At 33.2% G+C, this 72,089-nt stretch overlaps 4 protein-coding genes and 2 pseudogenes across 10 annotated transcripts in view; 4 read left to right on the forward strand and 2 right to left on the reverse strand.

The window, feature by feature from the left end:
• The first annotated feature begins 8,777 nt into the window (after positions 1-8,777).
• Positions 8,778-20,059, forward strand: LOC7484760 (uncharacterized). 5 transcript variants are annotated; one of them, XM_024581803.2, is made up of 15 exons: positions 8,778-11,618; positions 11,701-11,829; positions 11,920-12,111; positions 12,213-12,265; positions 12,406-12,700; positions 12,888-12,954; positions 13,044-13,187; positions 14,676-14,789; positions 16,271-16,365; positions 16,501-16,716; positions 16,857-17,135; positions 17,262-17,409; positions 17,502-17,635; positions 19,146-19,232; positions 19,305-20,059. In XM_024581803.2, the coding sequence occupies exons 1-15, from the start codon at positions 9,024-9,026 to the stop codon at positions 19,389-19,391; spliced, it is 4,635 nt and encodes a 1,544-aa protein (XP_024437571.2). In that variant the 5' UTR covers positions 8,778-9,023; the 3' UTR covers positions 19,392-20,059. The 5 variants fall into 5 exon arrangements, with proteins under 5 accessions (XP_024437571.2, XP_024437573.2, XP_024437572.2 ...); XM_024581805.2 differs by having other exon boundaries at positions 13,044-13,094; XM_024581804.2 differs by having other exon boundaries at positions 12,894-12,954.
• Positions 20,060-27,544: 7,485 nt separating this feature from the next.
• LOC7483450 (LOB domain-containing protein 27) lies at positions 27,545-29,725 on the forward strand. 3 transcript variants are annotated; one of them, XM_052445843.1, is made up of 4 exons: positions 27,545-28,365; positions 28,554-28,656; positions 28,839-28,885; positions 29,074-29,725. In XM_052445843.1, the coding sequence occupies exons 1-2, from the start codon at positions 27,659-27,661 to the stop codon at positions 28,654-28,656; spliced, it is 810 nt and encodes a 269-aa protein (XP_052301803.1). In that variant the 5' UTR covers positions 27,545-27,658; the 3' UTR covers positions 28,839-28,885; positions 29,074-29,725. The 3 variants fall into 3 exon arrangements, with proteins under 3 accessions (XP_052301803.1, XP_024438108.1, XP_006376825.1); XM_024582340.2 differs by having other exon boundaries at positions 29,090-29,725; XM_006376763.3 differs by lacking the exons at positions 28,839-28,885; positions 29,074-29,725 and having other exon boundaries at positions 28,554-28,770.
• Positions 29,726-33,683: 3,958 nt separating this feature from the next.
• LOC7484761 (uncharacterized) lies at positions 33,684-35,229 on the forward strand (annotated as a pseudogene).
• A 10,281-nt stretch (positions 35,230-45,510) lies between these two features.
• LOC7483454 (DDT domain-containing protein DDR4) lies at positions 45,511-54,310 on the forward strand. Its single transcript, XM_002317966.4, has 12 exons — positions 45,511-46,207; positions 46,305-46,415; positions 48,618-48,704; positions 48,831-48,868; positions 48,946-49,027; positions 49,978-50,084; positions 50,291-50,450; positions 51,773-51,865; positions 52,043-52,166; positions 52,598-52,640; positions 52,756-52,944; positions 53,027-54,310. The coding sequence occupies exons 1-12, from the start codon at positions 45,836-45,838 to the stop codon at positions 53,772-53,774; spliced, it is 2,154 nt and encodes a 717-aa protein (XP_002318002.2). The 5' UTR covers positions 45,511-45,835; the 3' UTR covers positions 53,775-54,310.
• Positions 54,311-54,392: 82 nt separating this feature from the next.
• Positions 54,393-56,167, reverse strand: LOC7484762 (AAA-ATPase ASD, mitochondrial-like; annotated as a pseudogene).
• A 12,440-nt stretch (positions 56,168-68,607) lies between these two features.
• The window catches only part of LOC7484763 (hydroxyproline O-galactosyltransferase GALT6), a 3,952-nt gene continuing 470 nt past the window's right edge, over positions 68,608-72,089 (reverse strand). Inside the window, exons 1-7 of the mRNA XM_024582863.2 lie at positions 71,498-72,089; positions 70,854-71,086; positions 70,480-70,770; positions 70,246-70,374; positions 69,976-70,149; positions 69,479-69,586; positions 68,608-69,394 (exon numbers count right to left, since the gene is read on the reverse strand). The exon at positions 71,498-72,089 is cut by the window's right edge and continues 470 nt beyond it. Coding sequence (XP_024438631.2) covers positions 69,050-69,394; positions 69,479-69,586; positions 69,976-70,149; positions 70,246-70,374; positions 70,480-70,770; positions 70,854-71,086; positions 71,498-72,089 — 1,872 coding nt within the window. The 3' untranslated portion in view covers positions 68,608-69,049. The remainder of the gene's footprint in view (positions 69,395-69,478; positions 69,587-69,975; positions 70,150-70,245; positions 70,375-70,479; positions 70,771-70,853; positions 71,087-71,497) is intronic.

Below are 72,089 nucleotides of genomic sequence, written 5' to 3' on the forward strand. Positions count from 1 at the left end.
CAAACAGTGGAGTTCATGTAGGTTTGCAAGACTAGAAGAAGGGAAACGAATTCAAAATTGTGTTTTGGACAACAGGTTTTGGCATGATGTTACTAAATGTATTAAAACACTGTTTCCTCTAATTAAAGTTCTTCGATTAGTTGATTCTGATGAGAAACCAACTATGGATTTTATATATAAAGCAATGGATGAAGCAAAAGAGAAGATACAAGTGAATTTTGGTTCTGTGAAAAAAAGGTATATATCTTACTAATTTTTATTTCAAATGTTGTCATTTATTAATATGAATGTCATATATAAAGTAATGATATTTTTATTGTTTTTTTTATATAGTTATATACCTATATGGAATATTGTTGATGCAAGATGAGAACTTCAACTCCACAGACCCTTACATGCAGCAGCTTATTATTTGAATCCTCATTATCATTATAATCTCAATTTTAAGGTTAATGCCAACATTAAAATTGGATTATATCAATACTTAGAAAGGATGGTGCCTAATGCAAGTGAAAGGTGCAAAATTGACTTGCAACTTGAATCATTCAAGGATGCAAAAGGGTTGTTTGGCATTGAGGTTGCCAAGACAACTAGAGATAAAAAAAACTCAAGCTCAATGGTGGGATTCTTATGGGGATGAATGTTCAGAATTACAAAGGTTTGCAATTCGAGTTCTAAGCTTGACTTGTACTTCATCGGGATGTGAGCGTAACTGGAGTGTATTTGAAATGGTAAGTTTTTTTATTTTTTTATTTTAAATGTTTAAATATTTGATAAAAATCTTATCAATTTGAATTGTTTATTTAGGTTCATACAAAATGAAGAAATCGTTTGCACCGAAGAAAAATGAATGACTTGGTATTTGTAATGTGCAATTTGAAATTGAATAATAATCAAGCCAAAAAGCAAGCTGATGATTTTGGTGTAGAAGATGATCTTTCATCTGATGATGATTGGATAACCGAGAGAGAAAAACATTCAAACATTGATTTGCTTGGTGCTATTGATAGTGCAACACGAAGACAAAATGGTAATGAAGATGAAAGTGATGAAGAAGAAATTCCTAATGATGCTGAAATGGAGAGTCATGGTACTGAAGATGATTTGGAGATTCAAATTGATGATATTGGTGTTGGTACTAGTAGCAGCACTAATGCTCATAATATTGGTGTTGGTACTAGTAGTGACACTAATAATCCTCTTGATGCTAATGATATTGATGAATATCTGAGGAATAATGAGGAAGATGAAGGCAATGAAGCTGGTTTTAGTTTACATGACACATCAGCAGATTATTTGTTTTAAATTTGTTAATTATTAGCTAATGAAAAGTTATTTAAATTATGTATGAATTTTTATTTGAAACATGTATTTTAAGGTGCTTGAACTATGTATGGATTTTTATTTGAAGCATGTATTTTAAGGTGCTATGAATTTTTATTTGAAGCATGAATTTTTTTTTATATATTTTAAAATTCCTTACGATTTTACGATTTTGCGATCCAATTTTACGATCCGAGTTTATTTAGTACTTTCCGTGCTGTGTCAAAATCGCGATTTTAACAACCTTGCTAGATACAAGCGATTTGGGTCTGACAGTCATGCCAGACCCAAACGCCTTGGAACTGGAAACAATTGTGCATTTTAGTTGTCAGAAAGGAGAAAAGAAAGAAAAAATACAAACAATTGATCACCGACAGCAATCCAATTTATTATCTGTCTACACGCGCCACACCATGTGGAAGTGGGCACGACTACACATTCAGCTAGATGGTGGATGGCTAGATTTGGCCACCGGAAAGCGATATATGCGCCTCCTTAATGGTGCGGGCGTCGCCCACTCATTGAGACGTAAGGAATACGCGCTCACAACTTTTCAATTTAAAAATAACAAATACATCAAGAAAATAATAAAATGCCCCCTATGGTCCTCTTAATTACACAAAATACACATGTAAAAATACCAAAATACCCCCAAAGGCAAAGTTTATTTCTTGTCTTTTCTAAGGCTAAAAGCGTTATTTGACTGTACTTGGAAATTGAAAAAACCTGAATACCTTTATGGAAAAAAAGCTAGAGAAATCATAGTTTTAAAACCCGATCTGGTCATCGACCCGGTCCAGTGATCGGGTCACGGGTCAGATGGGTTGACCTAGGTCAACTCAAAAAAAAAAACACCTATATAAAACACATAACATAAAAAGATTATGCTTCCCAGTAAATTTTGTCAAAGCTATTTTCTTATCCTGAACTAATAACAAGCAACAAGATGTGGAAAATCAGCCAGCAGTCAACATGAGAAAGCATTGAGAAAGGAAAGTCTGATGCCACAGTAACTCTAGCAAAAGTTGATAACATCAACTAACTAATCAATGTCACAGTAACTCCATGAAACACAGTTAACTAAGCACAACCAGCTTAAATAAAAATCTAGGGAAGAATCAATGCCACAGTAACTCCAGCAAAAATTTGCAGAAGCAAAAGCAGAACAAACACACCAACTTGCAGGCCAGCATATCAAAATCTCTACAACTTATGTTTGCTTAAATTTACAGTCAACTGTAAAACCAAATAAACATTACATTTTATTCCAGAGGTACATGCAAATCATGCTTGAGTGTCACTACCATTTCTTGAGTTCTTGTAATGCCTCTTGACCAGAAAACAGAAGATGCCTCTTTAATGTCTCCATTCTGTACATGCAAATCATTACATTTTATTTTTAATGACTAGGCAAGTATATAAAAGTTAGCAGCAGCAAACAAGAACCCTGAACTCATAAACCACACCAGTATTAGAAATGTGTGGAATCATTAGCAAAAAGTAAAAACAAATAATGAGATAAGGAAGAGTTGGTCAAGTAATATAAGACATGATAATACATAGACATCCTTTCCCTGTATTATTCCAGAGGTACAGAGTATAGGAGTTTACTTGGCCACCCTTCTGTCTAAAAAATGTAGCGTCGAGCTTCATGGTTAATTTTCTTGAACTGGAAGAACCTTTCATTTATGGCTATGTTCCAAGATATATAAGTGAATTAGTTGAAAACCAGGGGGGTCTATGTGATAAAATTACAATAGCATATACTCTGAGTAAGAACACTTCTATGCATGTGCTGTAATTGACACAAAAGGTCATCATCGAAATAAGAGATTACACAAGAAGTTCCAACAAAAATTACTTCCCAGCATTTAAGTTTGCTTCTTGTGAGAAACACATGAGAAGATGAAATATTTTAACCATAATCAATAATTCTTACAACAGTTTCAATCTCTGGCTATAACAGTTCTTAGAACAAAATAGTTTCAATTTCTGGCTATAACAGTTCCAGAAGCAAATGCATCGAACAAAAATAGTTTCCTCATCCATTTTCGACACTTCCTAATAGCAGAGGATTTATTACGCTGCAAAAAATAAAAGAACAGAGAAACATACCTGAGGTTGAGATGACTGGGCTGCGAATGAATCAATGCGACTGAATCAACGAATAACAAAATGATGCCAGAACTGCAAGTTCAAAAGACGACCAAGAATAAAGAAAAGAGAGAGTGAAAGAAGAAGATTCGTGAACAGAAATAAGAGTCTAATCTTTTTCGCAGTGAAACAACAATGATCAAGACGTCTTTTGCTTTCCTCAGCTCCTCATCGATTGAAATTGATCTTTTTGTTAATTAGGTTTGCTCTGTGATCAATATGCTCAATTCTGCTTCATTGTTCTTCGTCATTTTGGCCTTTAAAACAAAGGCCAAAACGGCGTCGTTTAACATCTATCAGTAAAAAAAAAATAGACCAGGTCTCAGCCGGGTTTGACCGGGTGGCCCGGGTCCCGGGTCGACCCGCCGGGTCGATCGGGTTTCACCGGGCCAACTCCCGAGCGAGTTTTTGCCTCCACCCGGACCGGTCCCAGGCCCGGGTCGACCCGCCGGGCCTGTCCAGATTTTAAAACACTGAGAGAAACATTTATCCGCTCGCGAAAAGATGAGAAATTAAAAGTGAAACTACTATTACAATACACAGTAAAAGATCTCTTGATCTACTGTGATTTCCCACGCTATTTAGCTTTTGTTATATATATATATATATATATATATATATATATATATATATATATATATATATAAGATAAAAGATAAAAAGCAACTATAAACAGAGAGTTCAGTACGTGGCGTTGTTATACCTGAGAATGATTTAAAAGATCGGGTCACAGGTTTCCAGCCTATATACTGATTCTATAAAAAGAACAAGAACAAAGAAAAGAAGAATATAAATAGATTTTTGATGCGAATGAACAAGGCAAGACCAACAATGTCAGGATCCTTGATCAAACACAGAGTATACTTAAATATAACAAGAATAAAAAGAACAAGAACGAATATAACAAAAATGTAGATAAAAATAAGATTATAACAAAAATGTAGATAAAAATAAGATTATCTTACTTAAATTTGTAACGAAAATTAATACAGGAGATATTGGTTACAGAGGAGAACAAAGATGGGTTACAGATATGAGTTACAGGGGAGAGTAAAATTTTCTGGGGAAAAAATTAGTCTGTCTTCTGAGGTTGTAGGAGTCTCCTTTTTATAGACGAGTTGCCATGGAAGAGGCCAAAACATCTTGTTGAAAAGTTTGGACATGTCTTCAGAACTCATGTGAACCCATGTGGTATTGCCTGCCATGATTCGGTGATGACAAAATGGAAGATGCCCACGTTTTTTGTGGGATTTTCATTTGTTGTCTTCTTGCTACCGACACTTAATTTGTATGTTTGTAGTAGTAGGTAATATTTGTAGAAAAAGCCTAAAACAAATGGGCTTTTTAGCAAAGAGACTCAAAACAGGTGAGTCAAAAAGATATGAGCTCTAAACAAATGAGCCTGAGAAAGTCCGAAATACTTTTTTTTTTAATGTCGCTTGATAGGTGGCAAGATACCAAAGTAGTCATCTTCATTATCATCTCCAAGGAAAATGGCAGGAGATATCGAGCCAGATGAGCTGGAGTGGGACAAGACTGTTTTTGGATCTTGACTTTATATAATGCCTTGTACTATTTGTAGGTATTCCTCTTCAGTTCTAGCAGAGTATATATATATATATATATATATATATATATATATATATATATATATATATATATCAAGTTTGCAGGCTTCTTCGATATGCTTTTTACATTAAAAAATTTAAAATGTAAATCAAAAGGTTTATGCAAGTATCTAATTAAATAAATCAATAATAATTTATATAAATTAATGTCTTTAACAATAACCAAAAGAGAAATTAAAAGAAAGAGATAAATGTAGATCAAGATATTCAATCACATGAAATGAGACATTCACCTGACTATGTTCATTGAATTTATTTATTTAAATAAATAAAATATAAATTCACACCATAAAAAACATATGACCTAAAAGATAAATACAAATGAAATTGATTGAATAAACTCACACCCTAAAAAAATATTACAGAAGGCCAAACACATAAGAAATATTATTTAAAAAAGAATATTTTTTTTTAAAAAATAAAGTTCATTTTTATAAAACAAAAAAATATAAATGAATTAGAATAATATCTTGAAAAATCAAACAATTTTTTTAAAAAAAATATATTATAAAAAGGCATGCAAAACCCGTGACCGAGGTCATGAGACCGGGATAAAACTCATAGAAAAAAATTAAAGAAAATCACAAAACTAGTATTGAAAAAAAACTAATGCATAACGATGAAATCACACGAAGCTAAATCCCTAACAAATTAAATGTTAAAAGATGAAACTAGGAAAAAAATCAATCACGTAAAAGGATTTAAGAAAATGAGGGTGAAAATAAAAAAAATTAATTAGAGGGCAAACAAAAAATTTTAATTGGACGGTTAAATTGAATTAAGAAATAACTTTAAAAAGAAAAAACAAATCAAAAGAATGAGGGTCAAATTAGAAAAAATAAAACAACAAAAACTTTGATTGAAGGATGCAATTGAAAGCCAAAAACTTTAACAAAATGGCCAAGAAAAAAATAAAAAATTGAAAAAATATGAATCGAAATGAAAAACAAAACAAATGAGAAATTGTAATTGAAGAACTAAACTAAGAAAAAAAACAAAACTTCTATAAAAGAAATAAGAAAAAAATTAAAAATTAAAAGAACAAGAACTAAAATTAAAAAACAAAAAAAGAGGACAAGCATGCACTTCAGCTAACAAGAGAGAGAAAAGAAGGGGGGGAAAAAACCTCTGGCGACAATCTAACTACCATACGCCATCACGCACCATGTTATGTGAAAGAGGACATGGTGTTGTGCATCAAAACAGACGATGGAAGATCAGGTTTGGCTACCAAGTGGCATCACACGTGCACGCCTGAATGGTGCGGGTACCACGCATTTGCTGGCACGTGCTAAGGAAACACCAACAAGTTTTTTTATTTAAAAATAAAAAAAACAACGTGAAAATACCAAAACGCCCTCTTGACCTTGTTAATTACCTCAAAAACCGGTGTGAAAGTACAATAACAATCCTAATGCAAACATTATTTTTTTATCTTTTCCGAGGCAAAAAATATACTTTAATTGTACATGAATAATGAAAAAAACAAAAATATCCTTATCCAACAACTCAATAATTTTTTGATTTTTGAGATAAAGAAGTATTTTTACTATTTAAAATTTTATAAAAAATAAAAAAATTATTGGTCAACAACTTTAAGTTTTGTTAACTTTAAGTGTTAAAAAATATTTTTACCGTAAAAAATAAAAAAGACCTACACACCCCTGTACAATCTTTTAATGATAAATGGATCAGTAGAAAAGATTAAAGCATTCCCACTCTCAAAGCTTCTTTTTTCTTCGCTTAAAGGCACATAAATAATTTTATTATTGCAATTCATATTAAACTGTCTAAAGCTGCAATAAAATAAACCGTCCCCTATAATTCTCTACTTAATGTATATATATTGGAATTTGTAAAAAACATTTGGTGGTCAAATTTGTGCTGGTTGTTAGTCAAAATTACACTCTTTTTTTTATATATAATAATCGTAAGTTATGTTATTAATTATTAAGAATTATTACATGACATGAAAAAGGTTGTTTGATATTATTTTTCAATTTATGTTTGGAAATGTTTTAAAAATATAAAATTAATGTGTTTTTAGTATTTTTTAAATAATTTTAATATATTAATATAAAAAATAAAATAAAAAATAAAAATATTTAATATATTTTTAAATAAAAAAATATTTTTAAAAAATATCAATCTTTAAAATATCCACGTGCTCCAAAATATCAATCATGCACGAAGTACTTAGACTCCACACCTGCCACATCTAAAAAGAACCAGGAATGATTAAAAAACATATCATTCCTTCACCTAACGCTGAAGAAAGAAAGCAAAAAAACCCTAACATAAAAATACATATCTAACCTTTCCCATTTGTCCTTTCATCAGACCAGACCAGCTGCGCACAATCCACCAGCTCGAACCATCCGAGCCGCTCGAACCAGCCATGCCCCTCTCTACAAGCCGAGAGCCAACAATTGTATTGTCTAATCACCAACTACCACCTATTAGTATGGAAATATGGTACAATTCACATTTTTAAAATTTTATTTTTTATGTTTTTAAATATTTTTGATGTCTGAATATTAAAAATAATTTTTAAAAAAATTAAAAAAATTTATGTTAATATATTTTTAAATAAAAATAACTTTAAATTATTACCGCTATCATAATCTTAATCACACTCTAAATTTCTAAATCTATTTCAAAAACTAGGTATAACTCCAACTCCATTACTGATAATAAAATCACCAATTAAAAAACAACAATATCGACACAGTTTTATCCCTTTAATTAATCAATCAAAATTTTTTATGGTATTAAACAATAACAATACCTTAGAGATTGTTTGTATTTGTATTTTAAATTGTGTTTAAATACATTTCTAAGATACTTTTGACTTGAAAAATAATTAAATTAATATTTTTTATTATTTTTCAATAGCTTTGATATTTTGATATTAAAAATAAAAAAATTATTATGTATATTTTCAAGTAAAAAATACTTGAAAAACACCACGAACTATAATACAAAACACATTTAATTACTCAATTTCTTCATCAAATATTAAACCTTATATCACCCCCTCTTTCCCGTGTATGGGTGCCTATTTGTCACTCACCTGCCTTCCTTTTGCTTCCTCATCAGGGATGTTCATGGATAGGTTTGGTATCTATAATTATATTTATCTTAATTTATGATATTTTATAAATTATAAACTTGACTTATTAAAAAAATTTGAACCTAAATAAGTTGGATATATCAGGTTTAATTAAATTTTTTATAAATATTACAAATATCTTGAGTATATAAATTTATTTATTCATTCACGATTTAAAAAAAAAATTATACTTTCAAAAACATATAATTATTTATCTCTAATCAGAATTGATATTACAATGTGTTTTACTGTATCTCAAACATATACCTGACACTAAACATAAAAAGAAAATATATATTGAAATGAGATAAAAAAATGATACATATAAAAAAAAAAGAAAAAGAAAGAGAAGGATAACAAAATATTTATAAGTATTATAAAAAATGATACATGAGTTATACGGGTTAAATGATTTTTAAAAATCTTAACTCCATCTAATTTACAATATTAATTTATTTAATTTTTTAATCTATTATTGTTTGTAATATTTATATTAATTAACTTTGATGAGTTAAATCAGGGAGATAGTACAAATGTCACAAATGACTCGTTTTTTTTTTTTTTAACACCACTATTACTCACCTACTCTCTCCCAAGATTTCATCGCCGATCCCTCACCCACCCGTCATCGTCATCGTCATCGTCACCGGCACACCCAGTGAAATCCCCTCTTTACCCCCACTCACATTTCCTAGTAAGCCTGTCTCTTTACTCTATAGATCATAATAGTAATAATAATCATAGAAGGGACGCATTTTGCATATTCCATGCATCCTTTCTTTTTTGTGACGGACCATTAAAATTCCATGGGGAATAGAAAACGGCCTCTAACTTCTCGTACCAAACACCCTCCTTCACCGTCTGCGGCGGCGCCCACTGTGGCTTCCGATGAAACCGACCTCTATCCTTCTCCTAATTCGGTTTCTACAGAATCGGACGGTTCTTCAACAATCAAGCACGAATGTGACCGCGCCTTAAATGCTCTCCGTCGTGGAAACCACACAAAAGCCCTACGTATCATGAAGGATTCATGCGCTAAACACGGCGGCGACGCCTTAATCCACCGTGTTCATAGTACGGTGTGTGTTAAAGTTGCTTCAATAATCGACGACACTAACAGTAAGCAGCGGTATTTAAAGAACGCAATCGAAGCTGCTCGTAGAGCCGCGGAATTGTCTCCGAATTCGATCGAGTTCGCTCATTTCTATGCGAATTTACTGTATGAGGCCGCGAATGATGGGAAAGAGTATGAAGAGGTAATGAAAGAGTGTGACCGTGCTTTGAAAATTGAGAATCCGATTGATCCTGCGAAGGAGAGTTTGCAGGAGGAGAGTCAGCAGAAGATAGCTACTGCGGAAGGGAGGATTGCACATGTGCAAGGTGAGTTGAAAAATTTGCAGCAGAAGTCGAACATTGCTTCGATTTCTACTTGGATGAAGAATTTGGGGACTGGTGAGGAGATTAGGTTAATACCTATACGAAGAGCTACTGAAGATCCAATGGAAGTTAGGTTGGTGCAAACAAGGCGGCCAAATGAGATTAAGAAGGCTACTAAGACACAGGAAGAGAAGAGGAAAGAAATTGAAGTTAGGGTTGCTGCTGCGAGGTTGTTGCAGAAGTCGGAGATAGGTTTGGGACAGCGTGAGGGAGAGAGGAGTGATAAAGGAGTGGAGGTAACGCCTTGGAGTGATAGGAGAGGAGAGAGGAGGAAGAATGGGAGTAATGCAAGGAAGAATGGGACTAACACTGAGAGAAAGGATTGGGTTCGGTCCTATTGGAATTCGATGAGCTTGGAAATGAAGAGGGAGTTGTTGAAAATTAAGGTCAGTGATTTGAAGAGTTATTTTGTGTCATCAAAGAATGGATTGGCGAGTGATGTTTTGAATGAGGCGTTGGCTTGCAGCGAGGAGAATAAGAGCTGGAGGTTTTGGGTGTGTTGTCGATGCAATGAAAAGTTTGCGGACTCAGATAGTCACTTGCATCATGTTGTGCAAGAGCACATGAGGAGTCTTATGCCGAAGATGCAGGAGGTTTTGCCACAGAGTCCTGACAATGAGTGGATTGAAATGATTAACAGTTGCTCCTGGAAACCATTAGACATTTCCTCTGCGGTTAAGATGCTTTGGAATCGAGGGAAATGTCAGAATGGAGAACTTGTTGAGGATATTTGCTCAGAGAACCATAATGAGGACGGTGATGGTTGTTTCAAAGACGCATGGGATTCTTCTCCAGAGAAGGAAAATTTGAGGGATGGTTGTATTAGTTGTCCTGTGAGCAGCAGCAACTCCGGTAAAGTTTACAGTATTGAAGGTAAAGAATTTGATGGGAACCAACTGTCTATTGCATGCACTATTGAGAGCTGGCCTATTTCAGAGGATTCTGAGCGAGCAAAGCTCCTTGAAAAAATTCATGATGTATTTCAGGCACTTATTAGACATAAATATCTTGCTGCAAGCCATCTTAACAAGGTGATACAATTTACAGTGGATGAGCTACAGAGTCTTGCTACTGGTTCTCAACTTCTGAACCATGGTGTGGGCCAGACACCTATGTGCATTTGCTTTCTGGGAGCATTCCAGCTCAAAAAGATCCTCAAATTCTTACAGGAACTATCTCATTCTTGTGGTTTAGGCATGTCTCCTGAGAAAAGTAGCGTTGTAGATGACATGAATACTGGTGCTAAAGGTCCTGAAATAAAAGAGAATATTGTTCTTAATGATGATGCATCTTGTCTCTACTTGGATAAATGTTTATTGCCATTGGAATATGCTCCAAGAACATGTCCTGATGATGATGTCACCACAGCAACTTCAACTATTGTTGGCAATGGAGATGGGGTTCTACCTGCTGTTGATACTTTACTATCATGGATATTTGCAGGCCTTTCTAGCGGAGAGCAATTACAATCATGGATCCGTACAAAAGAAGAGAGAATGAATCAAGGGATGGAAATTCTCCAGACGCTTGAGAAGGAGTTTTACCATCTGCAGAGCCTTTATGAGAGGAAATGTGAACATTTAAGCTATGAGCAAGCATTGCAGGCCGTGGAGGATCTCTGTCTTGAAGAAGGTAAGAAGAGGGAAACTGACACGCTCTTTGAACTTAGAAGCTATGATTCTGTTCTTAGGCAGCGGAGAGAGAAGCTTGTTGAGAATGAGCATGATGCTCTGTTCTTTAGCAGTAGATTTGAGTTAGATGCTATATCAAATGTGTTAAAAGAAGCAGATACTCTGAATGTCAATCAATATGGGTACGAGGATACTTATGGTGGTATAACTTCTCAGTTTTGTGACTTGAAATCTGGTGAAGATGGTAATTGGAGAACCAAGGACCAAATGCATCAAGTGGAAACTTTCATAGAAATTGCTATCCAGCGACAGAAAGAACAGTTGTCAATAGAGGTCAGTATGTTAGTTCCACTTATTTAGTAAAAAAATATTGATAATGGTCCTTCCAACTTTACTCACTTTTATAGTGGTTCAGCTCAGCAAAATTGATGCCCAAATCATGCGGATTGTTACTGGAATGCAACAGTTGGAACTCAAGCTCGAGTCAGTTTCTGCCCTTGATTATCGATCAATCTTGCCACCTCTAGTGAAGTCATACATGAGGGTCTGTATTGAGCAGTGATGAATAGGGTGTTTCACATCTCTTTGAGCTGTATCTTTGCTTATTATTTTTGCTCTAATCTCTCTTTTGCAGGCACACTTGGAGGATCTAGCTGAGAAGGATGCCACAGAGAAGTCTAATGCTGCAGGAGAAGCTTTTTTGGCGGAGCTTGCCCTTGATTCCAAGAAGGGTACCCAGGGAAGAAGTGATATTTCAAGAAATACATTGGAGAAGGGGAAGGATAGGAGAAAGAACAAAGAGTATAAGAAAACCAAGGAATTGAAGGTTTCAAATTTCTCCTTATGGTTGTGTTTCATGCACTGCAGGCTTCTTCATAGTAGACAGACACAGTCCATTATGCAAGTCTAATGTGTTCTGCTTTGTAGGTTGCTGCTGCTAGCGAGCAGCACTTGCTTCAAGATGTGACTAATGAAAGGGGGTATGCTTTCTTATGTTTTGCTTTGCACCTCTAATTTGTGTTTCCACAATATGCGCTGCTGTTTTAATTTGCACCTTTTTTTTTAGTACTGATAATGCATACTGCATTTTTTATAATGTTTGATTCATTCCTCTCTGCAGTTCCTTTCCAGTTGCATCTGATGGTGACTATCCAGATTCTCAGTGTCATCTTTCCAGAAATGGTGATGACTTGAGACAACAGGAGGAAGAATTTAGATGGAAAATTGAGATTGAAGAGGAGGAAAGAATGCTTGAAGAATCTTTAAAGTATCAAAGACGAATAGAGAATGAGGCCAAACAGAAACATCTTGCTGAGCAACAGTACAAAAAATCTCATATAACTCTTCCAGAGAAGTTGTCTGGGGGAATATGCAATATTTGCTTTGATCCTGCTGCTGATTCCTGTGAGCCATTGGTAAGCATTAGTTTGAAATTTTCCCTTTCAAGATATTGTACAGGGATTGAAAATCAATATTAGTTCCATATCCTTTGGAAATGTGATTCTTGAATAGATAAACAGAGGTTATTCTAAGAGTTAGAATGCTGTGTTTAGGAAATTTCCATTAAATGTCAAATGGAACCTTATGACATTTCACTTTCAGGAACAGTTGACGCAGAAGAGTGGGTTCCCCAACAATTTAGAAGGCATGCCTATGACAACTGCCAGTGGTGGGTTAGCATTATACAATAGAGTTTCTGAATGAGGCTGGGGCTTGTGGTAATGTTCTTAAATGATTTTCATCGTCTTTATTTTGCAGAGCCATCTACTGGAGGAAATGTGGAGGGTGGTCCTTCTGATCGACGGCCAGGTAGGAAAAGTAGGAGGCAGAAAAGCTCCGCTAAATATGATGGAAAAAATCAACCCATGTCATGTGAAATGGAAAATATTGAAGTTGGAAGCAGTATGTGTTTATTCCCCATGATTAATTTTTGTTTTTATTCTTAATTAGGCTGTATCATGCATAGAAGCGTGCATTGCAATGGACTTCAATCTTCTATAGTGCTGTAATCATGGTTGTGGATTTAAGATTACCTAATGTGGGTAACACGTCATTTTTTTTGTCATCTAATTATGGTGATATCTTTTATTTCCCACTGCCCTTTCGACAACCCCACCCCACCCCGTTAACCAGCAGCTTTAATCCGTCTATTTCTCACTTAGATTTATTGTTTACTCCATCTTTTATTTAAATGACATTACATATAATACTTCCTGGACAGTAATTGAAATTAAATATTTTTAATCCAAGGACATATTACCCTTGGGATTCTGTGTCTAATTTTTTATTATGCAACACTTAATGATAATTGTAGTTGTTGTTAAAGTAAAGATGTGTTAAAACAAAATTGGCTCTGATGTTCATAGCTTAGTTTTTGCATATAAGGATGTTCCTGTCCCTGTATTTACTGTTCTATACTAGCCTTTTTTCATCTTCTGTATGGATGATTAAAATGTTTTGTGACAAGAGAACCATACTCGCACAGTGAACTCATTTACAAGAGAGTTGTTTGTTGAAGAACAAAGGCAAGTGAGTGAATCTACAAAATTTATAAATGAATAGACAATCTTCCAAATATTGCTCTATATAGAAAAAAGTTAGTATAGAGTTTGAATCTACCTATCAAAAGGCTGAGAGAGGAAATTCCTCCCCCTCAGAAGCCCTCTTGTTACGTTTCCTTACTTGAGCCAAAGAATCGTTGAAGTAATTGAAGAAGCCCCCCCCCCCTATATATTCTACCAGGCCCACACCTCTCCTTAGTTTTGCCATCCAATTGATCCCTGACACTGAAAAGACATGCTAGCATAATAGTCTGAGTGTGGTGCAAAAGGGAGTAGTGATCTCATTCAGCAGCATTTTCACAAAGGATGACATTGTGGGTATAGAAATGTTTAATCTTTATTTTTAATACCGTATTAGTAAAAACATTAGGTGGTGTTGATGGTATATTGCTCTCTTCCTGCATATCTCTGTGGAAAAACTGTTCTTGACTCATGATGTCATTACCAAATTAGTTTAAATTCCAACATAAAATTATGGTTTGTTGAATTGAGCTTTTTGGGAGGCTTCTAGTTTTGTAACTTTATGTGATATTTTCATATGAATGTTAAGTGTAGCATTTAAGTTTTGCAGTATCAATTGTATTACTTGTTTAACATTGCCTTCTGCTCAACTGCTCATGTGCATTGTCTGGGATTTACATTTTAATTATATTCTCCAGGATACCTTAGTTGTATGATGGTCGCTTTGGCCTCTCATTCTGGTTTGTTGTGTGCTGTTGTATTATGGTCTTCTTTACTTGCCTGTCAGCCATTAAACCTTAAGCTATTTTTTGGTTGATTCTCTACACGTTGAACCTAACATTACATGGGTTTCCATATGTGAAATCAGTTACTCCAAATTTGGGAGACAGTGCGACTAAGACTCTGAGACAGTTACAAGTAGAGGAGGATGATGAGGAAAGGTTTCAAGCTGACCTTGAAAGAGCCGTGCGCCAAAGCCTTGGTAAATTTCTCTTGATCCTTTGCTTGCTTTCATTGTACTTCACTACATTTTATAATTGCACATTTTTAACTATGCCAACTACATGGGCCCTAAGGGAACAAAATCAGTTTTCTTCATTCGATGCCTTTTGGCCCATGAAACCCCACTTCTCTATCAAAATTGCACTTTTCTATCTTCTTTAAGGTCTTTGAGCATTAATGAATTATCTATGCTTCTTTAAGGTTTTTGAGCATTATTGATATTTTTTGTATGATAGACAGTTCCTTAAGACATTTTCTGTCAAAATCTTCTGATATCTGGTATAAAAGGTCATTGTGCTATATTTTTTCTTTCCAGTTCTGTAAAATGTAATCTTTATTCATTTTCTTATTTAATGGCAAGTTCAGCCTTCTGTGCATAAAAAGATTAATTTGACTTGTGTTTCCTGTTTTGATCAACTAAATTGAAAATTTGTTTCCATTTGGGCAGTTTATCACCTGGGTTTACTGTCATCAAAGGTATTGTTGCGTATAGTTCTGCACCTAACCATCTATTTCAGGGTCGATTTATTTTGACAATAACAACAAGAAGCCTCAACAATGAAACCTAGAATGTCATGGAGGATGCCTATGCTGAAGGATGGGTTCCATCATCAGAACATAGATTCTCTTCATTTGTGTTAGTACTATATAGGCAGGAGGAATTGTGTCTCCAACAATTCATGTACATTTGACGTGTATGCACACACCACTGTGAAAAAGAGGCCAATAAAGCTTCCTCTGTGTATTTGGTTAATTCACTTAGTCAAATATTCAAGATTCTATATTGCTCACTTAACTAACTACCTGTTGAAAAGAGAACAGTTTCACATTTAATTTGCCCGCAACTGCCCGCCTGGGTGGGTTTCTGAGCATGCTACAAGTCTCGCTAGGAAGCTGGGATGTGGGTTACTTGATTAATTAAATAATTGCTTTGCTTGGGTACTGGACTTGACATTGCATTTATTATTATTATTATTATTATTATTATTATTATTATTATTATTTGTTGGCACTATACCTGTCAGGCTTAGAAAATCACGTGTTACATCATTTGAGGTGGTCACAATGAGCATTGAGGTCAAACGAATATCTTTGCATCTGACATAAAAGTATTTTGCACTGTTGTCTTACTCGATATCAAGCAATCCCCCATCTTACTGATTGAGAATCAAATGGGCTCTGACCTGGTCTTGAGATTGGTTGGCTGAGTTTGGTTGAATCATGCCAGGCAGCATTTGCCTTAGGCTATTGAATGCATTTACCAACATGGTCAAGACATAGTTTTCCTTTCCCTAGTCGCTGAAGTAAAGGTCCATTTATTTGTAACTCTATATCCATCTATTTGCATTGATCTTCAAGATACATTTCAAGCACATCAGAAGATACCCTTGATGTCATGTTTGAAAGCACTACAAACAATATATTCTGAACTTGATAATTGTCGTACTGTACCATATGAAGTTGCAACTGAAAATGTGGATGGAACTGATGTATTTGGCACTGGCTTGAAGAATGATATTGGTGAATACAATTGCTTCCTGAATGTTATCATACAGGTATTTTCTATACAACGACATCTTTGCTGTTTCACTATTCTATTTATATATTCTTCTCACTATTCCATTGGTGTATGCTTTTCATTTCACTATTCATTGCTCACCTGTTTCTTCTTGCTTCTTGTATAACTTCAGTCCTTGTGGCATTTAAGGCGGTTTCGAGATGAGTTCTTGAGTAGATCAAAATCAGAGCATGTTCATGTGGGAGATCCATGTGTTGTCTGTGCATTGTATGATATTCTTACTGCTATCAGCATGGCATCCACAGATACACGAAGGGAAGCGGTTGCTCCTACATCCCTCAGGATAGCTTTGAGCAATTTGTATCCTAATAGTAATTTCTTCCAGGAGGTGATTTTTTAAGATTTGTTTTTGTCCGCCTTGGTTTTCATATATTTCAGTGAACTGTGATTTTTCGTCATTCACTCTTCACAGTATATGAATTGATGTACGAGGATGTCTTTGCTGAGTTGGTCACAATCGAATTGCAGGGTCAGATGAATGATGCATCTGAAGTATTGGCTGTAATATTTGACTGCCTTCATCGAGCATTTACCACTGGTTTACATGGCTCTGATTCTGAATCAGTGGAATGTAGTGGCATGGAATCTTGGGAATGTACAAAAAAGAATGCTTGTATAGTGCACTCTCTTTTTGGAATGGACATTTCAGAACAAATGAATTGCCAGAGTTGTGGTGTGGAGTCCAGACATTTGAAGTACAATGCTTTCTTTCATAATATAAATGCCACTGCCCTCCGAACAATGAAGGTAATTGTTGCTGGTAAAAATATTTTACACAATCACTTATTTCTCCATGTTCAGAATTTTTTTTTCTAGGTGTATAGTCCATTATCTATTACCTTGTCCGTTGATTTTTTTCCTTTTTCCTTGCAGGTCATGTGTGCTGAAAGCTGTTTTGATGAACTTTTAAATCTTGTTGAAATGAATCACCAGTTAACTTGTGATCCCGAGGCTGGTGGTTGTGGGAAGCCCAATTACATCCATCACATTATGTCAACTCCACCACATGTTTTTACAACAGGTGAATGTTTTCCTGAATAGTTAAGAGATTTTTGCTTAGACAGAATGACAAGCTTGTGGAAACCCAAAATTAAGCAATTTTTTGGCATGCAGTTCTGGGCTGGAGAAAAACCTGTGAAAGCATTGATGATATAAAGGCAACATTGGCTGCTCTAAGTACTGAGATAGATATCAGTGTTTTTTATCGTGGTCTGGATCTGAAGAACATACGTAGCTTGGTTTCAGTGGTATGTAAAGTCATTCAGACCATTTATTCTGTTATCTTGATGAAGATATTGATATTAAAAACTTTGCATATGCTGTTAAATTAAGAAAGATTGGTTTGGCTGTTCTGTTAGTTATGTTGGAAGGAAAGGTGAGTTATCTATATGAGGGTGAAAAGATAAGCATTTACTGAAAGTGAGAAAATATTTAAGCACCAGTTTTCTAGGGACAACAGGAGAAACATATAAAAATCAAATACATCAAGTGGAAAAATGTGGAAACCTTAGGGTGTAGTTGAAAATCTCCCAATTTGTAGCAAGATTTCTAGAGAATATGTTTACCAATTGAAAATGACAATTGTTTTCCTGCAAACAAGTATTTTTTTTTTTCAGTTTTGTATTAAAATGAAAACTACCAAAAGTCATTTTCTGAATTCTCTTATTTAAAAACAAGGGCCCAGTTTTCATCTAATTTTTTTATATCCTTTCTTTGTGACACTTAAATGCAAACCAAATGATGCCTTGTTTTCTATTTTAGAAAACAAAAAAGAAAACTCATGGTTAGTATTTGTCTAGCAACAGGAAATTATCTTCCATCCCTATTTCCAATGAAAAATAGGAAACTGTGTTTATTTTTTTTTAATGGTTAAGAATTTTTTCACTACAAAAAGAAGAAAAATGTCAAGATCATAACTATTATTAGAAAATTCAAAGCATAATTTATAATAGTATCTTAATCTTTAACTAACTATAGTAGTATTACTTTTATTTCATTCAAATTAGAAATTATCATAAAAAAGTTGTACCTGTTAACTAAAGAAAAAGAATAGTATTTTATATTACACTTATAATAAAAAAAAAAATTTATGATATTAATCAAATATGTAAAAGAAAATAATTTTAATGTTTTATGTTGCTACAAGTGAATGTATATAAATGAAGGATATTATATCATTCTTCTTCAGTTTTTTTTTTTTGAAAAACGTTGTAAACTTTGTGAAGAAAAACCATAAGAAACATTAAAAATATGTTTTTAAAACTCAATGTAAATTTGAAAAATTAATTTTTTAGATGAGAAATATTGCATTTGAACAAAAAACTCCAGTTTTCTAGAAAATTGGTTTGTTTTTAAAGTGCACCATATGCCTTCATATTTTTGCATAGAGAAATAGTTTTAAACATATGAAAATTAGGAAGCTGTTTCACGAAAGTAACCACAGACAGATGTGCCTCATCAACTAAGAAATGAAACAAAATGAATGGCACATCCATGTAGGCTGTGCATTCTTATGGCAGTTGAACAATGAATCAAATTTAACGTTCTTTTATTGGGAACAAGGGAGAAAATTCTTAAAGAACTTGAAGTTTTTGAATCAGGGGGAATACGAGAAGAGCAGTAAAATTTATTTAATTGTTCTTTTTACTGGAACATTCCTGCTATGTTTGTTCATGTTATGGATGTCTGATTGGGTCATTGGTTGTTGGGATGCCAATTTGTACTTTATTCCGTTCCTCATGATCCTTTTAACTTCAGGTGTGCTACTACGGGCAACATTATCATTGCTTCGCCTATAGTCACGATCACAGTCAGTGGATTATGTATGATGACAAGACTGTCAAGGTACTTCTTCAATCATGTCTGGCCATTGTTATATCTGCTATCTTGTCTTACAATTATTCTTTCTATTAATAGGTAATTGGTAGCTGGACTGAGGTTCTTATCATGTGTGAAAAGGGACACTTGCAACCTCAAGTTCTGTTCTTTGAAGCTGGAAACTAGTGTTTAAAGAAGAATTTGAGGAATTATTTCTTGAACCACAGAGTATCAAGTTTACCATGGCTTGACATTTTTTTTGTTTATAGTGATGTTTTGCAACATCGACCCAGTACATCAGCAGTGGTATTGAAAGCATTAAATTTTGACACACAAGAGAATGGTGACGTATAATCAAGAGTTTTATGATACAATCAGGCGGTTTTGTAGGAGAAGCTTCATTTGCGGAGGGAAGAACCATGTATCAAGAGAGTTTTTTTCGCAACTTGACAAATCAAATAACAGAGGAGCTTGAAGGGTGCTTTTTGGCACCCTTGGATCTGAGAATTTTTGTCAGAGTAATTGGGGTTTCTGTCCATGGAACCTGGAGGGTGACTTGGTATAGAAAAAACAGTAATTGCTTGGAGCGAATGCATTGAAGGAGCGTATAGTGGCAAATACTGTCCAGTTGTAGGCAGAAACATATGCTGTGAAGGTTGAAAGGGGGGAATTTTGTTAATTAGGTTCGAACTTTAAGAAAATATAACCCCCCCTATGAAGAGTTTTTGTATAGATCACATCAGGGTCTTCATCTCCAAATCTGCAGCTTATGGTTACTGTTTATGACTGCTCGCTTGCTATATAATCTGATGGGGGGAAAAACGTGCCTTTCCTACTCTCACTTACTGAATTCATATGATTCTGCAGTATTTCTCTCGATTCTCTCTTTTTTTTTACGGAAATTCAACTGCACTGGGAATTTAGCAACTTACTAGTCTGGTCTCTGTTATTTTCTTTTTGTCTTATTGTCTTTTGGGGTTATTTTTAAAATCATGTACCGCTAAATGTTATTCCGTGAAAATCACACGAGGGAATTAGATAAAATATTGTAAGTTTATTACATTGACAAGGCTTAGATGTGAGGGCGGAAAAATGCAAAAAATGCTTGGACCATTTAAAACCTAGAAAGCATTATTGTTTTTTTTTTTTTATATATATATATATATATACAAACTAAGAACTTGGACTGTTATTCTTGAAGGTAATATTAGGGGTGTTTGTTTTCGAGGTAACTGATGTGTTTAGGAGAAATCAAAAAAAAATTAAACTATGCTTTTAAAATGTAGGATCTAGTTATATTTGTAGTTCAACTGCAAGTTTATAAAAGCAATTCATACATGTTTTCGAAGCTGATTTGAAAGCACAGTTGTCTCTCCATCGAGAATTTTTAAGAAAAGAAAAAAGAATCGTTGTAGAAAGTGAAAGTGATCAAAATAACTCGAGGCTATCTTTCCATTTAACCTCCCTTTTCTCTTTCTTTTCTTCTTGTGTAATTAGCTATGATTCTCCAAACCTTTTAGCCTTGGTAACAAGGCCATAATAGTTGGGAACCATCTACTAGATTTGATTGCCTTCAATCTTCTTCATTCTTCATTTTTTTAAATACATATTATTGTTTGTACTATTTGTTAATTTTGCTATTTTAAAAATAAGAGAGAAATTTGTGTTTTTTTTTTGTCATTTTATATACAATAACAATTCCAACCATAATTTTAACCAATATATTATAACGTGTTTTTGATCAAACAACAATTCAAACCACAATTTTAATTAAAAATATATTTTGTCTAGCCCAACCACAAGTAAAAGTGATTTTTTTAAAATTATTTTTTTTCAAATCACAACCATAAAAACTACTATAATATAATTTATTGTGTTTTGACCACAGGTTATGAAAAAAGCATTGTTAACATGCAAATTAATATATAAATTAGTTGTTATTTTTAGTAATTTAACATGCAACAACAATTTCAACCACAGTTTCAAATAAACACTTATTTTTTTTAGAAGTATTTTCAACCACAATTTTAACTGAATACCTATTTAAATCAAACACACCACAATAAAAAGTGCTTTTTGAAAACCAACTTTTTATTGTTGTTCGGTTAAATTTTCAACCACACTTTTAAAATGTGGGACCTAGTTATATTCATGGTTCATCCGTAAGTTTACAAGAAGCAGCTCATATATGTTTTTGAAGCTGATTTGAAAGCACAATTGTCTCTCCACCAACAACTTTTGAGAAAAGAAAAAAGAATCATTGTAAAAAGTGACCAAAATAACTCGAGATTATCTTTCCATTCAACCTCCCTTTTTCTCTTTCTTTCCTTCTTGTGTAATTAGCTATGGTCCTCCAAACCTTTTAGTCTTGGTTCCCATAAGTCTCCAAAAACAAATCTGTACACATAGGAAAAAAAAAAATCAATCCATGAAAACAAGGCCACAATAGTTAGGAATCCATCCACCAAATTTGTCTGCCTTCAATCTTTTTCAATTTTCATTTTTTAATATGGATTATTGTTTGTACTATTTGTTAATTTTGCTATTCAAAAATAAGAGAGAAATTTGTGTTCTTTTTGGTCATTTTAGGTACAACAACAATTCAAACCATAATTTTAACTAAACATATATTTTACCTAGCCCAACCACAAGTAAAAATGATTTTTTTAAAATGATTTTTTTCAAATCACAACCATAAAAGCTACCGCAATATAATTTATTGTGTTTTGACCACATGTTATGAAAAAGCATTGTTAACATGCAAATTAATATATAAATTAGTTGTTCTCTTTAGTAACTTAACATGCAATAATAACTTTAACCATAGTTTTAAACAAACACTTATTATTTGTTTTTTTTAGAAGTATTTTCAATCACAATTTTAACCAAATACCTATTTAAATCAAATACACTACAATAAAAAATGCCTTTTGAAAACCAATTTTTTTTTTTCAAATCACGACCACAAAAGTTACCACAAAAACAAAAACACTCATCATCTCAAAGTCTGCAACTGTACCTTCTTTATTTTTTCTACACCACTAAAGGATTTTCTAAGAATCTCCCATGTCTCTTTTAAAGTTTTTGCTAGAGTCACTTCATCAAGCCCTTGGTAAATTGTAAACAAGACTTTGTTATCTCACTTCCTAAATTCTTCAAGAATCGTTTTTTTAGCATTACTCAAGATGCCTTTGCTTTTGTTGATTTTGGTTTAGTATGTATCCATCTTCAATTAGTTCCCATAAATCTAAAGAACCCAAAAGAGCCATTACTTATCCTAGTTTCGATACCAAATTTGTTAGAGTTTTGTATAAAGAAAAAGGCATGACACTTTAAACATAATCTCTTTGAACTCTTGTTTATTAATAGCTTACATAAACAATACATATTACATAGTATTTATAGGTTTAATAAAAAATTCTAGTGGTGACTTTTACAAATCTCAAATGACTGAACTAAACACTCTCTTCCTCATTATTTAAGAATTGTGTGGCACCACCATAAACAAGATTTTTATATAGTAAAATCTGGTTATTGGGTGTTGTCTTATGTCTTTGAGTGGACCAATTATACTATTGTTAGCTATGTTGTGAGAGTTAGTGCTTGGAAAACCATCTTGAAGATGAAAGGTGCACCTAAATTTAAGTTGTTCATTTAGAGAGCAATAAGAAGCTTGTTACCATGTCAAGCGAATTTGCTCAACAATCAAATGTGTCAGGTAAGCAATATCAAGGTAGGAACGAGTGCACGCATGCTATTCTTTCATCCTCATGCTAATGATGCTTGGTTCGCCTTCAATGTGGGTTATGTATCCCAAAGGGTTGGTTTCAGTAGCATTGGTAATCGATGGGAATGAATGCTTAATAGTTGGGTGGCCTAGTGCGATAAGATCATACCCTTAAAATTGCTTGTTTGTTGGAAGAGTGGAAGGTTAGGAATGGGTATCTGTTTAAGGTCAAGGTGACATTGCCCCAAAAGACAATGAAGTATGCCAAGAGGGCAGTCACTATGTTGGAGGAAATTCCAAACTTGTTAGGTCATCATGCTTTTACAATTAGGCATCTCACATATAGAACGTCAAGAAGGGCTCTGTCTAATTATGGTACTTTTAAGATAAACTTCGAAGGGAATTATTTGATATCATATTCATTGCCACTTGCCAATGCCACTCTAACACCCTCCTCCACATACACACTATGCATATATATAATTCGCCAAATTTATTTTTCAATCAAACAATCACATACAAATTTGCAATACATTAATATAGTAGAAGCATTTAAAAGAGTAAAACATCACAATCTTATATTTAAAATGAAAAGATGAAATTTATTGTCATTAATAAAGCTTTATCATAATATCATAATAATCCTCATAATTTAAAAAATATGTTTATTACAATCTTCCAAGAAAACAGCATGAATAATATATAATATCAAAACCCTACATCTAATTGGAAAGTGTTAAAAGTCCTACAACTAAATAATATATGATATAATCCTACAGCTAAAATAGTTTATAACACCAGCCTAGCTTCGAGGAGCACATGAAGAACCTGTTAAAATTAAGCATACTAAGAATTTAGAATAAAATTATATTATCACATTACGACATTAACAATTCAAGCATATATTAACATTTGCTTTCATAAATTTCCATCGATTTCTTTGTTATAGTTCTTTAACATCAACATTTCCCCTACCATTCATTAGTAGTAATAATTCACCAATCAAATCTTTTACTCTAATAATAGCCTATAAGCCCCAACCCTAAGCTGACTTGTTTTTATGTAGCATTATATTCAAAATGTTGTTTTCCATACAGGAAATACCCAAAGGTAACTTAACATTAAAGGTCATCATACCCAACCCTTCATAAACCTTCTTTAGAGGTTCATTAATATAAACAACAACCAATCCTTTGTTTTAATTGGTTTTCGTGTATAAGGTGTATGTTTAACACCTTTCTAGTCTTCGTTCATGTGGCTAACTATAAATTTCCCACTACCTTCACACCCGTGGCCTGTATATTAATTTTTATGATTAAGTCTCTATTTTCTCATGGTTGACTTAATGTTAACAACTTTAGGGCTCACTCATGTGTCCGACTCCTATGCATAAAAATGCATCCATCTTACCCTTTAAGGGACTTTGACCTCAGCCTCACACATGTAGCCGACTATAATACATACAACCTATATATACTTGTTTTTTGCAATTCAAATTTATTTAGCTAATCCCCACTCATAAGGTTAGTTTCTCATTCAACAACTCAAGCATTTTGTGAATGATAACTTATCAATCTAAGCCTCACTCATGTGACCAGCTTAATACACACAACACTTATCTAAACTAATCTCCATATCGAGATTTCATGAATTTTTATCATTCCACAATATTTATGTCCGAATCAATAGTCAAAATATTAAGAATAATGACTTATATAAATTTTTTAAATTAAAAGAGTTGAGGTGACAAGTACTAACATGTTTCTTTCACTAGTCATGTCCTGCTTGCCTGAGGTCCCGTAACTGCTGCATCTCTTGCATCACACCAAGCCATACATCACATTCACTCTTTAAAATATTAAAAATGTGTTTCTCAATATTCTTTAAACAATTTAAGTACTTGTTACTCATGAATACATGCACCCCTATATCATCTCACATAACTTTCCAACTCTTAATGTTCCATACAAGAAACGCTATAATACAAGCAATTTCATGCATACAAACATATTACATTTTATTTTCCATATAATAATCGCCTATATTCCTTAAACAACCTAAAAGATGCAAAGAAAAACTAAGAAAAAACCAAAACACAAAATCAGGCTACCACAAAATAATAACTAAAATGGTCTTATCATTTTGAGAAATAGTTTGATTGTTTCTTGAATCAATCTCACCATTTCTTAAAACAGCTAGCCTGATTTGGCATTTGGAAAATTTCCTTCTTCTCTTTCTCTTTAGCCGAACCTTCATCTCTAAAATCTTGAGTTTTTCTTTTCTTTCAAGATCAACTCATACTTATGCAAATTTTATATTTAAAACTCCAAATGATGGATTCTTTAAGGACACATTCAATTACTATAAACCCTCTTCCCCTCCATAAAATTCATGGAGATCTAAATCCTCATCTACCAAAGGTTTTCTTTTTCAATCTTTCACCAAATTATACTTAATTCAATTCCCTATTCATAAAACTTTATCAGGAATCATAATTTTTCCCTAAATTTATTCAAAACCCTAGAATTTAGGAATTCAAAAAACTTGATTTTTCATCAAGATTTCATGCAAATAACAACATATAACTCATCAAAGATGTTCCCTTATCATTAAACATGCATAAATTTCAATAAAAAAACACACAAAAAATCCTTGTCTTGACCGAACCTATCTCCCTAGGGTGTGTGGTTTTTTTTATCTTTCAACAAATCAATCCTTTAGAATCAAACCTTATACTTATGTAATCTAGATATATTTTCATAGTAATGGAGTAATAGACTTGGACAATGGGTTATCTAATTTCAAAGGTGACTGAAATGAAAAGGAAGATGTTAATAATGGAAGGGAAGATATTGAGTGATGCACAGGGTTGAGAAGGGAAAAAGAAAGAAGGTAGATAAGAGTGAGATGGAGAATCTCCAAAAATACTAGAGTGTGCTTTATCAGTAATTCTGCATGCATTTTGTTGAAACATAATGCAATACATATAACAGTCTTTATATTCTTTAACATTCTAGTATTTTTCTCCTAATTAACACATGTGGCTTGTATAAGCTAATTAACAATTGAAATTGAAACGCACAACATTGGTTGTAACTGCAATACACCAAACGCACTGTATCGTCTCATTGATTCCTTAACTTGATTTTTCCTCTTAAAAATCTACTTATCAGTTCCCTCCTTGCAACAAATAAACCCAATTTCCCCTAAATTTTATTCAAGAAACCAATTTTCAATATTTGAGGATTTTATAATTTCTTCAATTATTTTTTTTTTTCAATATATAATTTTTCTAATTCAAGTTCTCTATAACCTAACACAACTAATTGTGTCAAAACACCCTCCAATTTTCCAATTCTAAATGCCCTAATTTTCCAATATTTGGGGGTTTACACTTTTTCCTACAGTAATATCAAGATTGAGTGTTTTGTTAATAATTGGTTTCGTGTCAATTCCACTTTAATTGATCAATCTTGATCAATTTTTCTTCTTTTCCACAATCTCTCTGCTTCTTCTTCTTCTTTCTTGAATCCCTTCTTGAAACCCTTGTGGTTTTCTTTTTGTGAGTCTTTTAAAAGAATTTCTAGAAATCTCGGTACTTCTCTTTCCCTATGATACTATGGAGGCTATAATTTTTTTTTCATTAGAAAATTAAGTTCAAGTTCTTCCTCTAATTCTCTTTTTTCAAAAAAAAAAAAAAAAAACTGTACCCCCCTTCATTGTTTGAGGGAAACGATTTTCCATTGTTTTTCAGTTCTTGAACTTGTTTTTATTATTATTATTTAAACAAGAGGTTAGGGATTTTACATCCATTACCAGCCTAGAGACTTTCTTCATTAGAAAATCATGTTATCGTCGAGTATCTAAAATTGATGCTCGCATATTAGGCATCCACTTACATATGTTTTATTAGTCAGAATGCTGCAGCGAATTCGTTAGCTAGAGTAGTTAGGATTTCGAATTGTTCAATCTATCCGATTTGATCTCTCAGTGAAATCTGTTGTTCAAACAAAGTGATAGAATAAATTACAAAAAGTTTTAAAAGATAATACTGATTATCAAATTTTATTATTAGATATGTGACTTAATTAAGGAGAAATTAAGTGTCCAAAATAAAGAGTGCTAGGGTGGATTCTGTCTTTAACGTTCTCCTTAATTACAAGTTTTTCATGTAAGTTTACTTGTAATCCATAAATTTAATCCACAGGTCTAAGTGAGTGGATCCAAAGACGAAGCTGAAGCTCGAATTGGTATAGCAGCGTTGGACAGGCCAAGGGGATCATGACCCAGAGAGGATTTCTCACCTGGTGAAGCAGTTTCTCTCAAGTCCAAACCTGCAGGCATGCAGAAATTTACAAGGCACGTAAACAGTACAAGATGAAGTGTAGAATTGACCATTCCATGTATATATAGTAGCTAGAATGGCAACAGTTGTCCCTACCACTAACAATTACTTGAAATCAAAGAAAGAAATTAACAAATACCACCGCCATAATCGCTCTCTTTGATCTTCTCTTTTTACTTAGTCTCTTCACATCCAGCAAATCCGCTCGTACAAGACTTGTTCAGCATGAAAATGTTTACTTTTTACCCATTTCAGTTTAAACAGCAACTACAACAATCACACGTCTCTCTATCTCTATCTCTCCCCAACCATTATTAATAATTTCCTTAATTTACATCTTCTCTCATTAATCATTCTACCATCTTCTTTGATGTTAACAACATGACTCTCAAGGGAGGCACCAGCCAAGCTTGTGCTTCGTGCAAGTATCAAAGGAGAAAGTGCTCCTCTGAGTGTCCTCTAGCACCTTACTTCCCTTCTGAACAACCAAAGATGTTCCAAAATGCTCATAAGTTGTTTGGTGTACGCAAGATTCTCAGGATACTTGAGAATCTTGATTATCTCCAGAAGGAGGAAGCCATGCGTTCTATTATTTACCAATCCAATATTCGTGACAGGTTTCCTGTTCATGGCTGTTTGGGCATCATCTATCAACTGCATTTCCAGATTCGGCAGGCGGAAGAAGAGCTCCGTGCTGTCTACGCACACCTTGAGATGTACAGGCAGCATCACCACCATCAGATTGCAGCTTTGACAGAGGATGTTCCCTCGCAATTAGAATTAGGAATGGCACTTCCTCAGCCTTGCTTGGCACAACAGTACTCCTACTCTATTAGCAGTAATATTGGTTACAGCTCTGGTTACTTGGATTCTAATGATAATGTTGGGAATCAGCTTTGGAGTCAACATCCTTATGCTACTAACAGTAACACCAATTACACGCCAATTATTCAGTCTCAGCTAGATGCTTCTCAGCCACTATCTACCCAACAAGAAATTGTTCAAGATTATGATGAGATGCATTCATTTTTTGATACTATTGACGATAGGCAATCATATATAGAAACTAAAGAACCCTATGAGTCCAGGTATGTTTTCCTTTTTCGATACTGTTGATGATAGGCAATCATAATTCGAAGAGATATTTGTTTAAAATGTGTAAAATGTATGGAAAAAATGTGCTAAAAGCTCTTCATCTTACATGTCCTAGCTTAATTTCATACTGGTTTCCATGTATGTTAATTTATGATGCAAATTTTATGATGTATGCATGCAGCTCAGAAGAATCGTTGAAGGACACTACACAATCCATGGAGCATGTTGCAGAGAATGAATTGAAGAGTGCTGCTGCATGTTTCAGTCTTACCAGTGTCAACTGAGTAGGAACTAGATAGCATTTTATTTCAGTTATATTACAATTTTTTTCCCTGTAATGGATTCCATAGAGTAAATTCCACAATTTTGAGGTTCTACTTTCTTTTTTTTATTGTTTACGAGTCTGAGCATCCATACTTTGATTTTATTTTCGTAAATTATATTCCCTTAATTTGTTTGATTTCAGCGACAGATCCCATAATCTCTTTCAGTGAATCAATATATATTATGAAGGTAAACGTTCTCCTATTTGATTACTAGTATGAATTTATTCTTCTTATAGTGACACCTATGAATTGTTGAAGCACCAAGGGATTACTATTTCTCTGATCAAAATATGAAGACACTAAGCACACCACTGCTGTCTATAGCAGCGGAACCGCTGATGTTTCAATGACTGAGTTTTCCAGGTCTTTGAGTAGGTTGTTGTGGTTGCAGGGCAAGTGCATGGCCAGTTCGAGAATTCAGGATTATGGTAGATGGATAATAAAGTGGTCGCTTTGAGTGAAGATGTTATGGTGTAAAGTTCCATGAAACAGATTCAAAAAGACGAGCAAAAGCAAACTTAATTAGTGTTCATCAAATGGGGAGTAGGAACAGGATGAGAAAATACCATGGATGGGATGGGCATTTGCGATATAGCCAATGAAAACGAGCAGCTCCTTTCTTCTCGCAGTCATCACAGAGTATAACCTGCAATCGCAATCACAATCCATCGAAGTGAATCTTTCATAACATTGAGCAAGAACAGTGGGGGAAAGAGCACTATAAACCTGAGTTTGTCCAGAATATTCATCTGGGATTTTCTCTTCAGCCAATAATGCGTCCAACATCTGAAAGCACACCTGAAAGATATTCCAACAATTTAGCCAAGGAAACAAGGAAAGACGTTCTTTACTATATGTTTTGAGATCATATATGTTCCATGTAAAAGGAAGATCAAAATGCGGATAGATCCAAACTTTTAGTAACTTTGGGGAGATGTGTTATGAGAATTATGATGGCATTACCTTACAATCTAAGTCTATAATTATGACACAGTACTGCAATGAAATTCTGATAGACTCTGAAATCTAGCAACTGTAAACCACAGTCACAGCATATATTTGTCTCTTGTTGGGTCTTTCTTCTGTTCCCTCTCATCCATTTTAACATCTTCACCTCAGCTACACTTAGAAAGATGCAGCATATTTGAATTGGGACCACTACAAATAGGACTAAGTTTCCTATGTGTGAGACTTTCATGTTTTTTTGCGCCTATATCAGCACAAATATTCTATTTTGTTGGACAGCATTTGATAAACGAAAATTTGAGTTTGGCGTTTCTTTGGTATTGGCGTACATAGGAGTTCCTAGGTTGATTGGATTGCTTTGTTTCGCCTTGGTTAATGATCAAGTTCTTACCCTTGAATTGTTCTTAGAGCTTTACTAAACCCTCACTGACCTTATGAATGCAAGGACGGATTAATCCGAATCTGTCACCCCTAGTGACTAATAGTTTTCTTTAATTTTTTCTGACATGCACACACATTTTGAAGCAGCAAGATTTCAAATTTTAAAACCATAAAAAGACAAATAGTTTTAGAAACAGTTGATCAGTTAAGTCAGCAAAATTACCTTTTCCTTTTCTTGATTGTCTAAGATTTTAGGTTTATAAATAAATTTGTAATCAAAAACATAAATCACAAGTGTAATGAAGAAGAAAGGTGTATAGAAGAGAAAACACTTAATGAAATATTTCTTTCTCTCGAACATTCTTCTTGTTATTTAGTTTTTTTTTTCTTTGTTGTCCATAAACGCCTACCACACTAATTTTCTTACAACAAGTGGTATTATAGCTTGTTTTTTTTATTGTTTGACATGGCCAATACAAACTTCTCAATTCAATGTCCTCGTTTGATAAAGAACAATTATGAAATTTAATGTATTTATGTTAAAGCTTGGCTAGGTTCCCAAGATGTGTGGATAATAGTTGAAAAAGGTTTTGAGGAGCCTATGGAAGGAGTAACGTTGACTTCAGCATAAAGAAAGGTCGTGCAAAAAGCATGAGTGAAGGAAGGATCAACAAGCACTCATAGTCATCCACCAATGTCTGGATGATACCACTTTTAAAATAGTGGTCAACGTAACAATCGCCAAACAAACATGAGAAGTTTTGCATCAATCAAATCAAGAAGCTGACAATGTCAGAAAGGTATGCCTATAAAAGTTACGAGGTGACTTTGAAAAGCTATATATCCTTGAATTAGAGATTATTTCAAATTACTTTGCTAAGGTATTGGTCATATACAATCAAATGAAGATATATGAGGAGTAGATGGAGGAAACACGCGTGGTAGAAAAGATTATACGCTCGCTGCAAAAGAAGTTTCATTATGTGGTAGTTACTATAGAAAAATTGCAAAATGGACTTTTTGACAATTCAATGACTCATGAGAAAACTATAAGCCTTTGAAGAAATAGTCAATGACATTTAAGATGATATAGGTGTACAAGCACATGGTTGAATTGAAAGAAATCAACTTGGATATGTGAAATATGTATAATATATATATATATATATATATATATATATATATATATATATATATATATATATATATATTTGGTATACCTGTTAATATAGAAGAGGCATCGGGAACTATGCAGCAATAAAGAGGTACATCTAGAGCTTCGACAACAAACATATATTTAACACCCCTAATCCTTTTATTTATTAAGTTTTAAAGATTCAATGAATTTTCAATGTAGAAAAGTGTTTTGATTTCATGTAAAAAAAATAAAAGCGAAGGAATTAGCTTCCCGGTAATGAGACTAATACCCAATAATAGGTGAAGAAATTAGCTTCTCGATAATGAGACTAGTGCTCGAAATTGAGCAAAGAAATTAGCTTTTTGGTAGTAGGATTAATGCCGACAAAAGGGCAGAGAAACTAGTTATCCAGTAATGGAAAATGGGCTGGGAGATTTAACTACCTAGTGATGGGTCATTTCTAGAAATGAAAAATGAAAGCAAACACTCGAAAAGGGGTGAGAGTATACCCGAAAATGGGTTAGTAATATTAGGTTGAGAATGACCTGAATTTATAATGTGCTAGTTAAGATCAATTGATTTGTAAAAGAAATTGTGGATGGTGACATGATATAATTGAAATGTAATATTAAAATTGTTCATCTTGTTTGATTAACCTATTAAGTAACTTTATCTTATTATGTGATATGATGAACTAAATTTCAGATGCTGCGTAACCATAAGCAGATTGATAGATACTTAGGATTCCTTTTGCCAAAATTAAATGAATATGTAAACTATCTCTCTTTTGTAATGTAAATCTGACATGCAATAATGGGAATCATTATGCTTACTAAACTATTTAAATTAGAATTCGTTAAAAGACATTTATGACATTATAATTCTTTTGTTGTGATAGAATTATGAATGTATGTGATTCATCTATGATATTTTATTATAAAGTGTATATCGGTATACTTGTAATAAAAGAATTATAATGGTGGAAAAGTTGAAGGATGAGAATTAGAGGCACCCTCATACATTGATTTGATAAGTCCAGGATGATTGAAAAATATTTTAGTTATGATTTGATGAATATTGAAGAGATACAAGTTCTAGTTGATAATTTACGATTTTCTAGTGTAGAAGAGACTCTATCAAAATTTCAGTAGATTTTTCATAATTAAAAATGTAAATTCTTGAATACGAAAAAAAAATTCACCTATTAAATAGAATAATTATAAGGGAATTACGTGGAAATTGCATCAAAATATTAGGGTTGTTATACTCTCTCTCTCTCTCTCTCGAGGAAAAAAAAGCCTAAAAAACTCTCCTTGTCGAATATAACTATTGACACTAAGATCGACGAGTTTCATCGTCAAAAAGTATATGTTTGTCAACTTTCACCCTTTACCCATTGTAAACTACAAGTCTCTCTCTCCTATCTCAAACTCAATGACTAAATGCAAGATTAAGGAAGTTTTGCATCAAACTATTTAATCTTTAAACTTAAAAGATCAAAAATGAATTTTTGCCAAAACCCAAGAGAGCAAATTTATGGAAAAGGCACTGACACATAATTGTTTTTCTTTTTTTAAATGGTCTCGTGGTTGTTTTTTTAGACAATTTCATTCCTTTTATTTCCAATTATTTACAAACAATAAAATCAAATTATTTCTTGTAAAATTTAGCATTAAGACAATTGCGGAATTTGTTTTTAGATCAAGTCAACTATGAAATAAATCATCAATTTCGATTCTCAATCAATACAACATTGAATGATCCAATAAAAAAAAATTCAGAGACTAAAAGAAAAAAAAATCAGAACTAACACCTTTTTTTAAAAAAAAAAAAAGGTTGTTATTGTTCATTACTTTTAATTTTAGTCATTCTTCCTTCAATTCCTTGCAAATAACTATATTGATTTTTTTCCATGAAATGGAGAACCAACTTGATATCAAAATGGTTTTAAAAACTCGCGATAACAATATAAAAAACAAATTAAAATAAATAATTAATCTGAAATTATAATCAATATAACATTAAATTATAAAATTGAAAAGAGAAAAAAAATTGATAAAAAAAATCAAAATATAAAAATATAAAATATTATTCTAATATGAATTATCTCATAATCAGCAGTGAATTATTGAACTCTTTTTCAGGGTTTTTTTTGTCAATATTAATATTAATGTTGTGATTCAGATTTCCACGTGTAACTAACTATAGCAACAATTCCTGTCATGTAATGTAGAACATATCATAAACTGAAAGGGTGCTAAAGAGTAAACGACAACTCTTTCACCTCACTTAACGTCAGCAAAATACCAGCTGTCAATTAAGAAGCAGCTTGACATTTTCACTGGAGATGAATGGGAAATCTAAAAATATTGGTAATGATTATTTTTTAATTTTATTTAAAAATATATTAATTTTTTAAAAAAATTATTTTTAATATTAATATATTAAAATAATTTAAAAATATAAAAACACAACCCCAGTTCTACAACAATGACAAGCCATGATGGTACTGCAGCAACAACGCACAGAAAAAGAAAAAATAAATAAAAAACAAACGGTTATAAAAAAAATAAAGATTATTTAAATAGGTGGTATTGTTTAGAAACGGTGTTTTTTAAAAATTTAATTTTTTTTATTTAAAATTAATTTTTTTATTTTCACATTATTTTAATATACTATATTAAAAATATTTTTAAAAATAAAAAAAATTATTTTAATATATTTTTAAATAAAATTCACTTTTTAACCTTAACAGTGAGAAACTCTCAAACACACAAAGCTAAACAGCAAATGGTTCTCTACAGTAGCGAGCATATGGATTCAGTGCACCAGCGGTTCTCTCTACACCTTCTCCATCTACTCTCCAACTCTCAAATCCACTCAAGCTTATCAACACTCGACACCGTATCTGATATCGGTGCCGACTGCGGAGTCCTCTCTGGTGTTCTCTACACCTCTGCCACGTCCTGGAATCAAAGCAGAGTTCGTGGTGGGCCATGGGTTGTTCTCGTGGCTGGCGCGATTCAGTGTTTCGCGGGCTATTTTTCTACGTGGGCTGCTGTTACTGGTTTGATTCCTCGACCGCCGGTTGCGGCGATGTGTCTGTTCGTGTTTGTAGCCGCACATGCCCAGAGTTTCTTTAACACCGCCGATGTTGTCACCTCTGTAAGGAATTTCCGTCACTTTAGTGACACTGCCGTTGGCATCATGAAGGTAAGCTACAATTAATTTCCACTAATGGTTTCATTTCTAGACATGGAAAACAGAGACCGACTTAGTCGCCATCCGTAAAACCAAAATATAACTACAGAGTTCGATTCTTCTTCTGGTTTTTGGTTATTGTTTGCAGGGATTTCTTGGTTTGAGTGGGGCAATACTAATTCAAGCATACCAAACCATATTCAGCAGCAAACCCAGCCGGTATCTCTTGACGTTGGCAATTTTGACAAGAACCAAGTAACCAACCCTCTTTCTCTTATGTGATGGTCTGTGAGAATCTACGAGGTTGATGAAGGGGATATTGAGAAGAAATATCTTGATAGTTTGTCGTTGATTGTCGCAGCTTATCTTATGAGTGCTATAGTATTGGAAGACTTGTTTGGTTTCCAGTTGTTAGGGCGTCTAATTTCCTTTGTCCTGCTCATGGTGTTGCTCGTTTCGCCTCTTTACCTTGCCATTAAAGCTTCAAGAAAGAGTTCTCGTGTAATGGATGAGTCTAGGCTGCTTGTCAGAGAAGACAGAATTGCTTATCGTCGGTTGCCTAACGACAATGAAGTTGATTTGGATACTAATGAACAAGACCAGAATCTTTTAAAAGCTGTGCGAACAGTGGATTTTTGGATTTTGCTTCTTGCCATGGCCTGTGGTATGGGTTCAGGACTCGCCAGAAAATAGTTTTGATACAGTGAAATAATTCGCATTTTCCCAATGCTAGAAAATGTGAAATAATTCATATAAATCTATTTCTTTAATTTAGTTATAGAATATAATATCAAGAAATGTAAAATCTTATCCTAAGTAATATATATCCATTCAGTTTTTTAGTTAAATAATTCCATATTCCTACTATATGAAATATTATCCTGTCCTCTCATTACAAATACATGTCTTACTTTATATACCTCCATTTGTGTAGATATTTTCTTAACGTGTTAAATACATATTTAATAGCCACATGTTATGTGGTTTTAAACCATTATATATATATATATATATATATATATATATATATATATATATATATATATATATATATATATATTTGATCAAGAAGAGTATTATTTACACGATCACAACACCTATCTGTTCGGTTTAGTTTTTATTAAAAAAAAATAACAACTCGAAACCAGTTCAAACCGACCGGTTTTGGTTTGATTCGGTTTTTTAGAACAAAAACCGGTTCAAACTGGTTTGGCTCGGTTTTTCCAGTTTGGCTTAGTTTTTTTCGGTTTGGTTTTTTCGATTCAGGCTTGTAAAACTGAACCGATCCGATCGGTTTTTTCAAAATTCTAATCGGTTTTTTTTTACTATTCGGTTTTTTCAGTTTTTTTTTTTTTTTTCTCTGTTTTTTAATTTTTTTACTCGCCTCTATTTTGATAGTATGTATTATATTACAATTACAATTATAAAATAAGCTAAAATTATAATTATAAATTATTATAAAATAAACTAAAAGATAACAGCCTTTTCCCATAGCCTTTTTACTGTTTTCCTATACCTAAAGAAATAGTGGATTGCACGTTAGGAAAATTGTGCATTTTTCGTTGTTACTTGAGCGCGAAAAGTACATTTTGATTTCTGATTTTTTTTATTTCCATTAACTTGGTCCCGTCGTTTTATGCTTTTATTTTGGGTCCTCAAATTTCATTTTCATCACTTTACAATCTTGTATTAAGATAGAGAAGGAAGAAAGCCCTTGAAAATGAACATGAGAAAAAAAGTTTTTGACTAGCCACATTTCGACCACAAAAAAACTAATCTCTGGCATTAATGAGTTCATCTTAAAATTTTTTTAATAAAGGTGATTTTGCTCTCTAATCATGTAAAAAAAATAGATAAGGGCACGCAAATGGTTTTTTTATCATGTTGATTTAAGATTTTTTTAGTGAATGATGGTGTTTTGAGGTTGAAAATAGAGTTATTAAAGTTCTTAAGATGTTTTTTTTGGGGTGAAACAAACTCAAATCTTGTTTTCTAAACATAAAAAATGACTGAAAAATATTCAAGTGGATGTCACAATGTCTTTCTAGACGGACAACGTGTCATTCAGTCTCTTTAATAAAAATGAAACCAAGCATCTGGCCCTGGCCTTTCAAGCCCATGCGCGCTTGACTTTTTTTACTTTAGACTATGTACGATAACTTGTTCTTCTAAGACCAGGCTTGCCTAGCCTTTTTTAAAAATGGACCTAGAAATATGATTTGTTATTTTTTTTTATTTGTGCTATTAGAAGTAAGAAACTGAGTAGACCTAGAAAACAATATTGTAATCAAACTGCAAGCACTAAAGGGCATGCATTAAATTATTTTAAGACCAAATGATTGATTCTTGACTCAATATACATCTATAGGTTCATTTTATGTCAATAAATTTATATGTTAAATTCTTTTATATGTTGATTCATATATGTTTTATATGTATTTGTAGAAATTAGATTAATTACAAGGGAACAACAATCTCAAAATAATTTATCTTATTTTTCCTATTTTATACATGTCTAATCTGGTTATATATATATATATATATCTTGAAAGACAATTTGATTGCTTGTCTTGAAGGGAAAAAAATATTATTGTCTTCTATTTCTACTTGCGACTTTTAGTTTGTAAAACTATACTACAATCACCATATATACTTTTAGTTTCATATACACGCATGCACACATGCATAACTTTATAGATAAAAGAAGAGTTTAAATTGTCTTTATTAAGAATTGAATCCAACATTCTTAACTAAACAAGAATAACCATTACCCCTAGGCTACTATACGTTCTTTATACATATTTTGTTTCACACACAAACGCACATAATTTATGATTTGTTTTAATTAATTTTTATTCAAGTGTTCTTTTATTTTGAGATTATATGAGTTTGATGCATATCTAGAAATATTATAAAATTGATTTTATTATTGTGATAATAAATGTCTAAAACTAGTGTTAATAAAATTTATTCACCGATTATCCTAATAGATCTCGTTGCCTCAGTTGCCTCTACAAACTAACTCTATTCCTGCACATGCTCCACATGGAGAAAAGCCTAAAACGTTCAGTGGTGTGGACTTTAAGAGATGGCAACAAAAATTATCATTCTACTTGACCACTTTGATTCCTACATGGTTCTTACTATAGGAGGCTCTAATTCTTAATAAAAAAAGAATAGTATTTGACCACGGTTGATATGGTAAAAACATGGAAGCACTCAAGCTTTATATGAAAGAATGTTATTCTTAATAGGGTGGACAACACTCTATATAACATACATAGTTCAATCAAAATTGTTGAAATATTGTGAGAGTCCTGGATAAGAAGTATAAGACTGATGATGTTGACATAATAAAATTTATGGCTTTATTCATAACATGCGAGGACATTATGCTAAGGACTATCATTATTGAAAATGGAAGAATACACAAGCCAATATGATTCAAAGCGTTGATGACAAAGATATAAAGCTTGTTGTAACTGTGTTAGAAGTGAACTTGGTGGACAATCCTAAAGATTGGTAAGTTGATATTAGAGCACTTATCTTACATGTTCTAATATGAAGATTTTTTCTAAGTTTATAACAACTAGTGATCAAAAGTAGTTGTTTATGGGCAACTCTTTATGTGCAAGATCCTAATGCATGGAAATGTGGTGTTAAAAATGATGTATAAGAAAGAGATGGACTATAAACAACGTGGTTTATGCATGTGATATTCAAAAAAATCTTTTTCTTGTCTCGCTTTTATTAATGATTGTATAAGATATTGTTACGTCTATTTGCTAAGAAGCAAATAAAAAGCCTTGAAAGTGTTCAAACATTTCAAAAATGAGGTTGAAAATCAATTTAGTAAGAATATCAAGGTGATAAGAAGTGATAAACATGGAAAATATGATTCACCTTTTAATGAATTTTGTTCTGAACTTGACTTTATCCATCAAACTAAGGCTCTTTATACACCACAAAAAATGATATTGTTGAACATAAGAACTAAACACCGAAAGAAATAATAAATTCTATATTAATAAGTTTAGAATTACCTCAAAACTTATAAGGAAGGTTATTTTATCAGTAAATTATATTATGAATAAAAACCCCTAAAAAAATTAGATAAGATACCATATGAATCATAAAATGGTATAAGACCATCATTTAAATACTTGAAAGAGTGGGACGTCTAGCCAAAGTCATGGTTCCTCCATTTAATAAAGTCAAAATAGGACCTAAAACTATTGATTACATATTCATAAGATATGCTAACAATAGTTTTGCTCATTTTTTTCTTATACATAAGTCAAATATTTTATATATATTCTTATTAATATAATAATTGAATCTAGAAACGTATCATTTTTAAAAAATATTTTTTCATGTAAAAATGCATAAGAAAAAAAAACTATTATGAGAGCTAATAAGTCCATTAATAGTGATCTTTGAGAAGTTAAGGAGAAAGAAAAATCTAGAAGAAGTAGAAGGGATAAAATATCTAAAACTTTTGGCTCTAATTTTATAACTTATCTATTAGAAAATGAGCCTTAAATATTTTTTTTTTTTTTTTTTAAAAAAAAAAGCAATGTCAACTCCATAAGCATTATTATGGAAAAAGGCCATCAATAATGAGACATAATCCATAATGCAAAATCAAATATAGAAACTAATGGATCTTCTTAAAAATAAATCATTGGAGTGCAAATGGATATTTAAAAGGAAGATAAAAGTTATGGATTTATTCAAAGCTAGACTGGCAATAAAGAGTTACAAGTAAAGAAAGGCTTGGACTATTTTGATACTTAGTCACCAATTACAAGAATAATGTCAATTTATATGTTAATCGTTATGGTTTTGCTTAACAATCTTGAGATATACTAAATTGACGTTAAAATTATTTTTGTGAATAAGGTCTTAAATGAAGAAATATACTTAGAACAACCAAATAGATTTAAAGTACAAGGATATGAAATGCATGTTTGTAAACTTGTTAAATCTTTGTATGCTTTAAAACAAACACAAAAAATATGGTATGAAAAATTGACAACGTAATGCTATCAAATAGATTTCACATTAATGAATATGATAAATGTGTTTAAGTAAAAAAATATAAATATAACATATATCATTGTTTGTCTATACCATTGATGATATACTAATCTTGGATGGTAATACTAATATCATTAAGACTATTAAGAAAATGCTAATTAATAAGTTTGATATAAAAGATATGAGTGTAACATATGTGATTTAAGGAATTGGAATTTCTAAAATACATGATTGCTTAATATCATCTCAATATCATTATATTGATAAGATTATTGACAAATTTGATAAAAATGAGAACAATATAGATAAAACATCAATTGATGTAAATAGACATCTATAAAAAAATATACCGTGATAAATATCTTAAGTAAAATATTCACGTATCATTAGAAGTCTTATGTATCCCATGAATTACACTAGACCAGGCATAACATATATGTTTAACAAACTGAGTGCATATAAGTAACCCTAAAAAGGATTATTGGAAGGCCATTATAAACATTCTTGGATATCTGAGATACACCTTAAAATATAAACTATATTGCACAAGATATTCAATTGTACTTGAAGGGCAATTGAAGTATCTAATTCTAAAGAATCAAAATCTATAAGTGGATTTATCTTTACCATTAAAAAAGTTGTAGTATCTTATAAATTCTCTAAACAAACATGTATAGCCAGATTCGTTATGGATTCTAAGTTTATAATTGAAAAAGATGCAAAATGGCTTCGAAACATTTTAGAAGATATATAAAGTTAGCCAAAATTTATGCTTATGTATACATTGTGATAATCAATATACTATTGGTCAAAATAGTATGTGTAATGGTGAATCTCAACACTTTTATCAAAGATATAATATCGTACGGTAATTACTCTTAAATGAAATTATCTTTATTAATTACATCAAATTAAAGGATAGCATCATAGATCCATTTATAAAAGACTTAACAAGAGAGAAAGTTAATAAATTACCAAGAAAAATGAGACTAAAGCCTATATTTAAAGAATTCACAAGATGTCAACCCAACCTAATTGATTAGTCTCTTATCCATTCTTATGATGAATAATATTGCATATGGTGAAAACTAGAATAAGTTAAGCTTTTAATGATTCTTATAGCTTGATAAATTCAAGTGGAGTGTTGTAGAATACTCTTAATAAGAAATCATCTATATGAGTTTGAAATGAAGTCACTTCTATGAGAATTGAAAATCCTAAATTCTTTAAAACACACTCATACAAACTAGGACATGTTTGAGATTAAAATGAACACAATTGTGAAAATCAAAATTATAAGAAGAGGAATCATGTGATCTTTATTGTTTAGATATACACGAAAGGCTAAATAGTTCAAAAAATTATGGTCACTGCATAGCTGAGCAAATTCAATAGTTTTCACTAGGAAAGGTTCAAAGTAAATTGTTATTTTTCTTGTGTCTACTTCATGGTTTATTTAGATAAAAAAAAATTCATATTAAAGATTGTTAGAGTGAGTGATAAATTTAATAGATTTGTATCTTTTTTAAACAATATTAGTGTATGTTAAAATAAACAAAAAAAAAGTTTATTTTTAAATGATAAAACAATAATAAATTGTTAGAATGTTTATTAAAGTTGAATTCTTTTTTATGTTGATTCATATATATTTTATATGTATTTATAGAAACCAAATCAATCACATCCCGTATAAGGTAATTCATTATCAAACATAGTAAGTTTTTAAAATTTTATTTGTACTTTTAAATACATAATGTCATCATCATTGGAACTAGCATTAGTTTAGTTATATATATTATCGAATAAACTAAAAGATATAGAAAAAGAAAAACAATGTCAATCACTATATATGCATACTAAATTGCACTGTGGATTGCATTGTTCACATAAATAATTATCTTTTTTTTTATTTTGGTCATTTAACTTTATTTCTTTGCAATCTTATCCTTCCGAGTTATGTTAACATGTTTTCATGTGTTGAGAGTTTTTTCTTTTTCAAGTTGTCACATATGTGAAATATCCAAGAATATTTCAACATTAAATTAAATATCAAAATTTAACAAATAGAATCTTAGGTTGTAGTTAAAAAAATAAACTTAAAGAATTATGACCAAGATAAACAATAAAACAAAACAGATCCCATTTTTATTTTAACATGGAAAACTTCAAATCGGTCCTTGAAGTTTTGTTTTATGTATTATTTGGTCCATGTTATTTTAGCAATTTACATTTCGATCCAAAACTTTATTTTTCACGTTTTAATCCCTACATATTGAGAAAGGAGAGAGAAAATCATAAAAAAAATTAAAGAGAGAGAAAGTATTAACAACTCTTTTTTATATATGTTATTTCATGATTTGTTTTATTAAGTGTAAACACTATCTTTTTATTTCTCTATTAAAAAAATCATGATACTAAAAAATGTATCCATAACATCGACATCTTCTATTTTTATATTAAAAAGTTAACATATATGTAATGTAGCGCAATTTATAAAACTAGTACCTTTCCAAAAAGTTAAAAAAAAATGTATGTTGAATTTGATGGGAGGGTATATAAGCTTATTGTAAGCTTGACCTTACCTTATGTATAATGCTGAATTTTCTCTTCTATCTAGGGAAGGTTAGCTAATTTATTATAATTTATGGATTTGAGTTTCTAACATAAATTTTAGTATTTATAGTAGTGATATTTATGATTTTCAACGCGCGCGTGTGTATATATATACACACACAAATGAAAAAAGAGATAGAGAGCAAACTATGATATAACCGGAGTGATATTCTAGGAGTGATAATGACAAAATATTAAAAAGTAGTTCATAGGGGTTTGTGAAAATCCAAAATATTAAAAAACAATTATTTGTCTAATATAAAATAATTATTTATCTTATATAATGACAAATATTTAAAATAATGTTTCATAAATAAAACTCATTAACTAAAACAAATTAATAAATCATTTCAAATAAATTTTCACAAGGGTAGTTTGATGAAAATCTAGTTTTTTTTATTACTCGTGCAAATAACATATCAATTTATTAGTTTAGATGAATTTTTTTTTAACAAAAATACATATTAGTGTGTGTGTGTGTAACCAATCACAAAGTACCATGTGTTTAACCTTCTAGTAAAATTTCTCACGATATATTTATTGTTAATTACTTTTGTTATAACCAAAAGAAAGATCATGTTATAGCCTTCAGATCAAGCCATTTTTTTTCAAGTGTAAACCAAGAAGAAAGTTTTATCAATGTACATGAATTTAATTTAATTTTTATTTACATTTTCATAGCCTTTTACTCAAGTCCTTACATGGTAAGGGTTTGTAGGATTAGCAAACTCAAATCAAACCAGGTTAAGAAGATAGTCCAAAAAAGAAAAGGCAAACTAAGGCAGTACGATGTAGGATTAGCATTTGTTCAAATGATTCAGTTCGGACCAAAATAATTCAATTGAACTGAATTTATTTTTCAAAATTTTGAACCGAATGAAAGAACTAAATCTATCAGTTGGATTTGATTTTATATTTGTTAAAACTACATAAGTCCAATTTGAATTTATGAACCTTTAGTGTTTTTTTTTTTTTATCAGACTTTGATGTAATAAGCTTTGTTTTTTTTTAGGCTTGATTCGAATAGGGTGAATGTTTTTGTTTTAAAATTTGAATTTGAAATTGAACAAAATATATTTTAATTTTTTTATTAATTTTGTTTTTAAATTGTTCAATTCAATTAATCTCAAATCAGTTTTGACAAGTATTCTAATTAATTTGATTATTTTTTTTTAGATTAACATAGGTATTCGGGTCAGCTTGCGTACACCTCGACTAATCCCACAGACCCTAAAGTTAACGACCATGTAAGCTTTTAGTGGCTCCGAGGTTTGTGGAACTCGAACCGGTGACCTCTGGAAAGTAAATCCAAAACCTAACCAGTTGAGCTGCACCCATCAGGGTTATTAATTCAATTAATTTACTCGACCTTGTGCAATACCATAATAAAACCTGTCACAATGCCAACTCTTGCAAGCTTAGAGAGGAGACAACACTATATATAAGTTAAATCAAATCAAATCAAACCAGGTTAAGGTAAACAACCAACAAATAAATACTAATCAACTTTTGTTGTAATTAGATAGGTGGTTCGCGTTACGCTACTGGTTGGGTCAAATTTTCTCTAATATAAAAAAATAGAATATTCAGGTAATGTCAATGTTTTTTAACAAGCAAGAAAAATATGAGACATCATTCATTAACTTGACTAAGTTTAATAAGCTTAATTAATTTAATAATATGATTAAAAAAAACATCGATAGTAAATAAAGCAAAAAACTTTTTTTGGCAATAATTAACTATAAAAAATAAGTTGTTAATATCATACTCAAGATGAGAAGAAAGAAAAGCCCGTTAAAGACTCATCGTCGCTTTGTTATAGACACTACCCCACCACTAGAAAGAGCTCACAAAAATGATTCTAATGCCACTGTGAAAGGCTGCACAATGACACTGAAAGAGGCTATACACGCCGTGAGAGCAATGACTTGGAAAACAAACCAAATAAAGTATCATGAAATGAAGATCTCATGCTTATATTTAATTAATTTAAAAACAAAACATCTTTAAAAATACATAAATTTAACAAATAACAACAAATAAAAAGACTCGAGATAACCCGAGTCATTTTCAAAATAAAATGAAAAATCCTATAGGAAATAAAAACAAAAAATAATAGAGCCCAGTCTCCAATTAAATAAATGTTTAAGGATGAAACTAAAAAATATTAAGCTTTTAAAAGGGGGGACACAAGCAAACTGAGACGAATGTTCTAAACTTAAGTTAATATCTTATACTCGCAACTTGTTAAATCCTAGAACCTAACTCAATTAAGAATTTCAATTCCCAACTAATTTAATGTTGAAGGATAAGATGAGAAAAAAATATCAATTTAAAAAGTTTATCAAAGTAAAGAAAACAACAATCAAAAGAATGAAAATAAAATATTAAAAGAAAAAAGTTGAAGGAGGATAAAATCATTAAAAAAAATCAATTTTAAAAATGATCTCAAATGAAAAAATAGCAACCAAGAGAATGAGAACTAAATCTAACATATTAAAAAATAAAAGGAGGATGAAATTGAAAAAAAATCTAATTTTATAAATTATTTCAAAGAATAGAAATAGTAATCAAAAGAACATGAACCAAATTTAAGAGAAAAAAAATTGAATGACCGCACATGGAAATTGAGGAGGAGAGAAAAAAAAGAAAAATAAAAAGAAAAGGCCATTAACATCAAATCGAAGGTCCGTTGACCACACATGCTGCTTATGCATGGAGAGGTTACCAAGAAGATTCCAATGCTGCCTCAAAAGCTTATGTTTGGCCGCCCGAATAGCGCAACCACTACCCATGCACTGATGCGTACAACAAACACATCAATCACTTTGTTTTTAATAAAAGTTATGTTCATTGAATTACTAAATCAACCATCAGTTAACTTGATAATAATAATAAAAATATGATAGAAAGATGAAAACGACACTGAATGCAAGTTAATTTTTTATTTATTTTAAGGGTAATATAGTTATTTAATTGTATTTTAAGTAAAAATACAAAAAAAATTCCAGGATGTTGATTTAATTTTTTTGTTTTTAAAAATAATTTAATCATTTCATGTAAATATAATATAAAAAACCAATTTATTTCCTAGTAATATAATAATTACAAATGAATCAAATGAAAAAAATCTTTATTATCCCAACTACAATTTATTTGATTTTGTTATAAAAAAGTGAAATAGTAATTCTATTATTTCAATCTAATTAGTCTGGAGCGTAAGTGTTTTACTTATATTTTTAGTTTTTATTTTATTTTAATTTTGTAATTATAATTTGTAATGATAAACCAGTATTAATTAGAAATTACCCTAACCCAGCCCAAAATAAAATCAACCAAGCCAAAATTATCTTATCGAATATATATCATCATTAAAAAACCTAGAAAATGAGGATTTTTTTTTAAAAAGAAAAAAACCCAAATTGAACACCCAATATAAGCCCTGGGTTAAAAAGGTAATAACCCCCCAACAAAAAAACTCTCCCCCAAATTCGCAGGCTAGTGTCCCCTCATTCTCCTTCTTCCTTCTCTCGACAGACACCCTCCAACTTCACAATCACAAGTCCTTAGTCTCCCTAATTTTTTTTTCTTTTTCCACCTCCAATAATAAATATTAGGGCATTATTAAGCATTAAAAATCACAAACATAATTATAATAATACTAATTTAATTATTGGATGGATGATGGTTAGGACCTTAGGTCCTCCATCTCTCCCTCTCTCTGCAAACATCGAGGATCGTCTACATGTAATCCTACATTAACTAACATAAACCCTCTCGATCTCTCTCTCCTTAACCATGTCTCGGGAACAACCCTCGCCTTCACCGATCTCCCAAAACGACGCCCAAACTCCTCTAAACGACGACGCCCAAGCCCAATCCCAATCCCAAACCCCGCCTGTTAACAGGAGCAATCGGCCGTCGCGAGCTTGTACAATACGGGCGGCGGCGAGGCTGCAACAGCAGGCGGTGATCGAGCGGAAGCAGAAGCCGAAGAAGCAGGAACAGCAACAGCAGTTAGATAAGTCTTCGGTGCAGCAGAAAGAGCAATGCAGTGGTGGAAGTAGCAAGATCGTGACGCAGCTGGTGGCCCCTCCTGAGCCGGCACAGTTGCCGAGGTGGAGCCTCCGCTCCATGTGGGAATTAGCTTCAGTACTCCATTTTTTAAATGTAAGTTTTTTTTTTTTTGGTTTTGGGGTTTTGCTAATTTCTTGGAGACTTTGATTTGTTTAGAAAAAAAATATCATTAAAATTATTGATGGTTCAGGTATTTAGGCATCTATTGAATATAACAGTGGAGTTCTCAGCTGAGGAGTTTGAGACAGCTTTGATTACACCTAATGATACTTTGGGGGATATTCATATGCCTTTGTTAAAGGTTTAGTGCTTGCTTTCCTTCCCTTTTCAACTTCAACAACTTTTTTTTTGTCCTTGCTTTGGATGGATGGATGGAACCTCTTGAGTTCTGCATCTTTAGAAGCTGAAGTTACAGCAAATATTTTTTACTTTGCTGAGGGTCCAATGTTAGTTGGTAACATCAAATTATTTGTCTTTTTTTTTTTTTTTTTCATTTTCTACTGCTGCGAACAAAGTTGATTGTTGCACAATAGCATTTTCATGGGAGATTAAATACCTTAAACAAATAACTTTTTTTTTAATGTGTCAATTTGAGTATTGAATGCTGCTTTCTCTTGTTTCTTCCATTATGGAACTTTACCTTTGAAGTATGCGGTTGGATGCGCAGTATTTATTTTACAATAGAAAGATAAATTGGAGTTTTGTGGGTTTTAGTTTAGGCTCTTGCTTCTATCTGTTAGGGACTGCTTGAGATCATATGTGCCACATGTTCAAGGCTTGTATAGGCTGATCTGAAATTATTACTTGTAGGAAGTTTGGTATCATTGGTCACCAGAGATACCACTGGAGTTGGTATCCTTAACAACTTCTTGAATCTGTGGATGTTTTGGGGCCCTCAAGTCAGACATGTCGAAAGATTTGTCATAGGTGTTGGGAATTCACTATAATTTCAAATAAGTTGCCTCCAGAAAGTTGCAAAACGTGATATGTAGGTGGAAACATGCCTAAATATTTGCTGGATAAATGGCTAGTCTTTTGTAGTCTAACAGGAAGAAGCAGTAATTTGTTTGCCCAACTTGAGTTCATGTGATGTTGCTGGTGTGCACCTTTAAAATCAGACTAGGGTTTTCTCAAGTTTGATAGTAAAGTGATAACCCTGAATAGTTATTGTTTTTGGCTATCCCCACAGGAGGATAAATTATTCTCCACAGAGAAAGAGAGGGAAAAAAACATGATTAGCTATCATAATTTTGGAAGCAAATATGGTGTTTTACAACATAAAAGGTGCAAGATGACTTGGATCATATTTTGGATAGGGAATGGTACTGCTAACCTACAATTTTTCATGCAGGAACTTCTTTTAAATTTAAACAATATTATCAATTTTGCTGTCTTGATTTGAAATGATATCACAAGTTTCTGGAGTTCCTATACTGATATCATCACCTATTTTGATGAAATCATTGATTTGGAGGTACTGTGATTCTCACTAATGCACAATTGACTTGCATGATTCTTAGGTATGCTGTAGCTTATTAGGGTTGCATATGCTGCTAGGTTAGGTCTTTTAGTTAATGCGGTTTCTCCCAGTGTTTTTTTTTCCTCACCACTGAAGTATAAATTGCTGCAGAAATAATTCCATTATCCATGCAGTTTTGAGCACTATATCTAGATGATCATTTTAAAATGGGAGATGCTTGAAAGAAGTTCTATCATGTAGCTGTGATCTGTGAAATTTTTGAGAATGTTTTTTGGTTCCTTTCAGTTTATCTTCACCTGTGACTTATGGATTGATTTCTAATTATCTATACAAATCTATGGTCTGGCTTTAGTTTGAATTCATGCTTGAGAGTTTCAAGGCAAAGGTTTTAAATCTTAGAAGTAGAGCAAACAAACATTATGGATTTGTATTTAAGTTTTAGTTGGGAAGTATAGCATTTCACATGTTGCTATTTTGCATTGTAAAATCACATGCTTGAACTAATTGATATTTACTGAAGATAGGGCACCAAACCAATGTGTTACATATTTGTCATCATCCTTTTCTTTTCTTTGTTATATGTTGTGTATTTACTATTTTCTGATTGATATTGTATTTGTAACATGCATTTCCCTTTATAATGGCATGTCTTCCCTGCAACGTAACGCCTAGATTACATTACCCCAAAAACCAGATAGATGGGATATCAACTTTCAATAAATGCTCTAAGTTTGGCCATAAATGGTAAAACCCAATTATGTATTGGCAGCAAACTATATGTGGTATTTTGTATGGTCATCTTATTTGACAAAGGAAACTTTTCTTATGGTTTGGTTTGATTGATATGATAAATTATGCTTGGAAAAGCTAACTGCTACTTAAATCAAATTGCATTCTGATGCAGTATTTGAGGTGCAACAGGATCATATTTATGCTCTTCCTGATGGAAAGCCAGCTTATATTACATTGATGTGCACTATTGCAACATTGATTTCTCATCGCTTTTGATTTATCTCATTTTAGGCAATCCCCCCTGTTACCAGAATGGCCCTTACACGAGATACTTGGGTTACTGTTTTGTGCAGAAAATTAAGAGACTGGTGGCACTGGGTAATTCACTATACTGTTTTTTAATTAATGTTGACAGTATTGAACAAAAAAAAAAAAGGGACCAGTGGGGGGGGGGGATTTAGCTATTGCGAATATCATTTTAAGATGACTTTGGTGTCTTTGCAGGTTGCAGATGGGGAACTTCCCTTGGTTGCTTCACATGGGTGAGCAGATTTGCATTCCTGGATACTCTTGAATCAAATGTTTTTAGATTCTGATTTGTGTTTTCACCTTAATGTAGGGTGGAGGTTGAAGTGTATAAAACACTTGATCCTAGTGTCCGTGTGGTGATACTGAAAGCATTATGTGACATTCGTGTTGAGGTATTGTCACTGGCAGCAAAAATTTTGTTGGATTCTTGGTCATTTTACTACTGCTTGGTTTCTCATTTTACTGTTCAAACTGGCAATACATGTCAACTGCAGCATTAAATTCATGTTAAGATTTGTTTGATTGGATGGAGAACAGAGCATGATACCTTGATGACCATTTTGTTGGGACAGATAAATGAAATTTCTGGAGAATTTGACTCTCTCTAAGAACTTTTACCTTTGTTTTTGTACAATGTGACCACCAGTCCTTTTGGCATTTGTTTCATCTTGTAGTCCCTTCAGCTTGAATCAAATAGGTCCCAACTCTTGTTTTATTTGTCTTTGTTGTGCATAACTGAGCCCCTTATTTTTCTGTAGAGTAGTATATATGGTGGATAATTTACTTGGTATTCTTTTCATTTATCTCAATATCATTGTGTCCTGTATGCATGTACTTCACTATTCAAAATATTATTTGTTGCTGTCGAATACTTTTTCATCACAAAGCTTTGGCATCCTTGTAATCTCAGGAAAAGTTTCATCTCTTATGTATTCCACAGAATAATTTAGATGCTGTTCTTTATTATGTATTCTACGCATCATTCTAGAAGTGCCTTGTGTTTATTTATAATCATGTTAATCATTTCCATATAGAAGTATTTCCTTATTGTCAAACCTTCCATTAATCACCTAAGTAAGGAACACCTGCCACAGGTTATCTCCTTTTATCAAACTGAATTAGTTTGTGGCTTGCAATAAAATCTTGCTTTTGAAAGCTTTTGTTGGGATGTTTTACTAGAAATTATGATGGGGTTTGCCATTTATTATTATTTTTTTCTTGGGATATTATTTTGTTTCTTTATTTGTCTTTGAACTTTTTGAACATCTTGGTTGCTTTGCACTAGTTTCTTTGGACTTTTTTTTCTATAGCGATGGAATTGAATCTGGGTGATCTTTGGCAGCAAGAAGATATACGGAATTACATTGACAACTCCCTCAAGCATGGCATTCAACTTTCATTATTTCGCAAGGAACGTATTGGAGGTGATTCACAAGGAATTAATTACTGGTAATGGAGATAAGCTTCTAATGATGCATTTAATTTACTATGGTTGTGTTTGCTTATCAGTTTTATAATGATTGAAATGATCAGCTGGATATTTTTATGTTATAACTAGAGATTTTTTCTTCTTCTTTTTTTTTCCTATTATTTTGTAGTTTTTGTGTCCTTTGTGTAGCGTAAGTTCTACAGTTACAGTTTTGTTGTTGATGCAGGTATGAAGATGATCCGACGATTGGTCAAAGGTTATACCGGGAAATAAGAAAAACTGAGGTGAAGGCTAAAGCAAAGGCAAAGGGATCTCAAATCATCCCTAATGTGACATACCTGTGGGAGACAGTTGCAACTAATTTCGAAGAATTTCAAGATGTTTCCGTAAGTTACTTCAATGGCATGATTTTGTGTTTGTGCCTTGTTCAAGTATTGATGCAAGGTTGTCATGGTTTTTATAATCTGAACTTTTCTATTTATTTCTACAAGCATTCATGGTAAATTCACGATCATATCTCATTCCCTTTCTTTTTTTGTGTGGATGATAATGTGTTTTTGTGAGATTATGTTTTGAATCTGTGATGTGCCTTGACATCCGTGGCAGTGTGCCTTCCTTGTAATATGTCTCCTCTATAGATTCTTTCTCCTGCAGTAATGATTATTGATGAAACCGAATTATGGATGATGAGAATGTGAGATATTAATCTAATAGAGGATTACTACAGTAAAGAACAAAAGAGAATTATTGTGCGCAAAGAATGTCAGGTTGTATGATTCTGGGCCTTGTATAAGTTAGATATTATGATGCCCTCCCTGCTTCCTGTTAAATTTGACTGTAAAACAGAGTGGGTTTTCCAATCAATTTCTATCCAAGTCGGTGAAAAAATGGATTCCAAGATTGTACATAAAGGGTTTGCTTGTATGTGCCCATTGACATATGTTAGTTGAAAATGGATTGGGATGAGATTTTCTTTAGGCTGCAGGAAGTCTAAATAGATGTTTGAGCTGTGCATCAAAAAAATCATCTTAATAATGGATCCTTTTAGTGGCAGTTAAATTTTTGAGACTACCTATCATTCACAATGTAAAACGCATATCCAGTCAAGAGGTCTAGAAGCTAGACCCATTTTTTTCAACTGTAACTTCATGGCCAAATGCCAAATTGTGGTGATGTTGTCAAAGCTATCCTCTATGAGCCTTGACCCTCTCAAGTTCCATATTTGGATTTCTCATTTGGTGGATTTTTATTTCATACCATTCTTGGATTTGTATTTCATACCATTCTTTGTGCCACACTTTCCTTTTCTGGTCTCATCAGAGCAATTGTACTTGTAATGAGTACTTTTAATTTTTTGTGTGAGGGCTAGCCTTCTCTTCTACAATTTTATACTCAGCTGCCATTGCTGACAGTTCCTTTGATAGGTTTAAAAACCTGAAAAAACAAAGTAAAAATTAAGTTGGTATGATACACTAATTACGAACCAATCTTGCTATCTCAAAATAGCTTCTTACTGATCTTGGGAGTTCAGTTGTTGACAGTGAAACTTCGCTATGTTTAACAATTCTATACACTAACCTTTTAGTGCCAGTGGTATTCCAGTTGTGGTAAATACATTTGGTCCACCTGATGGTTTCTAACGTGGCCATTTGCTATATACTTTTGTGGGGGTATTGTTCCTCATTGAGGCTTTTTTAAACTGCTGCAGGAGAAGCTCTTTACTAGCAAAAATAGAACAGAGGCTTCGTTGGGGAAGAAATTAAAGAATGACATGCTTCCCGAGATTGAGAAGGTTTACAAGGTACTGAAAATTGCTTAGTGATTAACATGTTTTAGGTAATTGGATTTCATCAATCAAGAAAGAAACGTTATTTCTTTCTTGCCTCTAGGTATTCTTGATTGAAATCTGCTTTAAGTTCTCTTTTCCTAAAAAGAAATCATATTCAGGATTCCTTCTTTTATACTTGTGTTTGCTCAGAGGAAAGAGAGGTTGCTGAAAAAGCAACATAGGCAGGCTTTACTTCTTGATAATTTCTTGAACATAGATGGACTTGCACCAGGACGTTCACTCCGTGATAGAAAGCCTGTTACATATACTTTTGGTAAGCAAAGAAAACTTATGAAACATGCAGTGGCAATAGATTTATTAGCTGTTGTAATTGATTACTCTCGACACCTGTTGTATTTTCCTATTACTATTTCTCTCAAAGTAGATTTTACCTATAATGCCTAGTTCTCTATGTTTACCATTCCAGGAGTTTTGTTTTTGGGAACTTGAGGGATGTTGAACAGAGAATTTATATTAACATTGGAAAGTAAACCGGGAAATCTACTTTTTGCAACTTCATCCCTCTAATGTTCTTGAAATTCTAATTTGAATAAAACTTTCATATGTTACCTCAGTTTTGCTGAACTTTCAGACATCTGTTCTGGCTGATGAGCACTTCTAAATTAGGATGTGCTTTTATTATAGTAATAATTGTTCTCATACAACAATGGGCAGTCTGATTGCTGTATCAAATATATTTTGCAGATGATTATGATCGGTCAATCAATGAGGCTATCAAAATAACAAAGTAAGCTACTGATCATGGACATTCATCATTTATTTGTTTCGTTCCCATGATTGGAGGAATTCATTTTATCTTCAGCCATGGAATATCAATCTCTCTCATTCTTTACTTTTTTTAGGCGCAAACCACCATCCCCAGAACCTGTTCACAGGAGAGAAGGTTTTTCTAAACCTGAAGCTTCTACAAATGGTAAATGGAGTGGTCCTTCACATGCATCGCAACATGGCACTTTCAGTGCTGCATCTCCTAATTCTCTTGATTACGATGACATGGATGAAGACCATAAATCTGAAGGTTTGGACCGGAGGTAATATAAGTTTCTGTCTTTCAGAACTTACAATGTTTTCTTGATCTTGCACATAAACTTATCATTGCATAATGGCTTGCAGCAATAGACGAAGACAGAGGCCTCAACGGTATTCAGCAAAAGAGTTTGTTGAGGCAGTTTCAGATAACGAGGCAGACTTTGACAGTGATGATGATATAGTTGGAGAAGCTGTCTATGATGATGAATACTTGAGGAAACGTAAGCAGAAGAGGCTGTCTAGCAGCTCCGAAGGGGATGAAGAGTATCAGTGGGATGATGAAAATGGTGAAGAGGAGGAGGAAGAAGACGAAGAAGAGGGTTCCTTGAGTGTCAGTGAGGATAGTGATGAGCCCCAAAAATTCAAGAAATTGCCAGGGCGTACACGCAGGGAAACAAAATTAAGGTCTGTTGATGAGATCCAGTCAGGTCTTAGACGCAGTAGAAGAGCCACCCGAAACCAGATTAATTACCGACAATATGAGCTGTCTGAGTCAGAAACAGAGTCAATAAAACGCGAGAAATCAAATGCATCAGATGAGCACTCAGATGCAAGTGAGAATGGAGAGTATTCAGCCAGAAGTCAAAGTGGAGATTCTGATGGCAATGATGATGAGCAAAATATGAAAGTTGATCAGCCTGTTGAAGGTGACACCGTGATAGCACGGGAAGAGCAAAATCAGCCGCCTGAGGAATCGAATAGCCCAGTCCAAGAAGAAGTTGAGGGTGTAAGAAAAAGACGTTTCCTTGATCTCAATGAACTTGCACCGGGTTCTGGTTTTGATGATAGTCCAAACACGGTAATGAAAGATGAAGATAGAAATGATTTTTGAGGTTCACTCTCTATTGGAAAAGAAGCTCAATGTATGATAGTAAAATGTTATTAAATTTTGTGATAAGCCTGTGGAGGAAATTACCGTCTGGGTTCTTCCATGGCATAAGCTAAGCAACAACCTTAATGCAATTTGCAGCAAGGAGCAACTTGATGCTGAGAGTTCTGTAGATTAGGTAGTCATTTTTTAGCATGTCTACATTCATAGAAGCCTACAACGGGTCAATGAGAGTTCACTGGGGTTACTTATGCTATCCAATTAATGTACAATAACCTTAACTGATATTGTAGCTGAAAGATTTGGCTTTTAGATGTTCAGGCCCTATAGTTTAATCTTTCATGATCGTGGCTATGATCTGCCTCATGAACATTTTGGTTGGTTGTGTTGATAAAATGATCAGGTCAGGGCATTGTTTTCTGTATGTGATGGATCATCCTCCCTTGAAAGGTAATTATTGTATCACTTTCCAATTTAACATTTTTCCTACGTTGTAATTATCATCCTTTTTGGATTTTAATGCCCAGATTTTTATGCCAGTTTGACTCAATTAAACTATATCATGATATTTGTAACTCTTATATGATGCAACTGCATGAATAGTGTTAAGACCCCAATGGATTTGTGGGTGCAGATTTTAATTTAAATTTCTGCTTGATTATAACCTCTGCACTGCAACCTTGGACCAGAAAACGTCAAGGGGAATTAATACAACTGATGGTACTGCTAGTTCTAATTCATATTTTGGCATTTCGGTGACTATTTTCTTGTGGTTGGGCAACATCTTCCGTGGCAGGGACCTCTGCTGCCTTGGTAGCTGCTTGAGCTTTTTTTTTTGTGGATGCTTCTCTCATCATTTTCTGTAGCTTCTGCTGCTTCTTTTGCTTCCTCAAGAGCTTGAATTAAGCGTGAAAGGCACTTCTCTGCATCATCCAAAGGAGACTTGGGCATGAGGTTCTCCGCAACATCTGCTGGTGTGATCTTGGTCACCTTCATTAAGCTTTCAATTTTATCAAGCAAAGGATGCGCTTCAAGTCTCAGGTAATTCCTTGAAAGCACTTCGAATGCCTCAAAAATGCAGTAAGAGAGCTCAATATGCTTGTCCATTCTTCCCCTTCTTGTCAGAGCAGGATCAAGCTTCTCCACGTAATTAGTAGTGAACACAATAAGCCTCTCCCCTCCACTAGCAGACCATAGCCCATCAATGAAATTCAACAACCCAGAAAGTGTCACTTTGCTGCTGCTCTCTTCTTTATGTTCTTTGCGAATTTCTTTCTCCGACTTCTCCTTGTCCTCATCTGGAGATTTCTCTTCTTTCTTAGTCCGCTGACCAGTCAGATCAAGCGAGCAATCTATGTCTTCAATCACTATGATGGATTTTCTAGTACTCTCAATCAAAAGCTTCCTAAGCTCGGTATTTTCTTTCACAGCTGTGAGCTCGAGATCATAAACATCATAGTTTAACAAGTTAGCCATTGCAGCAATCATGGTAGACTTTCCGGTCCCCGGTGGACCATAAAGAAGATACCCTCGCTTCCACGTCTTCCCAGTTCTGGCATAGAAATCCTTGCTCTTGCTGAAAGTCACCAGATCTTCTATAATCTCCTTCTTTGCAGGCTCCATGGCTAACGTCTCGACTGTGGCAGGATGCTCAAACACTATATGGCTCCACGTGGTCTGCTTGTAGATTTGCCACTTGTTTCCTGAATCATTAGTGTAAAGCTTCCTGTGTCTCACCGTAATTTCTTTCCCTTGCTGTATCACATGCTTCAAGTAAGCCTCAGTTATGATCTCCCGGTACCGCTTATGAAACGTGAGCCTTCAATACCTTCTCTCTTGCTGAGGATACATGGACTGTGGTGGTGGCATCACTTTGCTCGAAACCCACCAGACTTGTATACCCTGAAATTCATCTTTGACTCTCTCATACTCGTCCATTAGTAAGCACCAAGTTGCTGCAATCTTTTGCCATATTGTCTCTTAGCGCACTTGGATGAGTTAATGCTGAGATATGCCACAACAGCAGCATAGTAGGCTTCACTTCTCTCGAGGCGATCTCCGGTGTACTCATGGATTGATATCTTAATGTAAGGATAGAAAAAGCTCATGATTCTTTGTGTATACTTGCCAAAGTAAAGGCGAACCTCATACGGGGCCCAAATGAACATGAAACTGGCAATGGTTGAACCCGTTGTTGCCCACACCTCGCCATTGTTTGAGGTACAATCATGGTTTTTTCTTCTCTAGGCTAATGGTAAACCACTTTTGTGATCCTCGTTTTCTTGCTAGCTATTGTGTTTCTGTAGGCTTACTGCAAGTCTCTTTTCGATGGGTTTGCATTTTGCAATCGCATTCCCTTGTGCAAAGTGAGTGACGAGGACTAGAAAAAAAAAAAAAAAAAAGGTAAAGAACGAGATATGATCTTTGTTTTGCTAAAAGGGAAGCATTATGGAACATGCGTCACTCAACTGGGATTTTTTTTTTTTAGTTTAATGTGGGTGTCCGGGTCAGCTTGCGCGTACCTCGACTAATCCCACGGGCCCTGAAGTTAACGACCATGTAAGTCTCCAGTGGCTATCATATGAGCAACCACAGAGCTTGAACCTGAGACCACAGAGGGAACAAAACTCTTGATCCCAAGCTTTTACCACTACGCCACCGCCTAGATTTTTTAATTTCAAACGAAATGGACAATTGTGGACGGATTGGGAGGTCCTTTCTCGATTAGTTGTAGTGGGTTTTGTTTTTCCTTGCCTTTTCAATATTTGTTCAATTTAATTTAATTAACAGACATACGACCTTGTCATTTTCTCGGTGAAGTGCAAGAGAGTGAAAGAAACCGGCGAGTTTCAGTTCACTTTCTGACCACTTGGGACTTCATATGATGTGAATCCACGTACGATTCTCATTTGCCATGCCTTCGAATAAACAGCTCTCGGAAATGGTTGCATTGCAGTTTTGCAGACGGGGAAGAAGAGGGCAGGTTCTTATGACGTACAGAACCTATGGGTCATCGCATCTCATCTCATAAGCTTTTTGCAATGACCAGTCAGTAGTCATCGGTCAGTCATCCATACTTTTCCATCAATCAAGATGAGAAAGGTCATTGCAGTTTTGCTAGATTTTTCTTCTTTAAGATTATTGTTTGAATTTAGAAGAGAATCGATTCTCATGCTGCTCCCCATCGTGGACAAGTTCAATCATTAAAAATTGAACAAAATGTAGAATATTAGTACCAGGACTAAACACTGAAATATCCATAAAAGATGAGAAAATTTAGGGTATTTCCACTTAGTAACACCTTTTTTTAAAAAATATTGGCCAAATAATACAACTTTATTTTAAAAAAAATAACACAATTTTATACATGTTGCGCGATTGAGAAATGTGATATGTTGTCGTGATTAGAAAACACAACATTTCAAAAAAATTATTAAATGAGCTAGCACAAATTATAATGAGAGGAGATAAGAGATGATATAGAAAAAAAAAAAGAAAAAGATGATAGAGAATCATCAAAACTCTAATTATGCATCACTAATATCATTAAAAAGATCTCAACAAGACAAATCTAACGACACAAAAAAAGATCACCAATAATTATCAAAATGGATCATACACGTTGTCCAAAGATAAGCGACCAATTGCAATGAGGAGAGAGGATAGAGAAAAAAAGACCTCAAAGGCACATTAAAGTTCTGATTTCGACACAACCAGTACCATCAGAAAGATGTTAATGAGATTAATTAACAACATTAAGAAAGGTCACCAACAGTGACATGAGTGAGCCACACACATCGTCCAAAAATAAGTGAGCAATTACAATAAGAAGAGAAAAGAAAGAAAAAATTGAAACCAAAACACAAAACAAAAAAGATCTCGAAGGTATACCAAATACTTGATTAGGACACCACTGTTACTATTAAAAAGATCATGACAAGATAAATCTAACGACACTAAAAAAGATCATCATCGATGATTGGAGTGAGACACATGCGCCGCCTAAAAGTAAGTAAGCCACTTGTCGTCTTTAGGCACAACATATGATCCATTTCAATCATTATTGGTGACCTTTCTTTGTATTGTTAGACTCGTATAATCAAAATCTTTCTAATGGTATCTGTGGTATCGAAATCAGAGCTTTGATATGCCTATGAAGTTTATGTCTTTCTTTTTCTTTTTTCTCATTGTAATTTGTGTAAGCTCATTTAAGAATTTCTTTGAAATGTCAAGTTTTCCACCAACAACATCTTAAGATGTCACGTTATTCAATCATGACATGTATCAAACTATGCTATTTTGCCAAAAAAATTCAAAATGTGTTATTTTGCTATTTTTTAAACAGTGCTAATTTGAAAAAAATCTAAAATCTGACTAGTGAAATATTTGAAAACAATTTATAAAACATAATTAGTACAACAAAAATACAAAACAAACGCTTGATTTTTGATATGCTGGAACAATTTTTTTTCAAAGTAGCATAATAGGAAAAAGGTTTTGAGAAAATAACATAGTTGAAAACTTATTTGGAAAAATAATTGACAACCTTGTTTTTGTTTTCTATGTGTTAAGAAACAATCTGCTAACATTATTAAACACTAATTAGTAACCAAATTAATATAAGTATGAAAAAATTAAATGAATAACTTATTTGTTTATAAAAAAAAATCTTTTGAAGAACTCTTCAAAAGAAAAAAAAAACCCTTCGGGGACGCCAAACCTAAAATACACAACTTTCACTAGTTTAGAAGATTACAAGAGAAATATTTATAACTACAAATCCTTTGTAACTATACTATCTTACTTATCAAGGAAAACATTTTGTTTTATCTTCTACCGTAGTAGCTTGCCATAATACTTAGCGATCTTCAAACTATTGTCATCCTAATTGGAACATCCAGTTGCTAATAGTTAACTCAGGAACTCCCCTTGGATGTTTGCAGGCTTTCCAACTCTACAATGAACAATTCTCTTTTAGAATTTTCTTCATACTCCACTCATGTGTTAAGAGTATATGTTGTGAAACTCTGTGTAACTTCTTAGCTAGTTAGGCACTTTTGCTCCGATATAAGTGCTGCACTCACCTTACTGATGGTTCAAATTTTCCTTTCTTTTATACACATCCATGTGATAAGGATAAGAACATTATCTTCAAGCTTTTTAGTCTGTTACATTCTTAACAAACTACTATCTATGTTTCATAAAAACACTTATGTGACAATTATCTTTGGCCAAGTTGTATTTATCTTCTACATGAACTTCCTATATAATTTATCCAAACAAACAAGATAATTACAAAAATAATCACGTTATATCCTATAAGATAAACTTGACTAATTCTTTATCTAATTTGGATAAACAATCTAAACAAATTCATCACAAATAATCCTTCACTAATTAAAGCGAATCATTTTGACATTTTCATTCTTCTTTTCTAGCTGATTTGTGACAAAACATAATAAGGATGAATTATCATGTAAGTAGTTCAAATAGTTTGATCATAAATAGATACTTCAAATGTAATGAGTGTGAGATTTTATACTCTTGTGCTAGAATATAAATATTTAATTTAGCATCACTTAGGATTAATGATTTGTAGTTGATTTTTCTTTTGGAATAGCTTATATATCATATATGTTTAGAATCTCACTTTAATTTTGCATTATATATATGTTTTCAAAAGAAACTAGCTGTTTATAGCTATTGGAATGCCTCTGAAGGCTAAAGCGCTCGATCGGTTCAAATGATCATACCATTCGGTTGACCGATTCTTGCAAAATTATCAGGTATTCATCACGAATGAACAGTGATCAACCGGTTTAGCTTAAAAACCAGTTTTGATTGTTTCAAACTTAGTGAAACTTAAACTGATTAAATGTATATCAATCCTATTTATACATGCAATGTGAAGTTTGTGAGTTCATTTTAGTTTGTTATTTAGTAAAATATAAAGATTTAACAATAAGTTCTAAAATGAATCATTAATAGCTAAGTCTTCAATTGCTTTACACATCTTGGACTTGGTGATGAATTTCTTCATTCCATTCCATATGCTTGTTGATGTGATCTTAATATAAAACATATTTAAACTTAATTTCATTCAAGCATATCATTAGTCCATTTTCCATTTAATTGTTATAATCAAAATATAAGATATTATAAATATTAATATGTGACGTATAGGTCAAAAATCTCCCTATTTTTTTATGATAACAATTAATGTATTCTTATAGATATAAAGATATGTACCCCCCCTATATTTTGCAATATACCATTGGAGATTTAAACAATAATATGCAATATATAAATATATATCTCCCCCTTAATTATGTAAGCATTCATATATATATATATATATATATATATATGTTCTCTGTCTAATGCTTATTTTCCCATTTCTCTCTCCCTTTGTCATTAACAAAAAGTAAATAGAAAAGGTGAAAAAGATTAGAGAAGTGAGACATAAAAACATAATATAATATTCAAAATACATCATTCATTACAAACAGGGAAATAAAGTAAAATAAAAAGCATGAAAAACATAAGAAGCCAATGGTACAATCATCTAGGGTAGTGGATAGCGAGAGAGCAAGCTAGTCATTATATCCTTGATATCTCGTAGGTCGCCAAGCATATGCTCTTGATTAGAGAGGATATGTGCTTGTGATTCTCGAAGATAACTCACATCAACCTCAAAATGGGCTAGGCGATCATCCATCCTAAATCTCAATGAGCTAGTACCAACATCTTTAGGAGAGGAAGATAAAGGTGGTGTCTCAAATACATTACCAAATTCATCATCACCAACTTGTTGTTCGTCTTCTTCATCACACACTTCCTCTTTAATTTGGTCTTTCGGAACCCATGCACCATCCTTATTTAAGATAAATTTTATCTTTGTTAGGGTTTTATTATCTATCTCTAAATGTTTAGAATACGGTGCCTGATCTGTATTCGTGAATTCAATATCAAAATGTTCAAAGATAGTTGTTAAGCAATGACCATAAAACAAGGACTTTTGTTTTTGACCATTTCCATTATCAAAATTTTCATTATAATAAATGGCTAATTAGTTGGCCTTCTTTTAATCATACAATTGATAAGGCATAAGTCCATACAAGTCACTTCATCAAAGTGCCCTTTCTAGGGCAAAATATTATATGATATGACCCTATAAAACAATATAGGTCTTAGCATCAAGTCTTGACTCTTGATCTTTGCACCTGAAAACTTCTCTCCCGGTATGCATAATAATCGTCTCAACATATATAAATCCCTCAATTGTAGGGATAACTTTCATCTCATATACATGAGGATCATCATTTGAAATACTTAGTATGTTAGCTAACATTTCACAATTAAATTCAATGGGCTTGTTTTAAAGGCTACTCATTGATATGATTCGGGCAACGAAAAAACAATCAAATTCGGATTCTGACATAAAATGCACAACTGTCCAGTTTTACGGCAACAATTATAATTCTTAATCCGACTGTTGGATCGAGCTGAAATTTTACGTGGAGTCTCCTGACATGTTTTTCTACCTTGGGTTAAACTTTTAGGTCAATCAAAGTTCAGAAAGGCATCACAATATTGGTCAATAGAGGCTGTAAGAATTTTATTATTTACTTCCTTTTGACTTGCGGACTTTCTATTTGGTTATGATTTTTTTTCTACAAGGATGTGACAGTTAGTTTTAGAAATTTACTAGTCTTTCAACGATATTTAATGGGCAACAACATAGTTTTCATATATGATATGGACTCCGTATTAGTGTTGTTGTTACTCATTTTTAGGCCCCATGTGTTGAAGATGATGTGTACCCCTTTTGAACCGAGTGCAGGAGTTTAACTCATGTTTGCTGGAAGATTGATAAAAGCAGAGAAGAAAGAAATATTTTTCGAACCCTGTTTGAGTTGTTTTCCACTTTCTTTATCCTCCCATTTGCTGCCAAAATCGTTAGGTTTCTTAGACTGATTAGGAGTCTTCATAATGCTAAATTCATTCCTTTTTCATCTGGTCTTTAAGGTTGGATAAATCCCTCATAATTTGCACTAAAAAAAACTGATTCTGCTGTTGTCGCAATTTTTTGTTCCAACTTAGGCTTTGATTCTGACTTGGTTTCGTGCATTATCTGACCCTAGCTATATTATGTCACTCATGACATGTTGAAGAATTGACCTACACCTTTATTGGGTATTAGAGCTCACTGTTCTTATGGCAGACTCTCAGTCAGATTGGGATGCTTGGCATTGTCAGTTTCCTGAATCAGATCAGGAGATCCTTTTGACCAACCAGATTGCAGCCAGATTGGGATGCTTGGCATTGTCAGTTTCCTGAATCAGATCAAGAGATCCTTTTGACCAACCAGATTGCAGCCAGATTTTGTTCTTTAAAACGAATTTATCTCACTTTGAATCCTTCATGAAAGTTGTAGACCTGTACGTGTAGATGAATTTGGGTTTTTCAATTGCCTAATTTTGATATCAGAAGCTCAAGATATTCCCTTTTGAATATCTAGCGTGAAAGTAGAGAATCCTGCGGTGAGAAGGGTTCCAGCCCGAGTTTTTTTTTTTGCAATTCTGTTCTTTAAAATGATTTTATCTCACTTTGAATCCTTCATGAAAGTTGTAGTCCTATATGTGTAAATGAATTTAGGTTTTCGAATCGCCTAATTCTGATATCAGAAGCTCAAGATATTTCTGTTTGAATGTCTAGCATGAAAGCAAAGAATATTGCCGCAAGCAGGATTTTGACCTGAGTTTGCAGGTCTGATTCGAGGGACCCGAGTTAATGTTTCAAGAATTTATCGGGTTAATTAAAGACAAATTTTAAACTTTGGAAAGATAATTAGTTTCGTTGAATAGGGACTGGATCAGAAAACATCATAATAATTTCTGTTACTGGCCACCACGTTGGATTATATTCTCCTTCTCTTCACAAGAAAAAAAGGCCATCGTTTGAGACTTTACAGCATGAAACAACATAGGAATTAATTAGCATGGTACTGTTCATTTATGTTTTGAACAGTACCCCTCCCCGTATGCCATTATTTCCTTTTCTCTGCAAATTCATGTTGGTTCCTTTATTATCACGCTTAATTTTTGGAGTTGCAGACCATGTTTTTTTTTGCCTCACACCGAAGGAAACAGTTGGCCTCACGTTGCCAGCTGTGGGAGGGCAGACAAGAGCTGCACCACCCTTTAATCATGGGAAAATAACCACTAGAATCATCAGAATATCAATCAAAATAATTTGTTTTCCTAATTTGTTTGAGCTAATTGTAACCTGGAATGGTACCCTAGATTAGTGTAGTTTGTTTCCTAAATGAAGCTGTGTATAGGCTATATATAAGCCTCCTTTACTGACCTAAGGACAGGGGACAAAAAAGAGAAGAAAAAAGGAGAGAGCAGAAAAACGAAAAAGAAAAGAAAGAGATAGGAGAGAATAACGCAGATCAGGGGAGAACAGAGAGGGGTTTTCTTTCATCCTTTCATCACTGTGAAGGAAAGGAAAAGGAAAACAGAATAGAGGAGAGGGAAAGAAGAGAAACATAAGCAAAACAAACCGGAAAGAGAGAACACATAGGGACAAGGAGAACAAAACAAAAACAGAGACGGGGAAGCGCAATCAAAACATGAGAAGATAAAGGAAAACAGAGGCTTGAGCCTCTGCACAAGGAAGACGAAGAACAGTCACCACCGCAACAGCCACCATCATTTTTTTGCCACCTCATGCCAACGCCAACGACAACAAATACACTTCTCTCCTTCCATGATCTGTCCTTTTCGGTTGGTTTCATTTGCATGCAGAACGTGAGCAATTCACATTCTGCAGCAAATGAAGATATAATTAGCCGGTTACTGTGCTGCACACAGTAACCCGCTAATTATAATTAACTAGTTACTGTGCTCAGCACAGTAACCATCCATCTCTTGTCAAGAAATTATAAGAAAAAAAATATTTTCTTGTGTGTTGCATACGACCAATACCCTAACATATTTTGAACATTCCTTTTTCTGAAAAAATAAATATTCAAGATTTCAAAAAAAATGTGTTTTAGCATGGATTTCTTAAACATAAAAAATTATTTTCCTGCATTTTGGATTTAACATGTTTGTAAATTCCAAAAGGTGTTCGCTAATATTCCAAAAATACAAAAATCTTATTTTTAGGGAATTCATCTTTATTCACCATTAATATTTGGATAAAGAAATCCCAAAGAGGTTATATCCAAAATATCATTGGGAGTAATTTGTTTATTCACTATTAATATTTAGATAAAGAAATCTCAAGGGGGTTAATATTCAAAATATTATTTGGAATAATTTGCTATTATTCACTATTAATATTTGGATAAAGAAACCCCAAGTGGTTAATATCCAAAATACTTTTCTAGGAGTAATAAGTCATGATTATTTATCACACATCCTTGAAAGAAGCCTTCATTATAATTGGAGACATTTTAATTTTTGACTTCACGGTTTACAAGCCGTGAAAGTATGAAATACTAAGGAAAAAATGGGCTTCTAAAGCACCTTGAATTTCCTTAGATTTCTAACTTAGTTTTTTTTCCTCTTCCCTGCGATTTACTACTCGCGAACACTTGAAATACTAAAGGGAAATATGAGCTTTTAAGCACATTGAATCTCTTTAGATTTCTATCTTAAGCTATCTCTTAATTCATAGTTTGTAAATTTATTTCAAATCAAACACATATTTCAAGAGATTTGCATCGGTTCTCATTGACACTCTATAAACATATCTAAAGGTATGATCCATAGTGGTCAAATGTTTTTTTCTTTTAGACTTTGAACCCAAGTCCATTCATCATAGCAAACTCATCCGAAGAAAACTGATTAGAAGCAATTATAAGGCAAACCAAACACCAAGCAGCTTACCTTAGGTAGGGTGTACTAAGGGTGCTAAAACCTTCTATTTACGCAACTAGTCCCTTACTTTAGAATCTCTGAAAGACCAGTTAGGGTTCCTAATGACCATAATATTAGGTGGTGACTCCCTTATTCACAAAACAAAAACCTCGACATCAATTCCCCGCTCCGGGAAGGGTCGCCGAAACGTCGAGCTCTCGCGAGGGTGCAACAAGTGTGGAATCCTTATGGTGTATGGAAACAATTATTCTATCCTTATTATAGGAGGAGTCTATCATTAAATAAGTTTCCAAGTCAACTAAGAATACTTTGCAAACAAGAAAACTAAAGAGGAAGCAACTTCTGATTTGATTCTTCTAACTTATATGAGACTTCTAAAAGACAACAAATTTGATCATATCATATTTAGGATATTAAATTTGGATTTATTATTGTTATTATTATTTTATTCTTAGTTTAAGGTTTATTTATATTGTTTGGATTTAATGTAAATGGGCATCATATAAGTCCACATAAAAGGGTCCATTAGAGTTTGTTTCAGTTTAGAGTCAGTATAAATAAAAGCATAACCAGACATGTAAGTTAGACAAATAAGATTAATAAAACTTCTTGTTTGCCGCACTTATTGTGTGTTGGTGGGATAATCTCCATTTCTTGGTTTTCTAAAGAACTGAAAAACAACTTATCGAAAAACAATTGACTTCGTGGCGTCATCCTTATACTTCTCGTTTGCGAATCAATATTCGTTAGGTAGGGGTTTCTGTTTCCAATAGTGTTGGTGCCTAGTTACAAGTTTCGTATCATTTGGTATCAGAGCCAAAAGACTCAATTCAACGCAACTAATCAAGAATAATGTAGGAAGAAGACAATATGACTGAAACTGATTTGAAACAAGATCAAACCCTAAACAAAGACAACACAAAGAAAAATTAATGTGGAAGGTAAAAACAAAAATATAAGAAATAAAAGGATTAGTGTTCTCAAAAAAGAAACTAAAAGTATATTCTGTATTCTAGAGGAGATGCAGCAAGAACTTGATCTGTTGATGATATTAGTTGTTGCCTAGCAAGCTTTAGAAAGAGAGGAGCAAAAATGTCGCAATGATGATAAACGAAAGAGAAGGGCTGCTACATTCATCCAAAGTTGTTGATGATGATTGTTAGCAATAAAAGAACTCCAAAGGCTTCAAAAAGAGGCTAAAACTTTGTCCATTATCCCTCTTAATGATTCGAGGACGATTCTCTTCAAGAGAGAGGGAATGATACGATCCGGGTAACAAAAAAACAATCAGATTCGGATTCTGACGTAAAATGCGCAACTGTACAGTTTCACGGTAACAATCATAATTCTCAATCCAACCGTTGGACCGGGCTGACATTTTACATGGAGTCTCTTGACATGTTTTCCTACCTTGGGTTAAACTTTTAGGTCAATCGGAGTTCGGGAAGACATTGCAATACTAGTCAATATAGGTTGTATGAATTTTGTTATTTTTTTTTTTGACATGTGGACTTCTTATTTAGTTAGGATTTTTTTTCTACAATGATGTGATAGCTGGTTTTGAAAATTTTCTAATCTTGGAAGGATATTTAATGGGCAATAACATAGTTTCCATGTGTGATATGAACTCCATATTACCAAACAATCCTTATGATGTAAAGAAACAATTATTCTATCCTTATTATAGTAGAAATCTATCTTTAAATAAGTTTTGAAACCAATTAAGAATACTTTAAAATTATAAAAATAGCGGAATAGTGGCTGCAAAATGGGACTCCTTAATTTCCACCAAGACTTGCAGAAAGAAATAGAGGCAGAAGGATTACTTGATGGAGCTTGAAGGTTAGCTTTCTTGCAAGTGAACGGGACCAGAAAAGAGACAGAGATAGATGAGGAAGTACTGGAGCCATAGTAGGGACAGACTTTTTAAAACTGAGAGGTTGTAGACGAAAAGAAATGCTCCCATGGGATAAAGAAAGTGAAGGGTGAGGTAACGAGGGCATGATCTATCCTCTACATGACGATTCCTTCATCTTTTGTTCTCAGGTCCCAAAAGCCTCTATCCAACCAAAACTATCCGTACAAGTGCAAATAAATAGATAGATAACAGCAGTCAAATGCAGATGCTGTTTAACTTAAATTTCAGTTGTTTTATTGTTCGTAATCAATACTGAAAATTCACTCGAGAGATGAAATAAGTTCAATTAAACTCACATGTTCTTAAAAAAAAATAGATGGTTACTAGTTTATTGTGTGTGCTTTCATTGCACGTTGGATCCAAATTCTTCTTAACATAAAAAAATAATACATAGATTGTCATAAATTTTTCGGTATTGTTATTAAACTCAGCACAATAGTTTAAATTTAAAAAATTTTGACCCAACTCTATCATTAACCCAGGTTTTAAATTAAATTATATAAGAGTTGTCTCAACGTAATCTTATCAATTAGATAGGTCCAAAAAAAAATTATAATAATAATAAAAGAAACAAGTTACGTTAACCTTGGTCAACCCACTAAATTAACTCGTGACTTGAATTATAGACTCCATTAGATCAAATTAATTTTTTTATTATATGATAAAAAATATAAAACTAATTTACTATCAATTCAATACTGAATGAATAAAAAAAACAAACCTCCACGTTAAAATTATAAGAATTTATTTTCAATTTATATCATTTACTTTAGCTTTTTATTATGTTATTTATAGTCACCCAAAAAATTGAAAGGAATGCATATTTCTGACATAATTATTTTAATGTTGGGTACAACATTATTTGCAAACGCAGCGGTTAAAACTATGTTTTCTAAAAATTTAAATTTTTTTATGTTTTCAAATTATTTTGATGTATTGATTTAATAAATAATTTTTAAAAATTAAAAAAATATTATTTTAATATATTTTTAAATATAAAATACTTTAACCATAACCATATTTTTAAACATATTATCCAGGGTTGGAATTTAATAAAAAAATCCCAACGTATTGTTATTTAACTCAGCATAATAATTCAAGTTTAAAAAATCCCGACCCAACTTTATTATTAACTCGAGTTTTAAATTAAATTACATAAGAGTTGTCTCAACGTGATCTTATCGATTAGTAGGTCAAATAATAATAATAATAATAATAATAATAAAATAAACAAGCCACGTCAATCTTGGTTAGCCCGCTAAATTAACATCGCGATCTAAATTATGGACCCCACTAGGTCAAATTATTTTTTTTTATTTTATGATAAAAAATACAAAACTAACTTATTATCAACTCAATACTGAATGATAAAATAAAAATAAAAAATCCACTTTAAAATTATAAGACTTTATAATTACAAGTCATTGAAATTATAAGAATTTATTTTCAATTTATATCATTTACTTTAGCTTTTATTATGTTATTTATAGTCACCCAAAAAAATTGAAATGAATGCATATTTCTGACATAATTATTTTAATGTTGGGATACCAAGTGTTTGAGAATACGGTTAAAATTATGTTTTTTTAAAATTTAAATATTTTTTATTTAAAATTAATTTTTTTATATTTTCAAATCGTTTTGATGTGCTAATATTAAAAATAATTTTTAAAAAATAAAAAATATTATTTAATATATTTTTAAATAAAAAATACTTTCATCACAAACACATTTTCAAATACTATCCGGTTGGTGTTTATTAAAGAAGAATAAGCAATTAATGAGCAACAAAAAATTTTAAGTTGTTGACTCAGTCAGCTACATGATGAGTTGAAAGGTGGCCAAAACATTGTTGCGAGAGAACATAGAATATGAAAATTATAAACTTTATTGATAGGTTGGTACTAATTTCTTTTCCTTTCTAAAAAGTACATGAGCTTCTTTCACTCTTTTTTTTAAAAAAAATAAAAAATAAAATCCACGCAGATACAATATCCTCTACTGCCAAGAATGACAAAAGCACAGATGAAAATACAAAAATATAAACTGCGAATATATAAACATCATCTTCCACGCAGTGCGGGAAGACCTGGCCCTGGTCAATTTCGTGACCCGGGTCAGCGCACCAAAACACCATCATTTCAGAAGCTTTTTTCTTTTTACAAAAAGAGAAAATTAAAATCCAAAGCTTGAGCTGACCGAGTAACCCTTGACCCTCGGGTCATGCATGATCTTAAACCTATGATTCCATGCTCTGCTATCATTTCTAAAGTAAGAGAACTAGGATTTCTATAGTTCACCTATCCAACCTCAGGCCTAGATGCCAAATAAAGAGGACAAGAAAAGTATAAGCAAAAAACGATGACTGAATTAGGAAAGGGCATTTCAACAGCCTTGGTGCTGCTAGGCGAACCCCTTCCACAGAATATACAATGCTATATGGCTGTAAAATTTGTCTCCCTTGTTCGTTATATCTTGAGTTTTTCAGGACAGTCACCCCAGGTAGTGACTCTCATCCATGATCCAGTCCTCATTTCACCAAATCTAGTGATCATCCTCTCCCTATTCCGGCACTTGGGCCTCTCATTGACTGAAGTCCTGATCATTATCTCATTGCAGCACTGAGCCCTTCCCTGCTTTTGTAATTTTTCCCAAAGGCAGATCATTTGCCTGGGGGTCTGGTAATGAGCCGTATAATAACCTTCAATACATCCGAACTGGCAGAACTTCAAGCTGTGCACATACTCCACAGGTCTTGAGCGATTGAACTGCTCTACCCACATTCCCATACTGACATCTTCCATCTTGAACAACTGCACAAAATGGGAAGTGCGAGTCAGTTAAACGGGAGGGAGGGTCAGAGAGAGGAGAAGATAAAAACCATTCCAATTACTTGCCTTTAATTTATGACTCTCAAACTCAGAAACAATGAAGCACGCAATGTCAGGAGATAAAATGTAGCCTGGCCCATTTGCATAGGGTGGATAATCTTCTTCTGGCCATTCCTGAAACCACCACCAAATGAGAAGAGATGGCAGGATAATATTAAATTAGAATTCCATCACAAAGTCCTTGACATAGAATAGAGTATGGCCTACGGAAAATATGCATGAGGAGACATCAAACCAACACCATACTTGGGACCAATCCCCACCCTCCTCCTTTTGGGGTGGTTGGTGGGGTCGGGGGAGGATCATATCATCTATTTCTCACAAACAATACACATAGGGAGCATTGCATTCCACACAAGAGCTACACATGAGACTTCTAGAATGAATGTGATGCTATGCAACCAAGCGACAATTACCAGTGGCCTTCGACATAAAGCTAAATACAATGATCAAAAGCAACTTTAGGTGAGCACAGGGTTTAGCAATTAATAGGTTCGGCCTACCTCATATGTCACTTCCCATTTACCATATCGCAAGGGCTTATGGTAGTAATTTATGTTTCCAATGTACAAGCTCCTACCAGCAGGAACTTTATTTACTTCATCTATAATGAAATCCACTCTCACAAATGTATCATCATCACCCTTCATAATATATTTTGCACGCACTGTGCGGACCTGTAAAAAACCAAAGCAAAAAAACAAAGCCATTTTTATATAACTAATACCCAAAGATAACTTCTTTTCAAAATCTCGAAATAGCTCATTACTCACCCCATATTCACAAATGGCAACAGTTTTCAACACCACAAGATCATAGTTATCCATGTAAGGCACTACGACAATATCACCAAAATATTCAGCCTCTTTCTTTAACTCTAAATTCACTTCCTTTCGAGTGTGCTGTCCAAACATTGACTCAGGAAGGTAAGTGACTCCAACTCAAAATGATTTTGTTAAGCAATAACAATAAAAACAGCAGATTCCACTACAGTAGTTTTCACATACCAGGGCTACAAAGAAACGAGCTACCACATTTGATGATTTTATACGCCTATGCTGCATCCAAGACTTCCTAACAGCCATTCGCTCAGCAAAATGGTTAGCTGCAGAGAGAACACCGATAAAAAGTTCCACTGACCCCACAGAAAGAGATGGTGCCTTCCATCTGCTAGACATCTGCAGATGCCTGTGAAGAGAAAAACCAGGGTGATTCGAGGGCAATGAAGCAGCAAATACAGAGTGAACATCTATGTCCCCAGTAACAGCTAACCCCGTTGCATCCTCAAGAGTAAATCCCTGTCATCATTACCGCGAAACATTACAAAAACTCCACACTCCACATCCATCATGAGATTGATAAGCTGTAGGATGTTACTCACAGTTCGATAAGGGAAAGAAGTGACATGCCTCCCATCAACATTAACATGGTAACCCTCCAAACCAGCACTCAGAGTTAGGACAAACAGTTTCTCCTCTGCAAAAGGAAATGGCCAGTCAAAAGTCACCTTTTTTGTTTGATCTATTAGCCGGTTCAACCACAAATTTGCCTTAGACTCCTCTGATATATCATCATCATCACGGATCCACTTCTCACACTGCACTTGATCATCAACTGATATCAATAAAAGGAATTGCTCAATATGGTGGAAACACAACAAGAAATGGATGGACTCAAAGAAAAAATTACTTGCACGTAGAGGTAAAATTTTAGTCTCTTTCATAGCAATTTCAATAAATGACGTGGAAAGAAAAAGGAGATGGAAACCTTGCTTGCACTGTTGTCTGTTGTTAACCTAGCAGCTCAAAATATCTATTTAGCATCAATATTCTAATTCTTATGTGCAAACATAATATTAAGCAGGTGAAACATTAGCATCCTTCAAAAGAACAAATCTGCCACCTATAAAGTCTTATAAAAAGAAACCCAACAGCTTAGATTTAACACTCTACCAAACCAGGAAGAAGTATAAATTCGTCAAAAAAACACAATCACCAAAAGAATCACTACGAATCAACGACTCACCAGTCTCCTCATCAACCTCAGACCCCCATCCCTCGCAACGCAAAGCAGTCCCCCACTGCATTCTATAACAAGTATTCTGCTCAATTACAGGCTTCAAACTCCAATCCCCTTTCAACCTGGGATTGAAATGAAGAATCTTTGGTGGGTCCTCAGCCTCCACAGTCTTCAATCCCAGCAATTCCATTATGAACTGGGAAACCATCACCTCGTCGTCTGCTTCCTTCACCAAGGCAATCTTGGGGTCCTTCTCAGCATGTGCTGCTCTTGGCTTGCCCACCAGCGTTATATGTGATCCCAAAGTGAGCCCACAAGGCAACTCCAACAACTTGCTTCGCTTCAAAAAATCCGACCCAGATAGCGTAACCGAAATGGGACAGGGTTCGGATATATTCTTGAGGTTTGAAACCTCCAAAAGTTTAACTTTACCAGATTGAACTTCATCCCATAACTTTATCCCCTCCTCCCAAGCAGTCTTTGCAGCTTTATGGAGGTCGACGGAGCCGTCTTTCTTAGTGGGATCCAAGGTCTCAGGGTGGAAACCCAAAGAGGACAAGATTTTGCTCGCATCAAGTTGAGATTGAGAAGGGCGGGA

Source organism: Populus trichocarpa, chromosome 12, assembly GCF_000002775.5.
Source record: "Populus trichocarpa isolate Nisqually-1 chromosome 12, P.trichocarpa_v4.1, whole genome shotgun sequence".
Classification (NCBI taxonomy): Eukaryota; Viridiplantae; Streptophyta; class Magnoliopsida; order Malpighiales; family Salicaceae; genus Populus; species Populus trichocarpa.

Coding starts and splice junctions, on each gene's coding strand:
- LOC7484760 (XM_024581803.2), top strand. CDS start 9,024: ATGGGGAATAGAAAACGGCCTCTAACTTCTCGTACCAAACACCCTCCT. Junction 12,112..12,212: donor AGAAAACCAAGGAATTGAAG/GTTTCAAATTTC, acceptor TCTGCTTTGTAG/GTTGCTGCTGCTAGCGAGCA. Junction 12,701..12,887: donor CTGATTCCTGTGAGCCATTG/GTAAGCATTAGT, acceptor TTTCACTTTCAG/GAACAGTTGACGCAGAAGAG.
- LOC7483450 (XM_052445843.1), top strand. CDS start 27,659: ATGACTCTCAAGGGAGGCACCAGCCAAGCTTGTGCTTCGTGCAAGTAT. Junction 28,366..28,553: donor AAAGAACCCTATGAGTCCAG/GTATGTTTTCCT, acceptor GTATGCATGCAG/CTCAGAAGAATCGTTGAAGG.
- LOC7483454 (XM_002317966.4), top strand. CDS start 45,836: ATGTCTCGGGAACAACCCTCGCCTTCACCGATCTCCCAAAACGACGCC. Junction 46,416..48,617: donor TTCATATGCCTTTGTTAAAG/GTTTAGTGCTTG, acceptor ATCTCATTTTAG/GCAATCCCCCCTGTTACCAG. Junction 48,869..48,945: donor CCCTTGGTTGCTTCACATGG/GTGAGCAGATTT, acceptor ACCTTAATGTAG/GGTGGAGGTTGAAGTGTATA.